Consider the following 70,094-nt stretch of genomic DNA (forward strand, 5'->3'; position numbering starts at 1 on the left):
GGCATCTTGTGTCACATGTCTTTTGCCTTACCCCTTTGAGGGGCTTATCAGAAATGCTGGGCATCATCCTCAGCAGCTCCTTTGCGTTCCTTGGCCCGACGCTGGTACCCTTGAACCTTTGACTTGCAGGCTCGGACATGCATGGGAATCGCATCTCTCTTTAGCACTATTGAGTCAGACACCTTTTACAGTCTTGTTCTGAGCTGTATTGACAGCTGTGCACGGCAACGATCCCTTATAACAGATTAGGACTTGGGAGAATGCGAGGATAGGTAGAGGATTCCAACCGTACGATTCTCGGGCGTCCATCTTTGCGGTTCTTGGCGTAAGTCCTTCTGTTAAGGTCTTTTCCTGCCAGAGTTCTTTGAGCCTCATCTAGGTCATGTCATTGGTAATTCTTCTTGCTGAGACTTTCCTCTCCTTGTTGCATCCCCTTGTTTGTCATCTCCTGTGTCACAGGTGTCTGTGTGTTTGGCCTGGGGCTGCTTTGCCCTGCTACACAGTCTGGGTGTAGGTGTAATAGGATAAGTCCTAGGGACTTGACATTTGTAATGTAGGGATTAGTTGGACTCAAGATGGTATTTCTAGATTAACACAAAATGTTTGGAGCTGCTAAGTTATGATGCAGTACTTTGACTTTTGTCATCACTTTCTTTCAGATGCAGATGGATTGAATCTGTGGCAGAGTGCCCCATACCAGGTGAGGTGGTTCCCACAGGAAGGTCAGTCACCGTTTGTCTTTGCATGGCAAGTGTAAATGGTGACTATGTTACAGCTTTGTTCTTCATCTTTATTTGTAGGAAGTAATGCTGAAGATCAGTGGTCGAGGTCAATGGAGCGAGGTGAGCGGTGACTGGTGGCCAGAATGAGTTGTTACTGCTTGGGTACCAGTTTCTGGTGCAGCTCTAAGCATCCGTTTTTGTTTGTGCATTTTAGGTGGTCCACTGGGAAGGTGTCCCGGCCCTGGGATGCTGGAGGCCAGGTGGGTGCAAGCTTAAGCTGTAGGTGTGGTGTACTTGAGTTGGAGCGGGGAGGCTGTGGTTTCAGTCTCTCAGCATGTTTTTTTGCTTTGCTTCTCTGCAGGTGCTGCTGCTGCCCTGGGCATGCCAAGGGACAGAGGCGAGCAGGTGAGTTGGCATTTAGGTGGGGCGACTGATAGGTGAGAGGTACGTGGCAGCATGCGAAGCGTGTCCCTTTTCGCTTTGCGGGTATCGTCCGGGCCACCTCCGGAGTCGGATGGAGATTTGAGGTGAGCCTGGGCCAGTGGTGCAGAGGGAGCCCAGCCCGTGCATTTATTCTTCTGGAGGGCAATAGTCGCAGTTTCTGTTTTGTTGTCTTAGGTACCACAAGTAGGTGCGGAGCCTAAGTTTGGAAACGGCTGGTGAGCGATGAGCCTCAGCAGTTATGAGGGAGAGAGGCATTGTGCAAGGGGTCACTTCTGGGACGTGTCATCACAGTCTGAATTTTGTCATTATTCTCCATCTTTTGCAGCCACCCAAGTGGGCTGTGGGCCATGTATTGACATCCACGGTGCTGAAGCATTCTTTTCTGTTGAGGATGGATTTCGTCTGCTGGTCTTCAGAGAGCTAAGTGTGGGGACTGTTGGCTGGGAGAAGGCAAAAACCTTTGGAATCACAGGAGGCAATTTGAAGTTAGCTGAGAGGAGAGGGCTGTAGTGGGCCAGGCCCCTTGGAGGTGAAGGGAGAGAGGCTTTCTCTTCAGCATCACTTGAGCCTTTGCCGGGCCGGGCAGTTCCAACCCATCTCCATGTTCTTGTGAGCTTTGCATCATTGGATTTTGAGTCTCGATGTCATTGTCCATCTTTTCACCCGAGGAGCCTGCCTTCGGGTCTGGCACGATTGCCATGGTCTAAATTTTGCCTACTCTTCAGTGTAGCCATGCTTTTGAGCACTTTTGAGCATAGCAAGCATGTGGACATCTTGCATCTTGGCCATTTGTGGGTCGGTCATGTTTTGTGATGTCACTTCAGCCTTTGGCAGCAGAATCCTTCTCTAGGGATCCCTTTGTATCAGCTGGCAGTCGTTGCCTCCTTCTCTAGGCCTACTGCACTTCTTGAGCATCCTCTTACCAGCTTTGGCACTAACTTCTCATAAGGAGTTTACCTTTCACTGTCACGTACTACTGCCGTAGAGCCTTCTTTCCTTCGGCGTCATCAGCCTCTGGCTTATCTTGCACTAGCAATCTTGGGTCCATCAGGTAAAACTGCTGGGCAGTTTCAGTTTGTGTCTATGTTATGTGGTCTGTGTCCGTTGTCTTCAGTGTCATAGGGCTTTGTGATGTCTCAGTGCTTTACAGGCATCGTTATGGGCCATATCGGCAGCAGGAGCACTTGCATACTTTCCTGGATCGGGCTTATTCTGGCATCTTTATGGTTTTGCTTTTTGAGACCAGAAGAAGTACACAAGGTGTTCCTATCCATCTTCCTTCTCAGTTTTGGTAGTATCTTTTTTTTCATGTGCCGTTCCCTTGGACTTCTGTATGAAGTGTACTAGACCCTCCTCACTGCAGTAGTTTTGTAGCTTCCGTCGCCTCAAAGCATCCTGGTCTCAAAAATTTATCTTCTGAAGCGTTATCTCAAGTCTTCATGTCATCTTTGCTTATATTTGATGCACTGTGTGTCCATGTGCCACTTATGCTTGGAGCTGCCCTGCCCTGGCACATTCAGTCCTGGCTAGTTTGAACAGTTTTAGAACTCTCCTCTCCTGTCTATGGGCTTTTGGGTAGAAAGTTTATGGGCCTGGTGTGGGGATAACTCCTAGCTGTCAGCTACTTTGCAGACTGCCTCATGCTGTCTTGCAGGTCCCTAAGGCAAATTTTGATCCCTATGGTCACTGATGCTACCAATTTTCCCAGGATCTACTGTTCCACATCAAGGAGCAGCAGATGGAAGAAGATGTTAAAGCATCTTCTTTAGGGGGGAGTGTTTCTAGTAAGGGCTGCAGTCAGTGTGTAAACTGAAGAAGGGGTGTCTGAGAGTGTGTCTGTCTGTGTGTGTTGACTGGCTCTAACCTTATATGTGTGTTGTTTTTTGCCTTTCAGGTTCTTCAGTTCATTTTAAAATTTAGAATATGAAGAACCCAGCTGGTCCTGCCCATGCTGTGGGGTCAGTCAGAGGGACACAGGGTTCCTCTTCTCCTTTGTGCTGGGATGAACTGCCTAGGGAATACCATTTCTGACAGCCCAGTCCTACCTGTGTCCTTTGGAAAAGGGCAGAGGTGAAGAGGCGACTGCCAGAGTTCCTTGGGGATGATGGAGTTGTGGTGTTTGGCTGTGCCCAGAGGGGCAGGTTGGGCATTATTTGTGTGTCTGAGGACTGGGGAGCCGAGCTCTCAGTGCATTCCCAGCTCTCCCAGGGGTGGGAGCAGGTGCAAGGCTGGGTGACAGCCTCTGGTCGGGGCAGGCCCTGGCCCCGGCACAGACACGCTGGGGTGCTTTGGGGACACTTGGGGAGCAATGGGAGGAAAATGAGGGATGGTGCTGGGCAGAGCGATCGGCCTGTGCTCGTGTCAGCGCAGCTGTGCAGGGCACTGGGATCTGGGTAAAACTCCAGCTCTCCTGGTGTTCAGGGATGCAAGGTCTGAGGGACTGGATTTACCTAGGGCTTTTCAGGAACAAGGGGAAATGTGGTGCCAGAGCTGTGCCCTATCAGGTTGTGTTTCCCTTTGGGGACAGGGAGTCTCTGGGCTGAGGTGAGATTGCTGTGTGAGTGGCAGGGAACAGGGAGCTGAGAATTGCAGGCACTGATGGAATAATTGTCTTAGGTCTGTTTGGTTTGTGTTGGTGAAAACTGGGATTTGGGCTGGAGAGGTGCTCTTGGGAACAATGGATAGAGTACATTTGCTCCATGGATGTGTCAGGAAGGACAGAGAAGGGGAGTATTTATAACCTGTTCTCAGTATTTCATGCAAATTTGGGGTGGAGCAGCAATGCAGGTGGGTGGGTTTGGCCTGGGCCTGTCAGGACTAACCACAAAGAATCCAGCCAAGCCCCTGACCCCTCAAGGCATCTGTGAAACACTTCCACAGCAACCCAAGTCAGAAATCCAGTGATTAGGGAGGTAAAATTATAGGTAATTGCCTATGATCTGTGGGGAATTTCCTTTGGAATTATCAATCAAGGCAGGGCCTATCTTTCAGCTCTTTTCCTGGTGTGCAGTTTCCTCTCTGGTTTAAATGAGTTTGTGTGCTCCTGTTAACAAGCAGTGTGTTTTCACCCTGAAATTTGGGGTGATAGGCCTTCTTTAGCGTTTTTCCCACAACTGAATCATCCCTTCCATGAGTAGTCCATGTTGTTCTACACAGCTGCTTTGGCCGTGGGTCAGAGAGAGAGAAGGGAAATGACTTTTTAGGGCATTGAAATTTCTCCAGGCAGGAGTGGGAGGTCGTCTTCCCCCTCCCCAGAGCCCTGCAGGCGCATGGGAGTAGCTCAGTGCCAGCGCAGCTCTCTGAGCAATAACAACGCTTGGGAGGTTTGAGTGTTGATAGCAGCTCTCCTGTCTCCTGGTAGCAGTCCTAGGCGGAGGAGGGAAAAAAAGGAACTTGTGTTATTCATGGAAAACTTTCTGCTGTTTCTTGTGCAGTGTTTTAGATCTCTGTATGATTTACTATCCAGTGTCTGTAGGTAGAGAATGACTTATTGGAGGTAAAAATTGAGATAATCACTAATGGAAATGGTAGGGAAAACTTTTGAAGTGAACTTGAGGTGACCTGTAATGGAGAGCATGAAGATTTTGAAGTAAACTATAGCAATCAGTTGTGCACAGGTAGGGAAACCTTTGGGGGTAAAATACAAGGTCACCTCTAGGTGAGGGAATGAACACTTGTTGAGGTAAACTGAGTGAATCAGTTGTGGAAGTATTAGTAAATTCTGGGAGTGAAACTTGATGTAACCTCCATGGTAGAAAATAAATCAATCTTTTGAGGTAAAAAGGAAGTAATCAGTGTTGGAGAGGCAGGGAGATTGAGAGTAAACTTGAGTCTGTAGTCCAGAGAATGAACATACTGAAGTTAAATGGAGGTAGTAACTTGCAGACAGGGAAAAAATGTGGGGGTCAAGTCTGAGGTAATCTCTAGGGGAGACAACATTTTTGAGGTAAACTGAGGCAGTCACTAGGTGACAGGTTGGACAAGTTTTGGGGGGTAGAAATTAAAATGACCTGTTGGGCAGAGAATGGACATACTGAGGTGAATATCAGGTAATAAGTAGTGGACAAGTAGCAATAATTTTGGAGGTGAAAGCTGGGGTGATGTGTGGCAAGGAGAGCGTACATCCTGAGGTAAAGTGAGACAGTACTGGAAAGATAGTGAAATATTTCAGGGTAAAACTTGATGAAATCTCCAGGATAGAAAGAGAATATTTATAGGTCAAAAAGAGTAAATAGTTAGTGGGCAGGTAGGGAAAATACTGGGGGTAAAACCTGAGGTTATCTCTAGGGGGAGAGAATGAACATAGTGAGGTAAAAATCAGGCAATGACTAGTGAATGTTAGGGCAATTTTGGGGGGGTAAAACTGGAGCTAATCTCCAGAGTAGTGAATGAATACTTTCTTGTAAAAAAGAAGAAATCAGAAGTGCACAGACAGGGACAGCTTGGAGGGAAAATCTGAAGCAATCCCCAGGGAAGAGAATGAACAGCATGAGGTAAACTGAGGTAGTCACTTGCAGAGACACAGTGAAAATTTTGGGGATAGACACTGAGACATTCTGGAGGACAGAGAAAATTACTTTTTGGGGTAAAAATGGGATGATGGGTAGGGCAAAGCTTGTGGGAAAAACTTGAAATAATCTGTAGGAAAGAGCATGAGCATTTTGATGGAAAAATGAGATATTTATTCTTTGCTTCCCTTTGGGATAACTTAATCTGCACCCTTCCATGAGCAATTCCTTGGCTTCTCCTGGAGAAAACCCCACGGCAGAGGCAGTGTGCAAAGGAGCCCAGAGCTGTGCTTGGAGCAGAGAGTGCTGAGAGCTGCGTGTGCCTCTGCTGCCCCAGGCTGGCAATATCCCCATGGAACAGACTGGGCAAATGGGATTAGAGGAAGCACAATCCCTTCCTGGAAGAGGTTTTCTCCTGTGCAGATCAGGCACAGGGCAGGAAGGGAACTTTGGAGATCAGCTGCTTTCCCCCAGAAAGCATCACTCACACCAGCATGGATGACATGACCTGTGCCCACTGCTCACCATGCACCTGGCCAGAATCAAGAGCAAAGGTGGGTTTGGGTGTGAGCACTTGAAATAACTTTGAAAGAGAAGCAATCACCTTTTGCTGCTTCTTTCTTTCTTGCAGATGCTGGGATTGCCTCTGGGCACATGTGCTGAGCTCTCCCTGCAGGGAACTGTCAGCCCTGAATGCCTGTGCAATAACTGCAGCTGCCCAGGCAGACACAGGAAACTATTCCACACATGAAATTGCCATGACCCAAGGCACTCCTGGAGAGAGAGTGTAGAGAGTTAGAGCACTGATCCTGCTCCCTGCTTTCCCAGTAGTGCATGAACATGATTTCATCCTGATCCTGAGAGCTCCAAGGACAGTAACAACTGAGGTGCCACTGATGCTGCCACTTTTCTGATGGGCCTGGCCCAGAACCATAGCCCAGCAGGGGTCTGTGGGAGCAGTTCAGTTCCCCCTCCCTTCCTGCACTCTGGGCAGTTCCAGGAGCCATCTGATCCCTTTCTGAGGTTGCCACCACAGCCTAAGCTCCCCCCCCCCACTGGGCCATGATGGCATCTGCGTTCCCAGAGCCAGCGAACGGCTCCGGCCCTCGCACCACTGCTGCACATCAGGCCGGGCTAGGGGAGCTGAAATAAAGCCTGGAACTCTCAAGGGTGAACTGGCACCACAACCACAAACCTCCCTCAGTTGAGAGTAAAGAGGTGTCCCTGTATTTACACACGTCCAGGAACAATACTCCTCTAGAGCAGTCGTGGATTTACTTTTTTATCAGTTGAACTGGCACTGCTGCCCCCTGATGCCATTAAATTCTCCATCCCCACAATCCCTGGTTACCCTTGGCTGTGGGGTTTTTGCTGTCCCACAGTGAGTTAGGAGGGATCTCTGGCCAGCCTTGTTGCCCAAGAGCATTCAAAATCCTAATCCTCACTTCTCTGACTACTGCCTACCTTAAACGCCACTCTGCGTTGTGCAAAAAAGTGCCTTGGTCCCACTGGGAACTGCACATCTCTAACAGCTGTTCTCAGTTATTCCAACTGAGTAAAATAATTATTAAGGAAAAGAGGAACCAGTTAAACCTAACAACTTTTGCCTGATGTTTTCCTCAGGAATGAGTTAGGAGCGCAGTAGCAAGGCCTTCAGACAGGCACAGTGTCTGATATAAACTATATCTGGGCACACATAAAAAATAGGTTATATATAAATAGATAGCTATATGCCCTAATATATAATACATATTTATATTACAGAGTTATGTAAGGCATAAATATCTGCCCTACATATAACCAAAACCTCTAAATTACCCCCTGACCCCTGATGCTAGGAATGTAACATTTTTAGGGATCCTAAAATCAAACAGATGCAGGAAAATAAACCATGATTTTATGCCATTAATTCCAAGATGTTTTCCTGGATGTGTGCTGCTGCGTCTGTTTTTCTGTAAGATCTTGTGCCTTATCCCTGAAGTGCACTCAGAATTGTCAGGATCATGAAATCCATTTGGGATTTTACTGTTGCTGCAGTATCCAGTGAGATGAGTTTTTTCAAAATTATTTCTCTTGGACCGAGCACATCTCCTCAAGTTCCTTCTCACTTTCTGCATCCTGGAAATGCAAAAAGGGAAAAGATCAATGTACAGCTCAAGTGAAACAAATAAAAAGCATCATTTCCCTTCTTTCTCTCCAACCCCAAATCAGTTTTTAAGCATATCATGGAATCCTGGAATGGTTTGGGTTGGAAGGAGTCTTGAAGCTCATCCAGTTCCACTCGCTTCCACTGGGCCAGGCTGCTCCAAGCCCCGTCCAAGCGTGAGTCTGAAAAACCCCAAACAAGTCCCAGATCTAGACAGCCCACTGGCAGAAAACCCAAAATTAATTAGAGCAGCAGAGCCTGGCTTCAGTCTGGCACTTCTCCTTGACAGCACGCAGAGCTGAACGGAGTGGTCAGGGCACACTCGAGGGCAAACTGGGAGAAATCACGGCGGGGTCTGCCCTGGGATGGAGACCCAGCGCCGTCCCGCTCGCCCCCCCTCCGGCCCCAGGGTGGGTCGGTCCCCGCAGCGCGCGCCCCTTCGGCCGGGCTCGCCCACTCTCCGTGAAGAGGGGCGGGAGAGGGGGCTAAGCAGAAGCTGCGGAGACAGGATCCCCTCATGCCGCTTCTCACCGTTGAAGTCCCCGGTGTCGGCCACCACCGTGGTGTGGTGCTTGAGCTGGTCCAGCGCCGACTCCACCTTCTGCCGCTTCACGGGGGACACCGACACGTCCGCGGCTCCGGGGGACTCGCGCGCCCAGGAGGGACGGTACGTGCCCGAAGGCCACCGGCCCGCGCGCTCCCGCCGCCCGCCGCCAATCCCAGCCTGGCTGGGCGGCAGCGGCCAATCAGGAGCGCGGACAGGAGACGGACGAGGCCGCGGGAGGGAGAGCGATTCTGATTGGCTGGTTCGTGAGGGCCGGGCGGGGGTTCGCCTTGGCGACCGTGACGCCGCCATCGTCCCCGACGGAGCGTATCGGGGGAGTCTCCTGGCCCCGAGATCTCTCGGGCCCGGAACCTCCTGTCCCCGGAGTCTCCGTGTCGCCAGAACCCCCGGCAGTCTTCCCCGCGGCCGCTACGGCGCCCGACCCGCCCCTGAGCCACCCGTCCCTCGTGGCCGCGCGGGGCCCGGGCGCGGCCGGTGCCGCAAGGTGGCGGCGGGCAGCCCCTGAGGGAGGCGGCCGTGAGGGAAGGCTCGGGGCCGCGTCGGTGGTGCCCCGCTGCAGGAGCTGAGCGCTCTGGGCTCCCTTCCCCGCCGTTGTGGCAAGGTTCGAAATGGTTTATCGAGTGCAGCTCCAGGCGCTGAGAGAGCCCTCGGCCCAGTAAGGCAGGTGTTTTGGGCTCGTGGTTCGCCTGAACTTTATTTAGGCTGTAAAAGAGGTGATCTTGTTAGTGTGGGCCCACTTGGAAATTGTACTCTCCAAAACATCTACAGAAGGAATTACCAGTTATTTCAGCTGGGTAATTTAATTGTTAAGGAAAAGAGAAGACAAACTTTTGCTTCTGGAAACAGGATGGCTCTTGGCTGGAAATGTTGGAGAATCCGTGTAACAGGCTCCTAGTCATGGGGTTATGCTGTTCCCTCTTTCTGTATGGTTCCACTTGGGACAGCTGCCACAGTCGTTCCCCTTCCAGAGAGGCAAGAATGTGCTTTTGTGCAGCCTTCTCATGCTTTGCCCCTATTCTTAAGACACAGCTATCCAGGCCGTAACATCCTTCCTGTTGAATGTCAGTCCCCAAACCCAAAAGGAAATGTGTGGTTTCAGACATTCTGCTGAGTTTCTGAGACTCTCAGTGACAAAGCATTATGAAAACCCAGTGAAAGAGACGGAGATGGAGTTATAACTTAACTATTTTAATAAATCTTGTACAGTGCATGGTTATATCATTGTCTCCTTCGCTCAGTTACATCAATGTACAGTACTTTATAGCAGTGTCTGCAGGCAGTACAAACAGAACAGATGCACAGCTCAGTCGCGTGGAAATTTGTAAAAGTGGCCTCTGCAATAAGGTCTACTGAGCTATTTGTTTTAGGAAGTGCTCCTGTGGCTCCCGGCTTTACAGAGCTGTCATGTACACTCCTGTTAAAATCCCAGATAACTGTAATTCCCTGTGATTTGCTTTCCTCTACACCCCAGGACTAGAAGATGGTGTGTTTCCTAGCTCAACATTCGTTTTTATTTTCATTTTAGAAACTTTTTCGCCTCCCGTGCTTGCCATCCTGCCTCCCATCTCCACCCTAATCCGGAGCCAGGGCTTCTCAGGAGGATTGTCCTCTTCATCCCTCCCTGACAAGGTGAGTGCCCTTCTCAGATCCTAGCAGGGCTGTGACTAAACCCAGGATCCTCCCCTGCCTGCACCCTAATTCTGCTGGTGAGAGCAGTGTCCTGTTTCAAATGAAGAAAACAGATTATCCATTGGAGACGCTTAAGAATGAAGCCAAAACTAAGGTGCACTGGTGTTCTCAGTTTTAGACATGAGCTCCCCAGATGCTGTTTTAAAGCTTTTTCCATTAAATGTGCAATGACAGGCACAAATTTGGACAAAGACTCAGCATGTGCTGAGAGAGAAAACCCAGCTGTCCCTGGGCTGTGGGCAGCTCTGGAGCTCTGTGTGCTTCACTGCTTTGCAATCAGATTGGTCTGTCAGTCAAACAGAGCTAGAAATGCAATGTGCCAAACTTGCTGTGGACAGGAACTACGCTGCTTGCTTGAGTTTTGAAATGGTGAGTAAATTTTGGAAGCATAATCACTTAATTCTGCTTCTAGGGAGAGGGATTTTCCTCACCCCTATTTACAGATTGCTATATACAAATGCACATAACTTTATGAAGGAAAACGGGAAGTAAAGAGCAACACCCTGTGCTAAATTAGAGGGGTTTTTTTCTTGTGGCCATTTAATTTGTGTTAAACCTGCCTTTCCCAGTGTGCTTTGGGGTTTCAGCTATTTGGGAATCATTTCAGCTGACTTTTTGCAGTGAAAATGTGAAGATGGGGACAAGTGACCAACACCCTGGGAAGGGCTGTGGGTGTGCCTGGGTCGGGAGCAAACGGTCAGGGCTTATCTTCTCCTGGTTTGAGGCCCGGTTTGGCAACACCACCACAACATTCCAGTGCAGGATCCGTGCCCCAGGGAAGGGCTGCACAGCTGCCCCCAGCCCCAGCCTCTGCATCAGCAGCGGTGGGCGGTTGGAACTCACCTATTTCCAGATTCAAATCCCTTTGTTTGTCACTCCTGCTCATTTCTAGGCACTGAAAGCTCATTTCAGCTGTTCAGAGATAGCACTAGCTGGTCCATGGATTTAAGGAAGCAGCCAGACTTCGGGAATGTGTGTTGCCATTCTAGCCTTGTCCAACGAGGGGGCACAGGGGGACAGGACAAGGACAGGCAGTTGTCACCGGCCCTGTGCTCGTGGGCTGCAGGGGACACCTGCACTGAGGAGGAAATGGAAATGGAAATAGAAAGGGTTAGGTTGCCCAGAGAGGTCATGACTCACCATTCCTGGAAGTGTCCGAGGCCAGGTTGGACAAGATTTGGAACAACTTGGGCTTGTGACAGGCATTCCTGCCCATGGCAGGGGGGTGGAATGGGATGAGCTTTAATGTCCTTTCCTTAAACCCAAACCATTGCAGGGTTCTAAAGCCTTATTCCTCTGGTCCAGGCTCCAAGCCTTGAGGCTGGCCTCTCTTGTGCTGTGTGCCACGCCTGCTCTGCCAGGGGAGAGTGGGGAGCAGGGGACAGCCCTCGGAGAAAAGCTTTGGGGGTCTTTTTTTGCTTGAAGCCAGCCCTTGTACATCCAGCCCCGTGTGAATCCTGCTCTGATCGCATGCACGGAAAATTTCAGTATAAAATATATAGTTATAAAAAAAATACTTCATGCAAAATTAAAACACCTTTCCCAGTGGGACATGGTCTTATTGTCAACCCTTCCCAACAGTGTTCAAGGAATTGTCACTCTGATGGCAGCTGGACCCCAAGGGGAGCTCTGCTGCATCTGGCCTGGGCCAGGAATCATTGCTTTCATTCCCTTTTTTTCTGCACTACTTAGGGCTAAGAGCTGAAATAAAGCAGAGAGACTTTAATTTGCAGAATCAATCCTTTCCTGGCGGCGCTTCGTGATTTCTTGGAGCTCCGACTCCCCTCTGCTTTTCTGGAATGGAAACAAAACAGGCAGTTTGGATTTGAACTTCAAGCTGCAGTTAAGTGACAGTATTTAATTAATGCTGTAAAAGTAGAGCTAGTTTCAAAGAGATAAGTGATATCAGTAAAAAGCAGATTAATTAGTGGAAACAGGGGGATCTTACAGATTTGCTCAAAAGACACTTTGGAATTTTTACGTGTGTTTTATTGCTGGTGTAGGTTTGGTTGCATTTTTTTTCCCCACAATTGTATTTTTTAAAATGCCTGTTTAATGAGCTATCTGACGCTGCTGGTACAGCCCCCATTCCAGCAGGAATTATCCAGAAAAATGCTTACCTCCAGCTGGTTTTTCTCCACTGTGATCTTGCTGTAGACTCTGTTTCCCTCATCACCGCACACCTTCTTCAGCTCCTCTCTGTTGAGGGAGAAGAGCTGAGCTCCGGTGAGGATGCCCAGGTGTTCCACGGTCCTGGGGAGACACAAAGTAGGGAGGTGACAATTGTGCTGCACGTGGCCTCGTGCCAGAGGTGAGGAGTTGGAGATGGGAGGCCAGGAGCTGCAGTGGGACCATATCACGGGGCCCTGGGGCTGTTCCAAGGTGGCAGCTGCAATTCCAGTAGCATTTCAGGCCTTGGACTTAGTTAGTTAACTGTTTATCTCCAAGAAAATATTTATACCAGAGAAAGGGAGTGACTTTGGGCTCTGAACATTCTGGTTATAGAGCCTGGATTGAACAGGGTTGAAATCTAATTTGCAACACAGGCTCTGTAAGTAAATCCAAGTGGCTTGTCCCAGGTGAGATGGTGCCGGTGGCCTCCCCCGCTCCTTCTCCAGGGAAGGACGAGCATTGCACGTGGCAATAGGGCAAATCTTACTCTTTGCTGAATGACTTGGCCTCCAGCCAGGCTTTGACTTCTTCAGTGCTGGATTCAAAGGTGAGGGGCACGAAAACTTGCTGAGGCTTTTCCACTTTGAAATTCCTGTGGGGAGGCTGAATTTTATTGTTTGTGATCTTCTTTAGCAGCTCGTCGTTCAGCTCATCCGTTTGGTGAATAAGTTCTGTAGAAACAAGTAGGGAATGAAAGCAAGTCTTCAGTCAAAAATGCCATTAAATGTTTGTGGGGAAACTGTAAGGCAGATGGGGATGTGGCTCAACATTCTTATTTAAATTCAGCCCAGAAAAGTGATTCCCATTTTCCTGTGCCCCTGTGTTGCCATTTATTTTGCTCCCATCACCCCTTGGCTGTTGCCTGATGTGGAAGCACAGTTCTGTGAGAATCTACAATTGGAGGTTTGGAATTGAGACCTTTTCAGTCCTCTCTGCTGCTTCTAGTCACTAATTTGCTGATCGCAGAGCTCCAGGTTTTGCTCCGCAACAGAACAGAAGCGGCAGGAAGCACAAACTGGGAATGAGCAACACACTCATGATGGGATGAGCTTGAAGGTCCCTTCCAGCCCAGGGCATCCTGTGCTTCTGTGAAAACTCCAGTGACTCTTCATCCAGTATTGCTTTCCCCATGAAACTCCTGAAGACTGTGGAGAATAACTCAGTGATACGAACAGATTTGTGTCCTTGTATGGTGGGGCTTCCTGTCGTCCCAGAAGGGCTCCTGCTTCCAGGAGTGGACAGGGTGGGATAAGGGGTGAGGTGAGCAGGGCCCCTGATCTCTCTCCTGCTCTGTGAGCCCCACAGCATGTGCAGGGTGAGGGAGTGATGCGGATCTCCTGTTTGGCCGGGAATTCTGTGGAACCACATGAAGGAAGCGGCCAGGCGGGCACTGTGTGTGTGCCGGGAGATGAGCAAAAGGAAGTGAGAGAAAGGGATTGACCTGAGCTGTTCCTTAGACACACTTAAACATTTTGGAAGAGAAAGGAAACTCTCTCCTTGGGAGGAGGAGGAGGAAGTTAGAACTGGAGGAAGGAGGCATGGGGTGATCACTTATTGCCCTGCTCGGCCCGGGCCGCCTGAGAGCCCCGGCGGTGTCACAAGCCCCAGGGCTGCTCTCTTGGCTCTTGTCCTGCCTGGAATGGCCTCCAGACACAGTGCTGCTGCATTGCTGTGATCAGTAAAAGGTGCAGGGGAGCCCCTTGGGCAGGTCTGGTCCCCCGAGCGCCCAAACCCAGGGGAGCCCAGAGTGGGACACACACGTGCGTTCTTTGGCGTCCTGTGCAGAGTGGCGCGACAACATCTCACTGCCCCACTTATCCCCGGCGTAGCTGGCAGGCAGCTTGTGGGTTGGGCTGGATGGGCCATGGCCCCTGGGGCTCAGGTCTCCTTTGTACCTCTGGTTAGACTGGTTAGAAAGGGAAAGAAAAGTAAGAATTTTTTTTGGTCGTTTTTAATGTTCTTAAGCTTTCTGCCTCACACCCACGGAGGGACAAACTGCCGTGTTCTCCTTGTGCTGATGTGGGGCTGGGGAGACCTCAGGTGGAGCTGCATGGAAGAAGTTAATTTCTGGGAATGAAGAACCCAAAGCAAAGTCTGAAGTTTGCGCAAGGGAATTCCTAGTTGTGCCAAACATGTTCGATCTCATTGGAAGGCAGAGCCTCACTGCTCCGTAGCTGGGATGTGAAGCGGGACCACTGCCAAGGGCCTGGAGCGGACTGGAAAGTTTTTTGACGTTTTGATTAAACTAGCAGGGATTTATCCAGAAGCCTGCTGGGCCGCCTTAGGCTTTGCCCAAACGCTGCAATACCAAAATGGGGAAGCAATTCCATGCTTCCCTAGGGTGTTTAGAACACTCCAGCTCCACATTTCTGCAGTGCAAGTTGCACTATTCAGTTAATTCTCACTTAGATGGTGTTTCCATCTGCCTCCACTCCAGTAACGTGTTCCTGGTGCTGAACTGAACTGGCTGAGGGAAGTGTCCATCTTTAATTTAACCCCCAAGAAAAATCTTGATGTGGAAAAATATGGAAAGCAGGAGGCTGGTGCACAAATAGGAAGGATAGGCCTTATTTGGGAAGACGATCGTAGCAAAATGTGAATTTTATCATAGGAGACTCAGGAATCTCCTGGCTTTGTCTACTTCTGAAGGTCTGTCCTGATTGGTGCATAGTATCCTAAGAAATCAGGGAGGTCTAATGCCAACATTATTCCCAGAGGCAGATTGTGCCCTGCAGCTGATACCAGTCAGGTATTACCTGACTACAGACCTGTTTGAGCTCTTCCAGTTTCACCACATCCAGGATATTGTACGGAACATAACCGGCCTGCCCACTCCGGTTGAGCAACTTCCACCACTGCTTATTATCTTCCAACACCTGAGAGAGGGACAAAAATAAATCTGCTGTGGGAAAATGGGATTTCAGGCATAAACAACCAGGATATAGCGGGGCCGAACCATCCAAAAGGTGAAGTTGCCAGAAGGACATCACTGAGGCCAGGAGCTCTAATCAGATCTGTTGCTCTCAGATGCAATCCAGGACTGAAACTTCTGGAAAGCATCAGAATGTATCGTAAGGATGAACAGGAGAGCACCTCTGCGTGCTGAAGAACTCATAGTTCCTACATAATGTCCCTGTTTCTCCAGACCTTTTTTTCCTAATGACTGAGTTTCTGATGTCTTTTTGCATTAAAATAAATAATTAAATAAATAAAAAGCCACATTTTGCAGAGAAACCTTTTCCTCAGGTCACAGATCAGTGTCAGCCCAAGTCACGTCCCACCTTGTCCAGCTGCCAACAGTGCTGCAGTAAGAGAAAGGTTATGAGAAAGGTGCTTTTCAGAGAAAACAAATCCTCGTGGAGGAGGAAGTGGTGATAAGGAACCGACCCAGCGGGGGATGAGCAGGGCTCTAGAGCGAGTTGTTGTCCTCCCTCCTCACTGTGGTTAAAATGGGACCGATGTCTTTGAGCTGAGGAAATGACACGACACAGCACAGGCAGCCTGCTCCAGCTTTGGGTTTGAGCAAAGCTTTGTGTCACTGCTGAGATACCACCAGGGAAAATGGAGTTGGTGCTTGTTGCTATCCCGAGCTCTCTCCTGCCCCTGGGGGACACACCTTTTCCAGGAGCGGTCACGTACCTCCAGGATTTCATCCTTCAGCACCGAGAGCTCACTGGCGTTTCGCGCGGTGAAATCGTAGCGGATTTTGGCAAATCTCTTGGGCACAGCCACCCCCTGGGCCTCGAAATTCCTGCAGAAGAGAAGTGGCCTGAAGTTCATTAACCTGAGCTAGACTGTTGGAAGGACTCTGTGTGGAAGCTGGAATTGTATTAGAGGATCATCATAAACTAAAAATATATGTGACAATGTGGCCAGATTGCAATGAATCTAAAGACAGGACAGGGTTGGCTCGAGCTCACAGAGCTGCTGCCTCCAGTGTAAACTAACCGCCTCGTGAAAGCAAATGGTTTTTCACAGACATTATTCAAATAAAAGGGGAAAGGGGAAAAAAAACCCAACCAAGAAAAAAGGAAGGTTCCCATTAGCAAAAAAAGCCTACATGAAAAAGTGAGGTTGTGAGCTATGGCCGAAGGGCCGAGTTTGGTGCTGATTCTCAATCAATTCAGCAAATGACAGTGCAATGATGCAACTGTTTTTTTAGTCAAATTTAGTCCTGATTCTTCACAGTAATTTGCCTCAAGAAAATGAGCCCCATATCCTTTGGTGAGTTCCCTGTTGGCTGAGGCCCAGACCTTCAGGCCGTGACTTCTCAACATACTTGCAGTGAGACTGGCTCCCTCTTAATTGCTTCTTTTTGAAGTATGGTTTGTCACTATCATCCTGCTGAAGATGAACAGGGCTGGTGTCTCATCTTCATATATTCTTCCCCCTCCTCCCCTCTCCTTCTTTTCCCCTTTTTCACCTCTAAATAAATTTCTTCAAGGCGATTTAACCCTGGGATAGTCTAATCCACTTTAGTCCTTCGTGGTCCACCCTCAGATAGATGTGTTGGCACAGAAGAAGTAAGGGTGTTCTCTTAGGATCTGATACTGTAATAAAGGGAAGAGAAAGATGAAACAGGCATTTCATGTTTGTCTGTTTTCTCTCCATGTCATTTCGTGAACATGTACTCACACTTGGCCAAGGGTAGTGCATTCAGACACTGAATATGAGTGTTGAAGAGGGGACTGAGAAGGAAGAAGCTTAGTGTTCTGCAATAGGAATTATGCTTTGGGGATTTTACGAATTGTTTCCCTCTTTTTCACCATCATGCTCTTCTTGCACACTTCCTTGTCTTTTGCTATTGAGCGAAAGTCTGGAGGCTCAGAAAGCCCAAGTTTCATCTGAGAAAGATTTCCTGTGTCAGAGAGAACGGAAGGGATTCTGTTTCCATCCTTTCATGCCAGGAAGGATGAACTGCCTGTATCAGGAGGTGCCGAATTGGTTCTGGGTGCTGCTGTAGCTCACAGAATTGCAAGACCCAGTGCTGCAGGAGTTCAAATAACAGACCAGTGGAAAGGCTCAGGGGCCACAAGCTGTGCTGCATCTCTCATGGACTTGCAAGGAACCTCTCCTTTGGTGTCTGTGCAAGTGCTGGCTGATGTGGGCACTAGGATTGCTCTTTTAATCAGGCAGCTCCAGTACCTTTCAGAAAAGAATTTTCATGGCACATCATGAGCCATTAATCTCTTGACTAACCATAACATTTCCTTACTCCTTGGTTTTACAGCATTACTCAAACACTGACATTTGTCATTTCACCAGCCATCTCCCTTGACCTCTAGCATCAGGCACTTGCAGGGGGAAGGATCTGGTCTCACAAATATTTTCATACTCTGATCTCTGTGATTTATTAACCATGAAGTTTTGCCTTCAGAACTCAAGATGCCATTTCAAATAATTTCATGTGCAAAAGTCGAGTTATTGGGCAAAAGGGATCCTTGATAGCTGGGTACAAAGGACAGCAGGACTGCTGTTGCTGTTTTCTTTTCAACTACTGTGCTTGCTGTGTGACCTTGAGGAAATAGGTTCACTGCAGCTTTATGGTTCCGTTTTTGCATAGGGAAAATAAGGGCAGTGATAATTGCTTTCAGTTGTAAAACACTTCAAGATTTATGGAATATGAATGATTCTTACTAAGTGAAAAGTGTTGCAAAGCTGGCTTAGTTGCACACTGTGCTAACAAAATCCCGTATCAGCCTATTGACCCCAGCCTGAAACACTCATTAAAGTTTATAGGACATTTTGGTGGATGAGTTGAGGCAGTTGTTCTGCTGGAAATATCATACTGAAAGCACTTTTAAATCCATCATCCGCTTTGACTTTTTTCTCTATTAAAACTAAACACAACTGCTTGCTCTTTCCAGTTTTCTTAGTTTAGTTTTTGATGGGTAAGTACTCACTGTTAACTCAGCTTGTACCCCCATGGCATCTGAGACATTACAGTTCATTCTAGTCATAGCATAAACACACAATAGCTGTTGTACTGAGACAAAAAGAGTTATAAAACATGTAAGATATCCAATGGACTGGTATTAACTATCAAGTTGCATGGTCACTTTTGAATGTCAAATGTTCTTTTTATGGATACTGCATTAATTTAATTTGTGCTTAAACGTTAGCTAGGCTAGACATTGGTGTCTGAAAAGTTTACATATTTTTCCAATGTCAAAATGTGTAAATTTAGTATTAAAGAAACAAAACATATTTACTTGTACTAGAGGAAAAATACTTTCGTAGCAAAGAAATTAACTGAGGTGCTCTTTAGAAATAGGTCTGGCTTGCTTACAGAATTGTTGCTTATGCAGTAAAGCAGATCTACAGATGTTTTCTTTTTTTCTTCCAGATAAAACTTGGATTGTTTGAAAAGTGGGGAGATACTTCACCATAGTACAAAAGAAGATACAGAAGAGGAGAGCAGAATGAGAGCTTTGCAAGTGCCACATGCCTGCAGCCTGCTGTCTTTAGCAATGCTGTTCCTTCCAGTCACTGGAACGTCAAAACAAAATATCCCAAGACTGAAGCTTTCCTATAAAGGTAAACTTTTCAGTAGTTTTTCTGATTCTGCCACTTCGGTTTCGATGTGATACTGCCAGCAGTTCTTTTTGTATTACTAACCAGGAAATACATAATAGAAGCCTTAAAGATGGATGAATTCTGCCTCGGGGCAGTATTAAAATCTGGGTTTTTTGTTGTGTCGGGGCACATGTTTCTGAAGTATAAATGTCTTTTAAAAGTATTATTTCTGTTTGCTCCAAGAGGATGTTAACAGACTATACATAAATTAGAGGGGAGTGGTCCTTGAAAGGCTCTGAGGTGCATTGGAGACATTCCTGTGTGGCTGGTGCGGATGATGTGACACATGGAGGACATTCACACCTTCCTACAGCATCAGAGAAAGTTGAGAGAGCTGACTCAAGTGTTTCAAGGGGACTGACATTTATTTTTGTAATAATTCTTTTTCTATCACTAAGTGGATATGTTAAACTCTTCATATGTGGTTTTCTTTCTCCTTGCCTCTTTGGATCACAAAAGCGTGATTCTCTGCAGAATTTCTTAGTCTTGTGTGTAGTTCTTGTTAAGAATGGTACCGTCTGAGGGATTTCAACACAGACATATTTATGTATTAATGGCCAATTTTTTAAAGAAGGTGGATTTCTTTTTGCTTTGAATGTACAGTACACCTCCACAGGCACAGAGATGTGTCACTGACACTTCCTTCTTTAGTGGAAACAAATGCTCTCCAGTTAGTTATGTTTCAGCTATGTCAGCCCCTTGCCCTTAGGGGAGCTATTTCTGCTCTGTTTTTCAAACTTATGTCTTCCTATGCATTGCAGAGTTACACTCAGGATGGTGTGATGGGACAGGCTGTAGAGCCTTCATCGGGGCTTATGATATGTTTATCATGAGTTTAACACCCAGAGAAATGTATTGAGTAAGCAGAATGACATGCTATTTATTTACAAGCTTCTCTTTTGCTAGATTTGCATGCCACTGTGCATGCTATTCCACTGTGTATATAAATGTGTTTGGATGTGTTTGTGCGAGAGAGACAGAGGAAGCAAGATCAAGGGATCTTGACAACATTTTTATAAATTCAGGGAACAGTTGCACTCCCTGAAGCCAATGCATACAGAAACTGAAAGAGCTGACATGAGTTATGAAAGTTAGCAGTGAAACCCTCCTGACATACAGCCGGCCTTCTCACAGCTAGGCCTTTTGAGCTAATTCCCAAAAGCAGCATATACCATATGGCCATGGCATTTACTGTGGATTTGACGCTCACGATTAGTGAATTCCTCTCAACTTCAAAAGCAGATAGCCTTTGGCAAAATCCTGATGGATGCCTTTGGCAGGTAAAGAGGGGGAGAAAGAAAAATTAGTGAGGTCAACACAGGGGAAAAAAAATGGCTGAAATCTTAGTTTAAAATAGTGGCAGAGACCTGCTGGGAACAGTTGGGAAAATGCCTGAGCTCGTTTAAAAAGACAGTGAGCAGATGATTGATATTTAGGCCCTGACCCAAACTTTTATTAGCAACTTCATAAACCTTTCAGTTTGGCTTGAGGGATACCGTTTCCTGTCCAAACTTATTCACCTATATCCCTGTAGGGGGGGAAAATCAACAACAGATACAGATGCAAAACAGCACATAAATCTTAGTTTTGAGAGCTGTGATGGAACTGAAAAGTCAGAAGAAAGAGAATTACCAGAATTTATTGTGCCTTGTCTTACTTTCTTGGGGGGTTGGAAGGTGTATATTTTTCCACATGGAACAAGAAATAATTTAATGCTGTTTTTTCACATTTATGTATTGTAAATGATTCCAGTATGGCTTATCATAATTAAACTATATTTTGCGTGTTGACAACAGAATATCAGATGTACTGAATATTTAATATAGTTGTGAGAATTAAGTCTACCTTCCTCCCCCCAAATCTTTCAGACAAAACAATTCCAAGGTTTCTGAGAATAAGATGTAGGAGAAATGAACTGTTTTGCCAGTTCTCATAAAATTGTTAGTCATGTCACTGACAAGTCCTGGCATCTCTGTTCTTTGGAATTCATACTTGAACTATCATGAAGAGGAGAATACAGGGCTCTTTTCCTTCTTTATGGAAAACAGATGAGAACTGGCCACATCAGGCAGTTCCAAAAACCTGGTCACATGTGTCTTTGAAGGGAAGGTTTCATCTCCTTTCAGGTGCAATGTGCTTATGGCATAGCTCCATCTTCCCAGAAGAGCTGAGCATTTGCTGGGGCAGGAGAGCTGGAAGTAAGCGGGACTTTGCTCTGCAGTTACTGAAGCTTCCAGTTGCATCAATCAGTGGTGGATGGAGGAAGAGGGAGAGGGTAGGGTGGTTAAAGATGTGTCTATAACTGCAGGAGTGCTTCAATAAACCACAGCATGTCAAAGCTCCTTTGTGTTCAAACAGCAATTGAAATTTTAGACCTTCTCTGAATGGCAGTTATAGGTTTCCTTCTTCTCAAGGTTGTCATCTTAACGAATGGGAATCTGTGCAGGAAATGTTAAGATATTCCAGTGAGTGATGTTGGGATCAATGTAAAGTCATACAATGGATTTCCTTTATTGTTTGTCCCAGTCTAAAGATGTGTTCTAAAAAACTGTGCATGTATAAAACTAAAACTACACACAAATCAATTAAAATATGTTGTAGTACAGAATCAAAGTCATATATTTTCCACCTGTGTTAACCGAATACACTATGATCTTTAATCACATATCTCATCCTTTCACATTTTCCCTGATCCATTAGTTGAAAAATTCTCTTATTCACTCAGACTTAACGTTTAGATACTCGTTCATGTCATTACTATCCCAGAAATTGTCACTCCTCTTGTGATGTTTTTAGGGTGCTCTCACTGCATATACCTTACTTATTCTGTGTATCTTAGATACTTCTACAAGATTGAGGTGCTTTTACTATTACAGCTTTAATATTAGGAGAAGGTAACAAACTGTCTTCTAATAGAAGATTATGATCTTTAGAAAACCAGGGGATGATTTTGAGTAATATTCCATATTTTGACTCTCTTTGCCCAGTACTGCTTTCAGTCTAAGACCAACAGTGTGTATTTATCACTCATTTTCATGTAGCTGGAGATAACCTGTGACCTTCATCCAAACTGCAGAACTCCACAAGCACAGAAGTGATATTCAGCTTCCCTAAGCAGCACGTCCTTGTTGTCTGCTGCCTCATTTAACATCCTCATTCCAACCTCTAGAGCAGATGCAGAAGGTTTTCATATACCAGTGTAATTCATTAATGTCATTTTCAGGACAGCATCAGTTCTGTTACTAAAGAATGGAAGGCTCAGTGTCCTAATTCATGTATGTTTAATTCATACAGTGTAGACAGTCTTGTTTCTGTTTGATCTTCTGAGTAATAATTTTTCCTAATTCATTGGGAGGTCCTTCCATAAATATCGTGTGTGTGTCTTTTTAGATTTTACTTCATAGGGAGAAGTAAAGAATAGCCAGACCAGAAGGTTGATTGCCTTCTGAGAAAAAGAAGAAAAAAAAGCAAATTTTTCTCAATTTGTGGCTATCCTAAAATTTTCCTGCCGAAAGAGAGAATCCTAATTGCAAATTTAACCCTATTGATTTGATTTACTTGGCTGCTTTTCATGGACATTTTAGTAAGTGCAGTCTGTGTTCTCAGTGAATGCATTTATATTACAAAAGTGTGCACCCTAGTTTCTTGGCTGGGGGGCATGCCCTAGCCCAGATTTGGACATTGTCACCAGTGACATCCACAAACATCTATCATTCCCGTGTGGGAATGTGGCCATTCCCCAGAGCAAGCCATGCTTACTGTGACAGCGGTGACTTGGTCAGAGGACCAGGAATCCTGCATTGTGACACAGTACAGAGGAATAAGCAGGACTGAAGGCAACGTTTGGCTTTTAAAGCAGGATTTACTTAGCACTGTTAAAAACGACTGTGGTAGTAATTTACATCTAATAAACAAAAGCATTATTCTCAGCTGATTTGTTTTTCTCCATATAGAATGAATTAAGATGCAGTCTCACTCTCACTGAAGTCATGGCAAGAGTTTTTCCACTGAAGTTAATTGAAGCAAGATCAAATTCACGCTCTTCACTTTTTTCATCTTACCTAAATAAACTAAAGACAGGTAGTTCTTTCTCCTCTGCTGAAGGATGACAGTGCTAAATCATCAGCTCCACATGGAAATTAGCCATGTTTAAGGATTGTTTAGTTTCACGCAGTGTTTTGCGCACAGGATTTTCTTCCTCCAGAGTGATCCATTCTTAAAACATGGTGAAAAAGCAAACAGAGAATATTTTGGTGCCAGGAATTCTTTTGAAAATTTGACTGGGTGAGTGCATTTCCTTAATGTTCAAAAATTATCCTTTGACCATGCTATTTAACAGTGTCAAGCATTCTGTTCTCTATATTGTTTTTGCTTTAAACCTGTTTCATTTTAGAACTGATGAGATGCTTAACTGTTGCATCAGAGCAGTTAGTTTGTTCAGTTTCAGTACAGCTGGCTTATTTCCATGTCATGCATCATTTAATTATACATATAAAACATAGTTAAAATTGTACAGCTCCATGAGCCTCACTTAAACTGTCTGTGGCACTGCAGTAATCCCAGTACCCTGACGGGGTGTTGCACAGCTGTGACTGGTTGGAATGTGGTAAACTGGTGATGTGTAAGAGAGCCTGGAAATGAGCTTGCATTTTGCAGCTGTGCTTGCTCTACTGGAAGAGGAAGTTAAACCAGAAAAAACCTGCTCTTGTGGCAATATCAGCATCTGTAAATCTGAATGCTTAATGAAAATCAAGGAAAATGTGCTGAGTGAGGAAGTGGTGCTTTTCCCTTGTTTGTCATTTAATTAATTTTTGGTGGTTTGTTATTTCTCAGAAAAATCTATCTCAGATTCCTCTGTGGAAAAACATGAAGTGTTTATGTGGGAGTGAAGATCCTAGTATTGGATGATTGTCTAGATATGCAAAAGACTTTGCCTGTTTTGTCTCAAAAATGCTTTCTGGAGGCAGTGATCATTGACACTTAAAATGTACCCTAGCTTGAAGATGGATGGGCACTGCTGTCCATGTGTATATGCTGTCGACTGAGTATAAACTTGAAGGCATCTATTACATCTTAGTAATGGGAAAAGCAGCAAATTTCTTACAGACACTTTTTTCCTTTTTTAAGCTAGTGAACTTGAAGGTCAGATTCAACTATATGTTGCATTTTCTGTCATATAATTATCATATCTATAATGTCCTGAAGAGCAGCCTCCAGTCAGTGACATCAACAGTTTACACAGCAGTTGAACTAAGAATAACCTTGGAGAACTGACCCATGTCAACCTCTTATGAGTGTAAACTGTAGTTCACAACAGTTTCTGTTTTTTCATGATCACAGAAGGGCCTCAGTTGGATAAAAGAAGAATTGTGTTCAAAAAATACAAAACTATTCTGCTGAATGTTCACTTTACTGTATCTCAGAAGAGGAGAGGAAACAAAACTGAAAGAGTAATACTTAACAAAGTATTTTTGCTCCCTTATAAAAAGAAGGACAGGACAACATCAAAAACAGCTTCCCTAGAAGAATGCAGGGAAGATACATGATAAGTGGCATCAGCTTGGAAGAGGGATCAAAACTCTTTCTTTGATTGCTTTTACTAATGACATCTGTTTAAGCAAATCCAATTCAGAGCAGTTTCAGAAATCCCAAACTTGTTCTCTTTCTGAGCACTATTTGGAGGGCATGATCTGCCTGACATCAGTGTCTGTCTAGCAGTGGACATCTGTGGTCACTATGCAGGTGCTCGATTCACATCCTGTTTCCTTTTCCTCCCTCCCCATTTCTGCAGTTCCATTTGTAGGTGAGTTCCCCAAAGAAGAGCTGAGGAACATAAGGGATGACTCTTCCATACTCACAGTCCTTTGGAGATAAATACACAGAGATAGCAGAAAGAGTCAGAATTTCCTTTAATAAACCAGTGCAATATCAGACAAGTCAGAGAGATTGGTTAACTCTGTTTAAGGCAGACAATTTTGAAGATGGTGGGAGTGACAGATGTACATCTTTGCTACAAATTTGAAAAATGAGACATTCTACTTTCTGAACAAAATCCTGGCTATCCCAGAATTTTGCACTGTGTTGAACCATAGAGTTTTAAGAGCTGAGAGGTTGTTGAAGACACCAAAATTTTGTAATTAACTTACTGGGCCTCTTTAAGGAGGGTGTTACGTCTTCCTGTGCATCATTCAAGCAGCCTGGATTTCTTTCAGAAAGATTTCTCACTAAATCTGTAACAAAACATTAGCCTATATGACATCCTGCCCCAAAAGTAATAAATATAAATATTATTAATAAAAAATGTCCCCCTCCAAGATTAAATAAAAGCTTACACCTATATACCAAGAGCATCCACGGATCATGTCACACAAATTTATATTTGACAAGGGTTTGTGTGGGAGGGCGCTTGTGCCTGCTTTGTACAGGGAAGCTCTGGGGTTCCCAGGTTCACGACTGATGGGTCTGCACTTTGTGTCTGTTGAGGCTCTGGGTGCCCAGGGCCATGAGCAGTTCCCGGGCTGGGGATGGCGGGTGGGGCTGGCCTGTGATGCGCTCTGGGGCCTGTGACAGCACAGGGGCCGTGTCACAATGGGGGCAGCTATAAAAGGCCCCATTGGTTGACGCTGCCCCCAGTAGAGCCTGGGCAAGCGGTGAGTGCCCACAGGCGGTGGGGAGGCAGGGCTGGGGGAGGGCTGGGGCAGAAGCGCTGGCACCCGGGGCGTGTGTTCTGTCCCTGTGTCCAGGGCCCAGCCCCTGGCGGGAGCGCCTTGCTCAGGCTCGGTGCTTGCTGGGGCAGCGGTGCAGGCCTTGCCTCCTGCCAGCTGCCGGGGCCTCTCCTTCCTGCTGCCACATCCCCGTGGCTCCTGCCCTGCACTGGCTGCCTCCATTCCGGCCCTACTGAACCCCTTCTGTGTGTCCTCTTGCAGACCATGGCTTTATTGTCATTGCTCTTCGTGCTCGTGCAAAGCCTGATCCAGTACCCCCAGCCAGCTGGGGATGGGCTGGATGAGGCCACGCACCGGCGAATGCAGGAGCGTGAGGAGCTGCTCGACCGCGAGATGGCTCGGCTGCTGCAGGAGCTGGAGCAAGGGCCCCCGGAGCAGCAGGACGAGGGCTGGGGAGCCCTGCTCTTTGGTGCCCTGCAGCAGTGGCCATTCTGGGCTCTTGCTGGACTCCTGCTCCTCTTGGGCCTGTGGTTTAGCTGCAGGAGGAGTCCTGAAGCCAGCAAAACCAACAGCAGCGGCAAGGACCAGACCTCCTGCAAGACCTTGGGAGAGGAGAAGGAAAAAGAAAAGGAAGAAGACAGTTTGGATTCCGAGAGAGATGGAGAAAACATTGATGTGACTGTGGAGGCAGATGACAGTGGCAGCGGAAATGAAGGAGAAGGCAGTCCTGTGGCTGCAAATGAAGGAGACGACAATGATGCCAATGAACGAGATGAAGATGTGAAGTTGAAGAAAGACAGTGATGTTAAAAGTGATGATGGCCATGACGCAAGGAAAGATGAAGGCTGGAGTGATGGGAATATGCCAGGAGACAATACTGCTGAAGGAAATGAAGAAGAACCTGGCAATGTTACTGGAGGTGTGGAAGACCTAGATGAAGCAAATGAAGGAGAAAACAAGGATGTGAAGGTGGAGCCAGACAAGGATGCTGGAAAGGAAGAAGAAGGAGATGGAAATGAAGAAAAAACCGATGATGCGTATATGAAAGCAGGCAACGATGACGTACGTGAAGGTGAAGATGGAAAGGAAGAAAAAGCGGATGTGAAAGTGCAGGAAAGCAGTGATGCCAGTGAACAAAGAAGCAGTGATTGGACAGGACAAGAAGACAGCCGTGATGGTGAGAATGCAGTAGACCATTGTGGTTTTGCTGCAACTGAGGAAGAAAAGAAGGACATTGGAAATGAAGAAAGCAATCTTGGAGACAAAGATGAGAAAGCCAGTGCTGCCGATAGGAAGGGAGAAAAGAATGAAAATGGAAATGGAGAGGAACATGGCAATGTTGCTTCAACTGAAGAAGGTGTTGATAAGATAAATGAAGGAGAAAGCAGCAATATGAAGCTGAAGGAAGACAGTCATTCCAGTGAACACAGAGCCACTGATTGGAATGGGAAGGATCAGGAAAACAGGGATGCGAATGTGAAAGGCGAGAAGAATGAAGATGGAAAAGAAGAAGAAGGTGGAAATGTGGCTGCCAGTGAAAAAGAAGGCAGTGGTGCTGCTGGCAAGGACAAAGGCAGCAGTGGTGGAATTGAAGAGGAAGAAGACGCCTGTGACGTTGGGAATAAGCGAGGGATCCTTTTAGTGGATCGCATACAGTGTCCTGTCGAGGACGTGGAGAGAGGTCGCTCAGTGGCAGCTGAGCTGATGGAGAGCTTCACGCGTGTCTTTATTGACAGCGTGAGCAATAGTTTCTACCCGGTGCCTCAAGAAGCCATCGGGGTGGGCAGTGCCTTTGAGGGTTGGAGTCCCCGTGAGCAGGATGTGGTGTACCGCGTGCTGGTCCCACTGAATCCCCCACCGGGACACGCCTTCCACCTGGAGCTGAACAGTGCAGGGCAGATGGCAGCAAGGACCTTCTGCGTCCGTGTGGAGCTGGTGTGCACGTGCGAGAGGGAGCAGCTGGGCGAGAAGCTGTTGTGCTTCCTGCACCACTCGCAGGAGGAGCTGCGGCGGAAGCAGAAGCCCAGCCTCCTAGAGACACTCTGCACCGGCTCCTACCTGGACGTGGAGAAAACCTCCCACTGGTTCTACCAGCTGGTGAGATGCTCGTGGCTGCATTTGCCTCAGTCGTACTCATGGCACTTGGTGTTTCAGCCCTGCAGCCGGTCCTGCCAATTCCGGCTGAGCAAAGGCAAGAAGAGCCTGATGGTGGAGATGCTGTTTGGGGTGCGCCACGGGGACTCCGACATCTTTGTGGTCAGCCAGCCCACAGAGGCCCAGAAAGGCGGCTCCAGCATCTTTGTGAGCAGCCAGCCCGCCGAGGCCGACTCCATCGCAAGCACAGCGTGGCCTGAGACGTACGCTGTGGCAGAGGCAAAATTCTTCCAGCACGTCGCCAGGCAGGTGCCGTGTGAGAGCTTGCACCTGAAATGCCTGCAGCTCTTCACCTGCATCCTGAGGGGCACAGGTTTTTCCAGCTCGACCTGGAAGACTGTGGTCATGCACGTGCTGACCACCGTACCGCTGTCCCAGTGGCGCAGGAGGGAATTTGCGCGGCGGCTGTGGGACATCATGGCATACCTGCGCCGCTGCCTGCAGTTGAAATGCCTGGAGCACTTTGTCCTGGGCAACCAGAGGCTTCCTGAGGAGATCAGCTTGCCGCCGGCAATGCGAACGGTCGAGCCACTCAACCTCTTTGAGCACCTGGCCCGAGATCCGGCCGCCCACGCAGAGGCGATGCGAGCTTACGGTCAGCTGCGATTCCGCCTCTGGATGCTGCTCTCCAACCACTGAGAGGAATTCCCTGCACAGAGCTGTGCTGGGGGGGCTCCCACCCGATGGCAGCCACGTGAGCACTGCATAATTCTTGCTTTTTTCACTGGCAATCCTGAAGCTGCTTTCCTGTTCCTGCGGAAGGAAGATGCTGCGGCACATTAATTCATTGTGCAGACACACATCTCTGCGTGGCCTTGCCCTTCACCTTTCAGTTTACCACGGTGCTGTTGCAATGTTCCTACGTCTACGAGGCAGAAACTGGCTCCACCTGCACATCCTTACAGAAGACTATGAACTGACAGAGGTTGCTTGGCATACCTCCAAGTCCAAAAAACGAGCCTGTTAGGGACTTAATGTAATTCTTCAGTAAGCTGTACTTATTGTAGTTTTTTAAGGATGTAGTTTTTCTTAGTATATGAAAGTACAACAGGTAGTTTTAAGTCACACTACCATGGAAGAATAGGTAGTCCAAGTTTTCATAATGGGAACTGGATATATTATCCATGCTTCAAGAGGCCCTTTAGTATTGTCAGTGGGTAAACTATTTTGTAAACTTACCCTTAGTTTAGGCAATTAAACTACACTGCTGTAGTTGCTTGGCTGCTTTTCAGTAATATCCAGATATTTATGTTAGGAAAAACAATAAAAGGAGAGAAGTTTCTCAAATTGCCTGAAAAGTGTCCTTCTTTATATTTAATCCAATGGTTCTTAGAGAACGTCCATCCATTGCAGCTACCTGAAAAAAATGACAAAGTGACTCAAGCGGTGATTGTGTCCAGCAGTCACATCTCGGTATTGCACTTCTGCAACTCACTAGAGCAGGGGATTAATTTTGTCTCATGAATGCAACCAGAAGTCATGATGGTTGAAACAGCTAAAATATTAATTAATCCTCCCAGTGCTGCTTCAAACCTGCCCCTCCTCATTCAGAGCATGGGAAAGAAAGCTGCTGTGGCCCACATCAGAGAGGGAAGGCCTCTGAAGGGACAGGAACAAGCAGCTCCATGTGAGGAGAGCAGGCAGGAACCTCCCAGAGGAGGATCGCTGCCAACAGCAGAACTCGCTGTTCCACTGAGAGGGAACTGTGCTCGCTGGGGTCCCTGCCTTTTGCTTCCTCTGCTGGGCAGGCACTGCTCCCACCACAGCCCCTTTGGCCCAGCTTGTGGAAGGAGGAGAACACCCTCCCTGCTCCCTTCTCCCCAAACACACACACCCACTTTGTTCCCCTCTCCTCTGCCCCCAGCTGCAGAGACCTGCCCTTTCCCTTGCTCCAGCGCTCATCAGCCCCTTCCACAAGGACATGTGCTCTCAGTGGGTAGGACTTGATCTCTGTGTGCCATTGAGCCTTACGGCCTGACCGCACAGCTTGTGTGGCCTCTGGAGCGATGCTTGAAGTCAGGGAGAAGCACGGCCCCCATGGCTTCTTGCTGCACAATGCACCCAGGGCTAGATTGGCCAGGGCCAAAACTATTGCAGGTGGTTAAACTGTGGGTATGGCTGTGAGTTTTGGTGCAAGTGTGCTGTGTGTCTGAGGAGCATGCTGGGAGAGGGGAAGGGCAGAACCTACAGCTGTCCAGTGTTGCCACTGAAATACTGCTGTGTAGCTCAGGTGCTGATTTTAACTGGTCAGTAGTATGCAACCCCACTAGGATGGAAATTGAAAACAGTGCTCCATAAGAGCAAGCATAGCCAAATGATCTGGATGTCTTTCTGGCACTGAGCTGTTCTTTCAGGCCTTGAAAACAGGGGCAGCTCTGATAAAGTAACTGAGCAGCTGGTTGGTATTAACTCTCCTTTGCACTGTCAATTCACCTTCTTTGGGAATAGCTCACCCTGCTCTGTGTCTTTCCTAAGCCTGTCAGTATCGATGTGAATGTGCTTTTCACACCCATGCCATCTGGCACTGGTATTACACCAGAGTTCCTCCTGCCACTGCAGTTCAAGGTCTTTCAATTTTTGCATGAAAGTCTTGTCTCCTATGTTATGGACACTGCACTCCTTAGGAAGCTGACAAATACATTTGAACATAGTGGGAAAAATGTTGAAGTGGAAGCGTTGCGAAGATGTGTGGCCAATTTCACAACATCTTTCCTGTGGAACTGCTGCAGGCTGAACGGAGCAAGTCCTGCTGTCAGATGTGCATTCGGAGAAAGCAGGTTTGAATAAAATAAGTCACAGCCAGAGAACTGTCAGCGCTTATCAATAGTGTCAAGATACGAGTTTCTGTAGCCAATTGTCCTTTGGATTTACTGAAGAAAATCCCTTACTGGTTTACATCCTGGACACTGAAATCCACAAGAAAATTCCCATTTGCTCCAAAGCGAAGTCCCTTTCCCTTTCTTCCTGCTTCCTTCATCAGTGAAGCACAAACTGAGTTAGAATTTAAAACTGTGTTCTTCTCTGTACAGCCCCTACCAGAGAGGATGAGCAGAAGTATCACGACAACCTGGTGGTGTCTTCTCTGGCCTTAAACATCTGGGCTGTAAGATGTAGCGAAGTCATTTATCTTGCCTCAGCGTTGCCATGTTCATGTCCAGAGAATGGCCTGTTGTCAGAAGCCTTTCTGAAGACGCAGTTACTTGAAAATTGCAGGTGCAGGTGCTTGCAGCTACTCTAACCTTTTGTGCATCCTTCTGAGGGAAGCATAGTCTGAAATGAAGAAGTGGCAGTATTTTGAAGGCAAGTGCAATTAGAAGGAGGGTAATTTGTTTGGAAAGGTGGGGATAGCACTGCCTATAATTTCACAAAGCATACTTTGAGAAAGGAAGAGCTGTGTGCCTTAAGGTGCTAATCATGATCAGCATGTTCCATTCTGAACACCTGGACATGCTTGCAAAATACAGGACATGTCTCCATCCAGGCTGGAAAGAAGGAGCCCACTGCTGCAGGGTGGAGTGGGTTCCTTTGTGCAAGTCAGCACAAGTCCCAAAGCCTTGAGGTGGACTGGAAGGTAGAGAGCTTCTAGACACAAGCTATTGCCACAGAGTGTTTGGTTGGTGTTGCCTGTTCCTAAGAGTGTGGACTAATCTCCACTCTTCATTCCCCGTGTCTGTTTCCTTCCTAAGGAAGATTCACGCCTTTCTGGTTGCAGGTCATGTGCTTATGCAGCTAAAGGTAGCTGGGAGGCTGCTGAGCTGAGCTGAGCTGGTAGGCTAAGTGGAGCAGTAAAAGTCTTTCCCAGTCAGTGAGTTGACCTCAGGTCCTTCAAATAATGCAGTCCAAGAAGATTTTGCCAGTATTTCCACTGGAAGCCTACCACGGGTCTCTTGCTTTTTCTGTGTTTGACTGGCTGGTAGATTGGGAGGGACAAGGGGGTGTGAAATGCTTGACCAGGGCATGAATGAAATGACTTTTTTCTTTAGTTGGTCCTAGGCATCTCAACCTGAAGTTCTAAGGAGAGAGAGTGGGAGTAGCAGAGTTTGTTTAAAGCTGCCTTTTCTCCAGGGTTAGCAAATTAAGAGGCTCTTTACTACTCTGCATCTGGTAGTGTGGGCTTTCTGAATAGCTTTAGCTACAGGTGAGTTTATGAAACACCTTCCTTAGAGTAGGGCGGAGGTTTTCTCTTATCTGCTTGATTCTCAGGTGACTGGAGGTCAGAAGAAATTTTCCCTCTTATTCTGCATCTTAGTTACTCATGTGGATTAGGAGAGCACTGTGAAGGGACTGGAAGGTAGTGATCAGTAGAGATCTAAAAAGAGGAGGATGAGATGCGCTGCTGAAACAGAGTAGCCTGTGAAATTCCTGACTCTCTCCTCTTTCTTTGTGATGATGCCTGTGAATGACTGATCAGTGGCTGCTGTGATCCTGTCTTCCTCTTCTTCCCTCCCTGCTGGGTAGCACTTGGGACACGGAGCTGTTCAATGGCGACCTCATCTAGATGGCAGAAATTATAAGGCATTGATTGTTATTATATAGGATGGTTCAGAAAACTGTTTTCTGAGTGCACCCAGCTCTTGTGTCATGGCTGGAGAAGAGAAGGGTGATTAATCAGACATTGTGTGTTTTGTCAGCCCTCAGCTGATAAAGAGTATTTCAGAGATCACCCAAGAGGAATTGGAGTAGCCCAAGGGAGCAAAAAGGGAGCTCCTGCTGTGCTGTGCTGTGATCGGCATCAGAGCAACCCTTCCCAATAAACAGCACCATCGTATCCAGTAGCAAGGATCTCCAGTCAGAAAAAAGCAATGGAGGAGGTTTGTATTGAGGATGGTGTCTAAATGCAGACACGTCTACATCCCTATACAAAATAGAGTTCCTCTCGGAACGGCAAGAGAGAAGCCAGTTGCTGCAAGTGTCAGGAGGAGCACATTAGAGTGGAGCGAGCCAAGCTTCAGGAGTTCTGTGGTTTCAGGACTTTTCTTTTTCCTTTTCCAAACTTGTATTTCTTGTTACAGTGGCTTGTCCATTTTTCAGCCGGGCTATTGATCAGCCACATCTAGCGTAAGAAGTAGTTTGGATGGGCCTGAGTATTTTTATCCTGCTTTGCAAAGCATAAGTTGGTTATGTGTGATCTTTTGTCAGTCAATAGACAGATCTTTGAAAGTGCTCCTAATTCTTTCCCTGCTCCACACTGCATCTCTACCACCTGATGTTCCTACCAGAATCAGTGATGGGGTGAATGAGAAGAAGAGTTATTTTGCTGATATAATTTGATTTAAGGTACTTGCCTGTGGATTTGAACTCTTGTAGTAAAGCTTATAAATCCTTTAGATTAGAACAGAAAAGCATGGAAAAACAGTCTGGCTTGAGGGTTTTTTCCCAGACTCGAACTGGCATCAGCAAAGTGGATGGTCAGCTGAAAACTTTGAGTCAAATCCCTGTAAAGTGATGTGTCAAATCACGGCAGAGGATTCGCGTGGAGTTTGAGAAGAGTTTGGTTGCGCTCCGAGATGTGACAGTTTCCAAGGTGTGAGCTCATGTAAACAAGGAAGCAGATGGGGCTTCTAAACTCTGAACTAAAAGTACTTTGATGAAGGTTTTGTACCATGGAGTGACCGGTGATGGGAAATGAGTCAGGGCTGTTAGAAGGTGGAAGAGCCATCTTTCCCTTGGGGAAAAACCAAAGGCAAAGGGGTGGCCTTGTTTGTTCTGGCTTTGGAAGTGACCTTCCCAAGACTTCTGAAGAAAGGGGACGGGTTTTCCCCCATTTTCTAGAATTCTGTCTCATTAAGAAGAGTTGTCTGAACCCAGCGCCCTGTCGGTTCCCTGGGGGAGAGGTGGGCAGGACTGAAATACACTGTTCTATTCAGCCCCTAAACAGTGGGTTTGCCTTTGGTTTTGTCTAAAGCCAAGGGGGAGCTGCTGTCTCCAGTGAAACAAAGCTCCTTCCTCAGCTAAAATGTTTTCCAGCAGTGCTGGGAGGTCGGGCTGCTCTTCCCTGGCCCTGTGTTTCCAACAGGGTGAGGTTTGTGTGTGCCCTTCCCTTAGGGCAGATTCCTCCTGTAGGCAGATTCCTCCTGTAGGCAGCTTCTGTCTGTGCAAGCTGGGGTGACTTTGGGATGGATGGAGAGATCCTCAAGGGAGTCCAGAGGAGGCCAGGAAGGGCCAGGAAGTGCTCCAAGAGCTAGAGCATTACACAGACGGGCTGGGAGGGCTGGGAATGTTCAGCCTGGAGAAGATAAGGCTCTGGAGAGCCCTTAGAGCCCTTTCCAGTGCCTAAAGGTGCCCCAAGAGAGCTGGAGAGGGACTTGAAGAGCCTGGCGTGAAAGGACAAGGAGGAATGGCTTCCCGCTGCCAGAGGGTGGGTTTAGATGGGATATTGAGAAGAAATCCTTCCCTGTGAAGGTGCTGAGGCCCTGGCACAGGTTGCCCAGAGAAGCTGTGGCTGCCCCTGGATCCCTGGCAGTGTCCAAGGCCAGGCTGGACAGAGCTTGAAGCAACCTGGGATAGTGAAAGGTGTCTCTGGCCATGGCAGGGGGTTGGAACGGGATAATCTTTAAGGTCCCTTCCCACCCAATCCCTTCTGTGATTCCATGATTCCAGCATCTCTACACACATGGAGAGCCAAAGCGCAGTGCAGCATCTTTGGCACCTGATCCTTAAGGTCACTTTGCTGGGCTGATGTTGGGAAACAAGACCTATGGATGGACTGATGAAGTCAGTCAATATTTTTGCCTCCTGCGGTGGAAAACACCTGCGATTCCTTTCCTTGCAGAGCTGCTGGGGGTTAAACAGCAGACAGTGCTTATGGGAATAACCCCTCAGCTGATCTTTGTCTTCCCTTGGTGGTTATTAACAGTGGCAGGGAGTTGTCTCCAGGATGCCCAAACGTCCCAGTGTCACTGTACGTGTCCGTGTGCGTTCATGAGGTTCCGAGGTGGGAGCCAAAGCTCCGGGCGTGCGGATCCATCACCTATTTCCATGTGGAGTGATGTTCTGTTTGAAGGCATCCCCGACCTGTGTCTGCTCAGCCGTCTGGCCACGCTTGAGTGAGGAGTTCCAGTAAGGATATCCATTGGCTGAGGAGAGCTGGAAAGGCAGACATGGAGTCAGTGTTACCAGGAAAGGGGAAAGCTGATCGGAGAAAAGGAGAGGGATAGTGGTAGATGAGTCATGGTCTGGCAGATTTTGGTCAAGGTGTTCTCCAGGGAAGCCTGTGTCCCTGGAGCTCAGTTACACTGTAGGGTGCTGTTGCCTTGGATTGGGAGAGGCTCATTATTGCTGCCCTTTTCCAGCCTCATTTGCTTTCTGTATTTAACTGGGGCAACCAGATCCAACTGAGTTTTGAGCCAACTACTTGTTGCATGCCACCACTACCCCTGCAGCTCCATTTCTCCGGAAAAGGGGGAGGGAGAGTGAAGAGACAGGGACACAGGACTAACCTCCTCTTGCAAGTGTCCAATGTCTATTTCCCAGGGAGCTCCACGGAAGATTTCTGTGGGCGGTTCCCAGCCGTTGCGGAATTTGGGGATGTAGGTGGGGACATTCGTGTCTCGGGGCCACTCGGCTCTAGGACAGAAAGTGGGAATATGAGGTGACATTCACGAAGAATGTGTCTTTCAGGGCATCCCCTGAAAGAAGAAGCAGGAGCATCAGGGAATCCAAGCATCCCGTCTGCGTGGGGAGCCTGGGGAGATGGCAGCTCTGTCCTTACCTGGATCTGGTCCATGTCTCCCCCAGGGAATCCCAGAGGTTTATCTCTTTGGGTGTCAGGTGTCCTCTCAGGAAATCGGTGGTGTCTTTAGAAAGCAGTGGGCTGAGGACAGACGGGGCCAGCTCGGGGCCACCGCAGCTGTTGATGATCTGAGTCACACACAAACCACACAAAGAGGAGAGAACTTGCAGGAAACGGTCAAAATGTCAAACCAGGGACACACAGATGAGCAGGAAGCGAAGACAAAGCTGATCCTTGGATCAGCACAGTCACTGCAAGAAACATCAACCTAAGTCTTTGAAGGAGACTGGACAGTTCAAGGGAACATGAGATTTTTTTGGATTGGAGTCAAAGGAAGAGCTGATCTACAAATGAGCTGTTGTTACAGACGAGTGAAGTGTCAGAAGCTGACACTTCAAAAAATGGAAAGTATCTTGCTATTCCTTTGTGGCTCCTTTTCCAAGTTGGGATTTCTGCTTCCAAGCATTTTCAGTGCAAATACTGAGCCGTATTTGCCTGAAGGTGAGACCAGACAGATTCCCAGTGGGGATTCCAGCTGGCTGCCCCTTTTGTTCACAGTAATGCCTTATTGACCGGGTGGAAGGATTCATATTTGCTGGGATTCCTGTATTTACTTCAAGCTTCAAACTGGATCAGAGGCCAGGAACAACCGGCATCGCTTCTGGAAGTTCCTGAGAAAGCTGTGGCCAGGTATGAGCAGTTTTCCAACCCTGTTGCACAATCTATCTACTTGTAAGTGTGAACTAGAAATAAAAGGAGTTCCCAGTGAGACCTGGGAATAAGTTTACCAGTTCCAGCGGCCTGAAGAGGAAATGCACCAACTCCGAAGCACGGGGGTTTTGGATGTGCTTCCTTAGTTTGGCCTGAAAAGAGAACATAAACACAGTTTAACCCTAACCTGAGTGTGCCTTCTCTTTTCTGTCACATGGGGCGAGTGTTGTGGACTGATGAGAAGAGTAAGGGATGGAGGAGTAGGAATCATTCATTTTTATTTTGTGTCCATTTCTAATTCCTTATGAATTTCAGGAGGGGGGGGGGAATACCCTCTCTGTTAAATCAGTGCCTTTAAGCTAATTTGAACAGACACAGAAGACCTTGGCTTATTTTGAAAGTCCTAGTGAGGAAGGGCCAGGATTGTTGGTGCTTCTGCCTCTTGCAGGGTTGAGAATCCCACTAGTTCCATGGATGAAAACAACAGGATAGGTGTTCTGAGGGTCCCCTGGCAAACTGCTGACAAGGGAAAGTCTCCACCAAGGTCTTGCCTGGGGCACCTGGAGCTGCCCTGGCCACTGAAAGGCTCCAAATCCAGTGGTATTTGAGGTGAGCTGTGGCAGAATGGAGAGCAAACACTTGGGATTGATTTACTGCAAGAACTGGGTTTCAGTAACAGCAATCAGCTGAGCTGTGGTGAGAAACCTCTCCAGTTTGTGCTCCCATTCAGCTCCTTCTCCTGTCCTGGACTCCTGGCGCTGTTGCCATGGGAGACAGGCTCCCCGCTCCTACCGAAATGCAAAGCATTTGAAATGCCGGAGATGAAACATTAATGTGGAGTGGGAAGTGCGAAACAACTGCTGGCAGCAGGGTGACCCAATGAACGGGCACTTCCCAGGGACTCGGCAGCCCCATGGTGAGGAACGTGGCAGGACCCCACCACAGTGTCCCAGCTCTGCTGCGTGCTCCACCCTGGGCTCTTGCCAGGAGATCAGCTGCTCCTTCTGATTCTGAGCAGGCACAAATTAGCCATATTTGCTTCTCAAAGAAAAGGCTGGAGCTTGGTATCCTGCTTTAAGGTTGTTTACAGTCTCTTGGTTTTCCTTATTAATAACTGCCCAGGAAGGAGCTTGTAGGATGTGTTCGCTGGACAAGTTTGGTCACAACTGACAGAATTCCTGCTGCAGTGGTGAGGCAGGGACTGAGCCTGGTTCACTGTCCCCAGAGCTCAGGTAGTACAGGACAGTCAGGCCAGTAAAGCCCCTGCTCAGGGCTGGGAACGAGATCCTGGCCAGCTTTCCCTCTCTGCCCCTCTCTGCAGTCCTGCTGGCCTATGTCATGCCCTGGGGCCACTCTGCCGTTGCTCAAATGGCCAAAATCCACTCATCCAGGAGTGGGAAAGGGAGGGAGGGCACAGGAATTCATCTTAGGTGGTGAGGCCTGGAAATTTTCAAGGCAACAAATTGATCCTCCTCCTCCTCCTCCTCCCCCTCCTCCAGCAGCTCTTCCTCCTCCTCCGACTTCGACTCGGATCCGAGCTCCTCCAGCAGCAGCAGCAGCAGCAGCAGCAGCAGCAGCAGCAGCAGCAGCTCTGAGGATGAGCCCCCGAAGAAGAAGAAGAAGAAATAGCTGGGGAGCTGCAGGACTGGTGTGGAGTGGGGGACAAGCCCCTCCCAGGGGCTGGAGCACACGGCTGCCAAACATTCAATGGTCAACATTTCTACTGCTCACACTTTCCAAGTGTTTTGCCTAGTTGTTCCTAGGACATGGAAGGTATTAAATGGCTTCCTGAGATGTACTGAGAGAGTATTTTTGTACTTTATCCTTTTATGGAAGATTTTACTTTTTTAGTTCCAAGAAAAATTAAAAAAAAATCTATCATCAGATTCGTTTCCATGAGCTGAAGTCCAGTAACCTGGATGCTTACATGCTGGAAAGCAAAAGCTTTTTATTGCAGGTTATGTTGTGCATCGTGTGCTGTTCCTCTGTTAATGACAGCTTCACTTCCATTGAGAAAATCCTCTCCAACTGTTAAAAGCAGAAGTTTTTCAGCGCTGCTGTGGAGCTGTGGCATAGTTGAAGCTGAATGCACAACGTGTCCCACACAGAGCCTCCCATCTCATCAGCTGGTGCCAAATGGATTCTCTGCTGCTGAGCTTGTGTTCCAATGGCTTTTCCTGATGCTTCCAGGTCCAGTCTTAAGTGCACCATCCAGCTGAGCTGTGTTGGTTTGTTACTGATCAGTGGAGTGCTTGTCCTGCCCGCAGGCTCTGGGCTTTTCACTCCCCTGTGGCCTTGGCTCGTGCGTTGGAAGTGTTTGCTGAGACACAGAGTGTTGGTGGTGGGAAGCAGCAGCTCAGTGACTTGGGGCTGCTGCTGCTTTAGGAGTTTCATCTTTGTGCCTTTTTTTTGTCAATTCGGTGTGCCCCAGTGAGACAAGGGCTGCAGTGGGTGTTCTGCAGAGCTCCAGCTCAATATTGCCACGCAGCAAAAGCAGAGAAATAATAACAGCCACAACTGGGCACTGTTCTCACTGGATGCTCAGTAAAAAAGAGACTCCTTGAAATAAAGGGCTCAAAGGAAAGTGTTTCCCTTTGCATGTGTGAAATGCAGGATTGCCGAGTGACAGTCTGCAGAAATTCAGTCATTCTTTGTTTGTGGGAACTGCCCTGTAGAAGGAAGTGAATGCAAAAGCCCCACAAGCCCTACAAAAGCAGATGCAGACAGGCTGCAGAGCAGGGATTGCTGGATGCAGAGTGGGAATTCGTTGTTCTGGTGCATTGAAGCAGTTGCCATTAGGATTTTATTTGGTGATGCAGTCTCCTGAATTTCTTCTTGTCGGAGTGCCCTTTGTGGGGAGGGGGCATCACTTGTGGAAGAATTCTCAAGTATCTTGGTTTAGGTAGAATACAGTAACTAAAGTATTTTTAATAATTTTTATGGAAAAAGTAGTGCGTAGACTTCCTTTGGAATAAACTGTACTTCTTTAAATGTTTGTGCGTGTGTGTCTGTGAGCACTCCTGTGTTTTACAGAACACGCTGCAGACTGTAAATAAAACTACCAGAAAGGTGTTGAAGTCTTGTGGACTGAATGTACCATTTAATGGGAAAGGGAATAAATTATTAAGCAGCAGTTGCTAAGTGGATGCTTCCTGCAAATATCTGAAATCTTTGTGGTGTTTGTGTGCAGGTTTCAGCTGGAGTTGCCCTGGCATTGCCTCCCAGAGGGGCAGGATTGCTCCCCAGGAAGTTCTCCAGCCAGAAGTCCCTCTGGATCCAGATTATTTTTTTAAAAAAGTTTAGTTTGTCTTGGCTTTTTCTTTTTTTCCTGCCCTTTCTGGTTTGTCTCTCCATGTTCTTCTTTTACAGAGGAACCCCTCCCCAGCCTGGCCAGAGCCGCAGCCTCCTTCATGTGCCGCTGCCTCACTCGCTGCTGCTGGTGCTGGCTCAGGAATGTGCTCAAAGCCCGGCTAAGCAGGAATTGTTCCGGGCCTGCTCTGTTGAATCGCTGCCGCCGCGAGCAAAGCTGCCCCTGCTCCTTGAGGGGAGCGCTCGCTGCAGCCCGGCAGGAAAAGAGCCCAGGAAAAGCCGCGCCCTTTGCAGGAGAAGCGCTGGGAGCAGAGGGGAGAGCGGGAAAAGGCAGCGAGAGCAGCTGGGCGGGCGGGGCGGCATCAGCGCTGATCCCTCCGCGGGCAGGAGCGCATCACAAATAGTCCCTCCGGCGGATCACTCCGCGGGCGGGCGCCATCACCGCTAATACAAGTATTTATAAATTCAAAAGAACTCATTAACACAGAAGAAAGCAAGTATGCTTCATGCTGGGTGGGAAACACAGGGTCTAAGGGATAAGAATTTTAAAGTTGTTTATTTTATATATATATTTTTTTTTTATTTTATGAGAGAACTACATATCCCATGGCACCCACAGAGTTCAGGACGGGTAGAGAGGATGAAACAAACTTTAAAGAGAACCTTAACTGAATTAATAATTGAAACTCAAATGTCATGGGGTATGTAGTTCTCTTATGAAATTAAAAAAAATTAATATAAAATAAACAACTTTAAATTTTTATTTTATTATTATTCCATGTTCTTCTCCCCCTCCTGGATGAGGAATAGGGGTCGGTATTTGCGGCTGTGCACTGTAAGGAAATAAACGAGGAGTGGCTGAACCTGCCATCGCAGGTGGCTGTGATCTGGCCACTGGAGGAGAGGGTGCAGTGGATCTGGGTAGGGTACTGCCAGCATGCGGGATGGGTGAGGGGTGGGGACCCAGTGCTGCAACCTCTGGAGGCAGATAATCTGCACGTTCTCTGAGTCGGAAATAAAGGTGACGAACAAAGTCATCCGAAAGCTGAAAGCGACGGTGGAAAAATGAGGGATCAGATGCCTGTTGTGGATTTCGAAGCTGTGAAGAAGGCATATGAGAAGTTGGAGTTGTATTGGTTGTTGTAAAAAAAGGAGATGAAGCTTGGGAAGATAGAGGAATGCTTTCTGAAGCTGTGCTGGTCACTATATCCTTCTCACTGAAGTGTTGAGCAGGCATTTGAGGATGAAAAAGTCCCATAAAATCAGCTGAATGTCCCTGAGAAGTTCGAGAAGAATGTGCATGAAATGGAATGTCTCGATGCGAGACGTCACTATTAATAACGCGTGCTTGGTCCTGTTGTGATGGAAGAGGTGTCCACATATAGTTGAGAAAGTCCTCTTTCTGTTCTGGAGATAAAATCGTATTTGTTTCGCTGAAATGGCACGGGAAACATGGTTCAGCATCGTGTGATTGTTGTGATAATCCTCTGAGTGGTGTTATCAGAGTGATGATAGGGGGTACATGCCGTGGTGACACGGCAGCTGTTGAAATGTCTCTGCTGTGTGTCCACGGCTGTGGCTGCGGTGCAGACGGGGGCTGTGTGGACACAGAGCTGGTAGGAGGTGTAGCTGCCGAAAGCTCCTAGGATGGAACTGCAGTAGCCGAACGAATTGCACTGCTGGCTGGAGGTGCTGTGCTTATCGGTCGTATCGGCGTGGCAGCTGAAGCGTCCGTGTGTGGCTGGAGGTGCCGGGCGGGCGGCCGGGACCGTGGGCGGGACCGGGCTGGCCTGGGAAGCGCTGGTGCCGGGCAGCGGGGCCGGGGCTGGGCTGGAAGCGGGGCCGGGGCGGGGCTGGAAGCGGGGGCGGGGCGGGGCTGGAAGCGGGGCCGGGGCTGGGCTGGAAGCGGGGCCGGGGCTGGGCTGGAAGCGGGGCTGGGCTGGGCTGGAAGCGGGGCCGGGGCGGGGCTGGAAGCGGGGGCGGGGCGGGGCTGGAAGCGGGGCCGGGGCGGGGCTGGCAGCGGGGCCGGGGCTGGGCTGGAAGCGGGGCCGGGGCGGGGCTGGAAGCGGGGGCGGGGCGGGGCTGGAAGCGGGGCCGGGGCTGGGATGGAAGCGGGGCCGGGGCTGGGCTGGCAGCGGGGCCGGGGCTGGGCTGGAAGCGGGGCCGGGGCCGGGGCTGGGCTGGCAGCGGGGCCGGGGCTGGGCTGGCAGCGGGGCCGGGGCTGGGCTGGCAGCGGGGCGGGGCTGGGCTGACAGCGGGGCCGGGGCTGGAAGCGGGGCCGGGGCTGGGCTGGCAGCGGGGGCGGGGCTGGAAGCGGGGCCGGGGCTGGGCTGGCAGCGGGGGCGGGGCTGGGCTGGCAGCGGGGCCGGGGCTGGGCTGGCAGCGGGGCCGGGGCGGGGCTGGCAGCGGGGCCGGGGCTGGGCTGGCAGCGGGGCCGGGGCTGGGCTGGCAGCGGGGCCGGGCTGACGTCCCGGGCAGGGCCGGGGCCGGGCCAGGAGCGGCTCGAGCCGCGAGCGGCGTTGCCGGGGTAACCGGCACTGAGGAGGGGCGGCCGATGCCGCGCCGCGCAGGCGTGGAAGCGAGGGCTCCCGAAGGCGGAAGTAAGGCCGGGATGGAAGCGGCGGGAGTGATGACGTCAGCAGCAGGCGCCGCCGTTCAAACGCGGAAGCGGCCGCGAACCCGGGCCGCGTGGGGATAGCGGGAGGGCCCGATGGAAGCTCCGGGACCGCCCCTGGCCGCGCGCATGGCTCATCTGATGGGAGGACCCCAGGCTCGGGAGGTAGGGACCTGCCTCTGCCTTGCGCCGTAACAGATGGATCGGGCGAGATGGAAACCGAGAAATATTCTCGGCACTCTCGGTTCCTACACTCAGGTGTATTCCTAGTTCCTGACATTCCTTTAAAACTACCGAATTCTTCTCTCAGGTCCCTGGCAAATGGGGCTTTGCAGCCTGGGGGAGTTCTTGCAAAACGGGGTCTAGTGAAGCGCTCTGCAGGAGTGGTTGTGCACCTGAGCGGTCATTAATTGTCTCCTCTAATGAGGGAAACGTGATTAAACTCCCGGTGCTGTGCTGCTGTTGTGTGTCGGCCTCGAGGTGTGAGACAGTCCCTGTGTCACACTGGAGTTGCTTAGTGGCTGGACTGGGACTGGGACAGGTCTTGTTGGTCAGGAACAAAAGGGAAAATTTATCTTTTGGCTTGCTTAATATCTTGGCTTTATTAATGTATCAATGTCAATTGTTGTCATTTGCTGCCTCCTGCACAGTGTGTTTGCAGCTCTGTGTGAGAGCAGACTCTCCCCTGTTGGGGAGTGAGACAATCCTGGAATATCCTGAGCTGGAAGGGACCCACAGGGATCACCCAGTCCCACCCCCGTCCCTGCCCAGAGCCCCCAACAGCCCCAGCCTGGGCATCCCTGGCAGCGCTGTCCAAACGCTCCTGGAGCTCTGGCAGCCTCGGGGCCGTGCCCATTCCCTGGGGAGCCTGGGCAGTGCCCAGCAGCCTCTGGGGGAAGAGCCTTTCCCTGATCTCAGCGTGAGCCTGCCCTGGCCCAGCTCCAGCTGCTCCCTGGGTCCTGTCTGTGTCCCAGGGAGCGGAGATCAGAGCTGTAGGCCCCGATGTGTTCTGGCCTCACACTTCTCTACCAGAACAAACCCAGTGCCCTCAGCAGCTCTTTCATGGTCCTTCCACACCCTTCCCCATCCCCATGTCCCTTCTTTGGATGCTGTCAGCTTTGTATCTTTTGTATACTGTGGCGCCCAAAAGTGCCCCCAGGACTCCAGTACAGTTTAACAGCAATGAAAGAAAACAGTAGATTTCAACTTTGATCTCAAAAGCTGTCTCAGGCCCCTGATACTGCCTCGAAATGTCTTTGCAGTTCTTGCTTTATGACTTGTGTCAAACACGGAGAGAGTGAGACTGAGCCCCTGGGGTCAGGTTCTGTGTGAGAAGCCACACAGCAAGCCAGAAATCTTTGCTCCAGATCACCAGAAATTTACAGTATTGAGGGCGGAAATACTGAGAGTTGAGTCTTGGGAGCTGAGCCAGGAAAGCAGCACCTCTGCCATGGGCAGATTTGGCACGTGGAGAGAGCTCGAGCAGCTTGCAAGAGGTCCCAGCAATGTGTGTGTGGAGCTGGGAGGAGCATGAGTTGCAGTGTCGTGTTTGGAGTCCCCCTGGGTGAGGATGTAGGAATAGACTGGAGTTTTTGGTGACTGAGGTTTCTTTTCTGTGGCAATAATTGTTCTTGGCCACATCATTTTGGTTTGTTACTCGCCTGTGGTTTGTTCTACAGGCCTGTTTCCTTTCTCTCCTACTATGGTGTCTCAGTTATCTTCAGCAGAGGCTCAGCAATAACTAAACTTGAGCTTAGATACTTAAACTTCAGAGTAGATACACGGAAGAAATCCTTCCCTGTGAGGGTGGGCAGGCCCTGGCACAGGGTGCCCAGAGAGCTGTGGCTGCCCCTGGATCCCTGGCAGTGTCCAAGGCCAGGCTGGACACTGGGGCTTGGAGCAGCCTGGGACAGTGGAAGGTGTCCCTGCCCTTGGCAGGGGTGGCACTGGATGGGCTTTAAGGTCCCTTCCCACCAAGGCCTCGTCTTCCTTTGCCTTCAGTGTCTGCCTCAGAGTTTGTACCCAAACCAAAGTGAGGTTGGTGTCACCTTCTCTAAACTGGGAGAACAGATCACTCCAAGCTGTGGGGAGATGGAGAGGCTGTAGGATGGAGAGGGTGCAGCCCTGCAGACGCCGAGCTGTGGGGTTGCTGCTTTCAACAGCCTCGTTGTTGCTGCGGACACAGCTCAAGGTGGGTCTGAGAGAGACAAACTCTGCTTTTGGGGGTTTGTGTTGATGAGGAGGGGAGGGGAGGTCGCTGCTCTGCTTCTTGTAACTGCTGTGGCAGAGCCAGGAGCCCAAGGCAGGACAAGGGCAAAGCAAACCTCTCCGAGCTCTTGGGTTCTCTTCATTCCCAGATATTCTGATTCCTGCCCAAGTCCAAGTTCATTGTGCTGTGCAGGATGCGAGTTTAATCAGGTTTTAGTGCTGGTTTAGCTGAGTGTTTCTAGGGCTTGAGGATGAAGCCAAATGCTCTGCACTGAAAAAGTGATGGATGTTCAGCACAAGATTCTCTTCAGGAACTGGCATGAAAAGTGGTTGCCGAAGCCGAGGGAGGAGCAATTCACAGCTTGGCTGGAAGAGGGAGAAGTGCTCACTGCTGGTCTGTCACTTCATCCTCATGAGTGAGTCTGGGAGCTCCCAAGATCGGCCAGGCTGCAATTTCAGATAGTTTAGATGGGCTGGCCTTGAAAAAATCATATTTTGGTGCCTGGAGCAAAAGCTGAAGGTGGCAGGAAGTGGCAGCAGTGGCAGGGAACTGAAGTGACACCACCCTGAGCTCAGAACTAATTTTGGTTGTGACCTTGAGCAGTCCCTGGGCCACACCAGAGCTTTTTGTGTCACCTGCTTTGGGAGGTTCTTCCTTGCCCGTGGAGAAGTTGGGTCTGGCACAGGTCTGCTGTGGAGCACCTGTGCCACCACCTTTAAAGAGCCACCCTGGAGGTGTCAGTGAGCCCCTCAGTGCCTGCCCAGCCTAGAGCAGGGCTGGGAGGGCAGGGGGCTCAGGGAGTGCTCATTCCTGGTGGTGTTGGAGCTCTGAGCCCAGCCCTGAGCTGGGTTTGTGGCTCTGAGGGCACGGGGAGTGTCCGGAGCAGGCCTGGCCTGGGCAGAGTAGGAACTCCTGGAGTAACTCCTGAGTAAGCCACACCTTCCACGCGAGAGGGAGGCACTCCCAGAGTCAGGCGCTGTCTCCTCAGAGGTGCTTTGGGGTTTAATTCTGTTCTCACAGTGACTCCTCTCACCTGGGAACCCCGTGGTTACCTCCAGAGGATCTGAGGCCTTAGGGATGTAAATATGGACAGGAGGGGTTGGAATCTGCCTATCAGGGAATCTTCCCCTTGCCCAGAGGAGAGTGTGCAGAACTCTTCTGTGTGATGATGTTTTCATACTTTAGGTGTGAAAATAAAAAATGGGAGAAATCTCGTTTTTCTGGCAGCACGCAAAGAACTTTCTTCTGTGTCACCACTAAAACTCTGTGAGGGGATGAACACCTGGGAATCTGAAAGAGACATAGCTGGAAAGCATCAATATGAATGGATTTTTCTGCTTCTTTTTGCACTTGAAAGAAAGGTGAAAGTTACAGGCTGAGTCAAGCTTTTACCCTTTATTTCAATCAATTCAGTTATTGCTAAATATGGCTACACACAGGTAGCCCAGATGACAGAGCTGCCTCCAGCTGCTCCTTGGCCCCAGTGTCCCACACGGGATGCTTGAGTTATCCACTGAGAGCCCCCTTGAGACTGGAGCACAGGTAAATCTGCCTGTCTGAAGGGCAGGATTGTGTCCTAAGTCCCTCCTCATTCCTTCCTTTCCTCAGGCCCCAGCTGTGGCTGGGCCCACCATTGTGGCTTGGGTGGCAGTGGCACGTTGGAAAGGCCTGGGGGTGCCAGCTGGGGGTGAGAGCTCGGGGTGCCAGCCCAGGCTCCACCAGCACTTGGCCCACACTGGGGCACAGATTGAGAGATGAACTCTTGGAAGCTTGTCCTGAGTGCGGGAGCTTTGGGGTTCAGTCTGGACCGGGCGGTGACGAGTGGAGACGAGAGATCTCTGCAGTCAGATCTTGGAACATGCGGTTTATTGCAAAGGGCGTGGGTACAGGGGCACTGCTTAGAGCTGCAGCTGGCAGCTCTGAGCAGGCCCAAGAGAGCAAGAGTGTAAGCGGGTAAGTAAAGAGAGAGAGAGTGAGAGGAATGAGAGTGAAGAAGTAGTGAGAGAGAATGTCTGAAGTCTTGGTTACAACACAATAAATCATCTTCTGTACTGAATATTCTAATTGTCACTAACCAATCTAATACAAGATACAAATCCTATAGCATTTACATACAGCCTGTAAGAGTTCTTGTATTACCATAGAGTGTTACATCTTAACTCTTAAAAACTACTCTTTGGACCCCTTCTGCTGAGCTAGTAGGGTCTGCTCTGACCCTTGGACCTGCCTGCAAGCAGAGGGTATTGTTCAATCAAGAGGGGATTACCTTCAGTCGGCCATACCATTGTTTTCCAGTTGTTCAGTAACTAAGATTTGGTATTTCAAAAATGGCTTTCATTTCGATGTCGCTTATAGTTTTCATATTGTCAAAATCTTTTGTCAGGCAATCATATTTATAAGGCTTTCCTGTTTCATCTTCCCCAACACTGAGGAGGATGAATGGTACCTGCTGGCAAAATTCAGTGCTTTCACAGAGCTGTGATAAACCCCAAAGTCTTAGACTGCCAACCTACAGCCTCTGCACCGTCACATTCCCCAGTTGCATTTTGTATTGGAATTTTACCTGCTCCCACCTGCGTCCTCCTGCTGGCAGTGCCAGCAGCCCACGTGCTGCCTCTCCTGAGAGCAAGTTCCTGCCTGTTTCCTCTCCCAGCCCCAGCTCTTGCTTCCCTCTGGCAGAGGCAGCTTTAGGTGCAATATCCTGATGTTTCTGGGAGTGGGTTTTGGAATAAACCTACACACGGGATGTCCATGGGTTGCTGCTATGGATTCTGTGAAAGGTGATCAGGAAAAGCAAGTTCAGAGTTACTCAGGGGATCCTCTGATTCCTGCCCATCTCACGGAGCTGCTCAGGGTGAAACTACTACTCCCATGCTTTTTATTTTGCTCCTCTTAGTGCTGGTTTTTCCCCAGGTAAGTCAGTGCTGGAGCAGCCCTTGTGGGTTTATCTGTGATGAGCAGTGGTTGTGTCTGCACACGGAGATAGCAGATTCCAGCTGTAGTGTGCAAACGTCGGTGCTTTGTGCCTTAGTGCACAGCCACATTTGTCAGCTGACAGGGCTGATGCGATGAGAAAACCTCGCACTCTCCAATAACCTGAGCACAGGCACTTCCTGCGTTGTTACATTTAACCAAAGCTCTGATAAAAAATACTACATTAATTTTTCTAATGGAGACCAGATTCCGCATTATCATAATTTATGTTTTTGGATAGTCTTTGATTGACTCTGGTGGGAAGGGAGGTGAATCAGTATCTTGTACTTTAGGGAAAGATCTAGGGGAGAATTGAATTGTACTTCCTTGGAATTCACATCACCCGCCCTTAGTCGGAGATGTTGATCTTGAGAACAACAAGCAGAGAACAGCCCAGGAAGGGCTGAACGTGACAAAACAGTGCAGAGCATACAGAAATCCTCTTTGCTGTGTTCATCATTCTGTCTTCATCTTGGATTGTTTCCACCCTTCTCCTCCACCTGGAAGTCACAAGCATCCTGCAGTGGCAGGTACTCTGGGTTCTTCAGCCAGGAGTAGTCTAAGAACAGCTTTTGCTGGGAGTGGCTCTGACCTTGCTGAAATCACTGCTGAAACCTCCCCTGACTCTTGCAGTGCCAGAATTTCAGGGTGCCAGTGGTGAGGCAGGGACTGAGCCTGGTTCATTGTCCCCAGAGCTCGGGTAGTACAGGACAGTCAGGCCAGTAAAGCCCCTGCTCGGGGCTGGGAACGAGATCCTGGCCGGCTTTCCCTCTCTGCCCCTCTCTGCAGTCCTGCTGGGCTATGTCATGCTACTATGTTACAGCATTGTTCCATGTCTTTTTTTTTTTTTTGGAAGTAATGCCGGATATTGGCAGTCAGGGGCGATGGAGCGAGGTGAGCAGTGACCGGTGGACAGAATGAGTTGTTACGGCCTCGGTCTCAATTTTTGGTGCAGCTCTAAGCATCCGTTGTTGTTTGTGTGTTTTAGGTGGTCCACTTGCAGGATGTCCTGGCCCTGGATGCTGGAGCGTGCAAGCCTAAGGTATAGGTGTGGTGTACTTCAGTCGGAGCAGGGAGGCTGTGGTTTCACAGTCTCTCAGCATGTTTTGTGTGTTTTTGCTTTGCTTCTCTGCAGGTGTTGCTGCTGCCCTGGGCGTGCCAAGGGCCAGAGGCGAGCAGGTGAGTTGGCATTTAGGTGGGGTGGCTGATAGGCCAGCGGTCTATGGCAGCGTGCTGAGCGTGTCCCTTTTCATTGTGCAGGTTTGTCCTGGCCACCTCCAGAGTCAGATCAGGATTTGAGGTGAGCCGGGGCAGTGGTGTGGAGTAGCCCGGGGATGCTCTTCTGGAGGGCAACAGTGACGTTTTCTGTTTTGTTGTCTTAGGTACCGTGAGCAGGTGTGGAGCTGAAGTTTGGAGAGAGCAGGTAAGCGCTGAGCCTCGGCAGTTTCGAGGGAGGGGGCCTTGCGGAAGGGGTCTCTTTTGGCGTGTGTTGTCAGAGGCTGAATTTTCTCCTTGTTCTCCATCTTTCGCAGCTGCCAAAGCGGACCGTGGGGAACGTGTTGACATCTGAGGTGCTGATGCATTTTTTCTGTCAAGGATGGATTTTGTCCATTTGTCTTCAGAAAGCTAAGTGTTGGGAGCGGTGGTTGGGAGAAGGGAAAGGCCTTTGGAGTTCCAGGAGGCAATTGGAAGTTAGCTTAGAGGAGAGGGCTGTTGTGGGAGGGCCCCTTGGAAGTAAAGGGAGAGGGTTTCTCCTCAGCATCACCCGAGCCTTTGCTGGGCAGGGCAGTTCCCACCCATCTCTGTCATCGGCCTTTGAGTCTCGACATCATCGTGGATCTTTTTGCCCGAGGAGCTCGCCTTCGGGTCTGGCACGATCGCCACGGTCTCCATTTCACCTACTCGCTGGCGTAGCCGCCCGCGGGCATCTTGGCCACTTGCTGGTTGGTCACGTTTTGCAACGTCACTTCAGCCTTTGGTGGCAGAGTCCTTCCCTAGGGATCCCTTTGTATCACCTGGCAGTCATTGCCTCCTTCTCTAGGCCTGCCGAGCTTCTCAAGCATCCTCTGAGCTGCTTTGGCACTGGCTTCTTGGAAGGAGTTACGTTTCACTGCCGCGTGCTGTTGCCATAGAGCCTTCTTTCCTTCGGCATCGCCAGCTTCTGGCTCATCTTGCTCTAGGAATCTTGTGCCCGTTGCTGGGCAGGTTCAGCTCGTGTCTGTGTTATGTCATTTGTGTCTGTGTTCTGTAGTTTGTGTCCATCCTCTCCTGTGTCACAGGGCTTTGTTACGTCTCGGTGCTTTATCGGCCTCGTTCTGGGCCCTAGCGGCAGCGGGGGTCTCTGCTCGCGTCCTTTCCCGGATCAGGCTCATTCCGGCATCTTTACAGTTTTGCTTTTGGAGAGCAGAAGGAGTACACAAGATGTTCTCATCCATCTTCCTTCTCACTTTTGGTAGTATCTTTTTTTCATGGGCCATGGACTTCTCTGGACCCTCCTCACTGTGGTAGTTCCATAGGTTCCATTGCCTCCAAGCATATCGGGTCTAGAATTTATCTTCTGGAGAGTTATCTCAAGTCCTCGTGTCATCTTTGCTTCTATTTGGTGTGCTTACACTTGGAGCTGCCCTGCCCTGGCACGTAGAGTCGTGGCTGGGTTGAACAGTTGTAAAACTTTGTGGTTCATCTCTTGTCTGTGGGGTTTTGTGTAGAAAACTTACGGGCCTGGTGTATGGGGATAACTCCGAGCTGTCAGCTACTTGTAGACTGCCTCATGTTGTCTTGCAGGTCCCCAAGGCCGATTCCGATCCCTGCAGTCACCGATGCTACCGCTTTTCCCAGAATCTGCCCTTCCACGTCAGGGAGCAGCAGTTGGAAGATGTGTTGAAGCATCTTCATCAGTGGAGTGTTGTGAGTAAGGGCTGCAGTCAGTGTGTAAGCTGAAGAAGGGGTGTCTGTCTGTGAGAGTGTGTGTCTGTCTGTGTCTGTGTGTGTCAGTCTGTGAGAGCGTGTGTGTTGACTGGTTCTAACCTTGTGTGTGTGATTATTGCCTTTCAGTTTTTTCAACTGATTTTTAACTTTATAATAAGAAAACAGCCAGCTGTGAGGTTTTTTTTCTCCCCCATCTGGGTTTTGTTTTTCCTTGGTCCCGTCCTGTCTGTGAGGCGATGTTCATCGCCAAGGTTTGGGTGCAGCCAAACAAAGAGCCTCCCTAACAGGGTGGAGAGTACACAGTGGAGGTTAGGAATACAGGGAAAAGGTGCACCAGCCCTTACACCACCCCTAACAGCACCATTTTCCCCCCACCAGCAGCACAATGCAGCAACCCTGGAACCCTCAGTGCAGCAGAGCTCAGTAAGCCTGGTGCTGGGATAACCCTGGAACCCTCAGAGGAGGCCAAGCCCCACACCAAAAAGGTGGGGATGACATCTGCAGGCTGGAGAGTGACAGGTACGAGTTGGGGGCTGGGGCGTGTAGAGCAGGAGTGAGGGGTTCCAGGCAGCAAGAGCAGTGCGGGGTATAAAGTAGAGGGGGTTAAAGGTTAGGGGATAAAGGGACAAAAGTCAGGGCAAAGGTTGGGGGGTCAGGGAATCAAAGGTCAAAGTCCAGGGGTCAAAGGTCAAGGTGGTCAATGTCAAAGCACAGAGGTCACATGTAGAAGGTTGGGGCAAAGGTCACAGGGCTCAGGGGGGTCAAAGGTCCTGGGGTCAGGTGTCATGGGTCAAAAGGTAAGGGTCAAAGGGCTAAGGTTGGGGGTCAAAGGTCAGGGATCAAGGTGTAAAGGTGGATGGTCCAAGGTCAGGGGTCAGGGATCAAAGGTCGGGTTGTCAAGGAATGGGTCAAGGGGTCAAAGGTCAGGGGATAAAAGGTCAAGGCTCGGGCTCAGGATTAGAGGTTCCAGCATGATTTTCCGTGGTGGTTCCCAGTGTGGGGACACGGGGTGTGGGGTCAGTGGCGCCGGGGGCGGGCAGGAGCCCCGTGGGCAGTGGCCGGCAGCGGCGGGGACGCCTCCGTACGGTCGCGCCCCTCCAGTGCCAGCAGAAGCCCCCCTGCGCCGTGCGGTGCCCGGCCCCACTCCTTGCCCTCCCCGCCGCTGCCTTCCCGCACTTCCACCGCACCCCCTGCTCCCCTCCAGCCCAGGGAAATGCAGGAAAACACAAAATCATTGAGGTGGAACAGTCACCGGAGCTGCCCGAGCCATCCCCCCGCCTGAAGGCAACAGCTGCCCAGAGCCAGGGGCACCCACCAGGATGCAGCTCCTCTTTCCCAGGAGCTGGAGGCAGGGTTTCCCAGGCAGGGGGAGCAGGGAGAATTTCAGCTCCCAGCAGCTCTCTGTGAGTGCTGGATGGACTCTGGGCTGAGCCAGGTGGGAGGTGTGGGTGGTGTTCATGTCCCCAGGAGCTGCTCAAATCCACCTTAAACTCCTGGAATGGTCTGTGCTGGCAAGAACCTTACAGACCATCCTGTTCAGCCCCTTGCCATGGTCAGGGACACCTTCCTGGGGTGTCTGTGCCAGAGTGGTGGAATGGGCAGGACTTTCTCCCTGAGCCCAGTCCCGGGCAAGATTGGGGTTCCCATGGGAAGAAGCCTGTGAGCTGCATTTCCGGAGCTGGGAGCCTCCATGCCCGGGAGTGTTTCCAGTACTGCTCTTTGGCTTTTTCCATAACTGGGCATGATGTTTCTCCCCAGAGCAAGGTGGTTTTCCCTGGATTGTTGGGGTTACACACTGGCTGTTTGACAGCTCTGTTGTCTCTTTGTCCTGAATGGAAGAGTGAGGAACGGGGGATGCTCCCGACTGTCCCAGGGATGTGGGAACAGCCCAGTTCCAGTGAGGAATGTGACGCCCAGCTCATGGCGTGTGCCCTGAGATGGTCTTTGCTGTTGTTTTGTCCTTAGAGCCTGTTGGAGTGCTGGCCTGGATTTGGGAGGAGCCAAGTAGCCTGGAGCAGTGAGTTTTTTCCTGTCAGAAATCCATGCTGGGGATGTTTTCCCTGGCTGTCCCAAGGGGAAGGAACAGCTCTGGAGTTTTTGCAGCCACAGGCTGGGGATGCATCCCCTGAAAACCACTTCAGGATCGTTCATCTGACTCTGTCCCTGACCTGTGGCTTCCAGGGAGCCTTCTGGTCTTCCGGATATTCCCAGGAGAGGATATTCCACCACCTGACTTTTAAGCCGGGAATTCCAAACCCAGTAAGTTGGTCACATTCTATGGGAGCTGCCCCAATGGTGGGATGACAGAGGGCACACCCCACGCTGCTGTTTGGGACATTCCTGACTGGAACGGGAGCCAGCTGGGCATTTTGGAGCACTGAGGCCACAAGGGCAGCCTTGAGTGGCATTCCCAGGCAATGCTGAGGCATCCCATGCCTGTGGCAACACATGCCTGATGTGGAGCAGAGAGAGGAAGGGAGAAATTCTGAGTTGATGGGAGGAATGGAATTGGGCTTTCCAGAATGGAATTGGTATAGGTGCTGATGGTATCATGGAATCATGGGGTGGCTTGGAAGGGACACAAAGACCCTCTGGGCTCTGTTATCCCATCCCGTGGCAAAGAACACGTCCAAAACGGCCTCCTCACCCCCATGGAATGGCAGTGGGTGTTGGGAGCTCTGGCTGGAGCACCTGGAGACCAGGTAAGAATAGCAGTGGCATTGTTTTGGCTGCTGCTGGATGTGGTTTTCTCTTGTCAAGATGTTCCTCTGATTGATGTTTTCACAGTAGCTTGCTAGGCCTCATTTGAGGATAATTCCAAGAATTTGGAAGTCGTTGGAAAAGAATGAGGAAAAAAGGTGAACCTGATCCATTTCTAGTAATTCTGAACTTCTCTTGCAGCACCGTTCCAGGGGAAAGCTGGTGAAAGGATAAAGATGCAGAGGAACAAGTGTTGTAAACCCCCTTGCCTCCCTGACAAAGCAAACCTTTCTGCAATCCCAGTAAATCTCTTGGAGAAACTGTGGGATCATAAGGTTTCCTAGGAAAGGAAAACTAAGGACAGAGATGAGGAAATAGGCTTCCAATTAACAATGATTTGATGGAGGTAGGAATGATTCTTGTATGTTTGATGCACCCCTTTTTATTCCTGGGATAATTTTAAATGATTTCTTTAAAAAATCATTTCGATTTGGGAATTCAGATTAGAGAGGAAACGATACAAAATAAATGCAGGGAGAGATCACAGAATCATCCTGGAATGGCGGAATAATTTGGGTGGGAAGGGACCTTAAGGATCACCTCATTCCATCCCCAGGGTACTCCAAGCTGCGGCCAGCCTGGCCTTGAACACTTCCAGGGATGGGGCAGCCACGATTTCCCTGGGTTTACGGGCACAAGAGGAAATTTCCAGCAGGAACTGAGGGGTTTCCCTTGCTCTGCCTGGCCCTAGCAGGGCTTTGGGAGGCAGAGGCTGTGGGAACAGGAGCTTTGTCCACTGCCTTGGAGGAGTCTCTGATGTCCCAAAACCCAGCAGAGCAAGTGGTTGTGGTTTAACATCCCGTTCAAAGGAGATGCCAGGCCAGGAACGGGAATGGACTGCAGAGCAGGGATGGTGGCCAGCAGAGGGGTGACTGTCCAGGGGGTCCCAGCAGTCCATCCCTGCTGCCCAGGTTTGGGATGAGCAGGCTGGTGAGTGTCCCTGTGCTTGCTCTGCAGGATGAGGAAGCCAGGCCTGCTGAGGAGGAAGATGAGGAGGTGTGGGAGGATGGAGACAACGGCCACCAAAGGCTGGGGAAGGCACAGATCCAGGTAGGAGACGTTGCCTTGCGAGGAGAGGGACTTGTCTGTCCCGTTGGAATTTGGGGCGTGAGGCCAGTGGAACAAAGGCTTTGATTCCATTTTCTTGCTCGGGTTTTCACGTGCCTTAAGAGAGCTTTGTGAAAATGTCATTATCCCTGATTGAGTCTCTGAAAAACAGGGATTGAAGCTTTCAGAAGGGGCCCAACCCTGCCTGCATGTATCCAAGTGCAGCCCCCACTCCCTGTTTTTGTGTACAGCTGGGATGAGACCTCAGCTGCTGTTACTTGCCAGCTCACAAGTTGTGTAGCTCAGAGCCTCAGCCATGAAGGGCCAGGCTGTGTTTAAAACAGCCCAAGGTGCCAGAGAGCTGGAGTCATTTCCTAGCAGGTAACTTGACTTGGAAGCTGCATTCTAAAATTTGTCCGCATTTAATTGATGTCCCACATGGAGACACCTAAAGAAGCAGAGGTGGGGTGTTCCTAAGAAAAGAGCATCTAAATTCTTTGGTGGTAGAGGGCTTAAAGTCTGAGTGAGGTGCCTTTAGGACACTTCCATTCCAGTATCTGAATGGAATTTAAATGAAGTAGCCAAATCCTGACAAGCTTGTATGAACTCCAAAGCCTCTGCAAGTGGTTTACAGCCAGGGAAGGAGATAAGAGTCTGGAGTCTCTTCCCCAAAACCTGGCTCCTGGTTTCTTTGGCCAGGCATAGGAAGAATTGTGTATTCCCTGGGGCTCTCCTTATGGGGAGAGGTTTACTTATGTGCCCTGGGTTTATTCAGTGCATCTTCAAAGTGATGGAAACTGATTGCATTGAAATGCCAGGGGTGCCAAATGTTTTCCCCAGGCAGAGCTCGGAGCCAGCCCAGTGGGAAGGGGTTTAGTGGCCATTTTCCCGCTCCCTCGGGGCAGCAGCACTGGAGCACTCGCAGCCACCCGTGCCCGAGGTGCCGAGTACTGGCAGGAGGCAAAGCCAGGGACTGGGCAGGAGGAGCTTGCAGTGCTCCTGGAATCGCAGAGCTGGAGCTGTGGGTTAGAACTGCCAGGAGCTGCTGCCTCACTCAAACCTTGTTTAAAGCTCAGCATCCCTCCTGCTCCCTTGGAATGATTGTTGCTTCTGTTGTTGCTCTTTCCTGATCCATTATGATTATTATTGTAAATTCCCACTCCATTTCTTCCATAGCCCTTTACTTCCCAGAGGTGGTGCTTTAGGCAAGCCCCTCCAGCCTGGGAAGGGGCTTTTGGCTCCAGACTCAGTCCCAGTCCCCATGAGCAGCTGGAGCTGTGCTGTCCCCAGCAGGTGCCTTTCCTTCCTTCCCTGCTGCACTTTGGCTTTTTGAGGGCTCTCTAGGGGGCTGAGGGAGAAGTTCTTTGTCATTCCAGGGCAGCATAAGCCCTGATCCCACTCAAAGCAGGAGGAATCATTCCATCCTTGTTTTTGGATACACCTTTGGTGTTCTCTCTCTTTTGCTGACACTGTGTGGTGAAGCAGCAGCTCCCTGGAATAACTTTTATTTGTAAAACAATGAATTCCCTGCTGGAATCCCAGTCCCAGCCCCCCAGATCAAGGTGCAGTTTAAGGCCTTACACCCTGACCAGGACAAGTTCCTGTCCTTAGACATGGAAAACAGGGGAAAACTCAGACTGGATTGGAGCCAGCATCCAGAATGGGGAGAGTGAGGCAGCGTGCTTGGCCCAGGCTGGGGCTGGTACAGGGGGTGTTCCCCATAGGATGACACCCGTTTGGAGCAGATGCTTCTCTTCCTTTGTCCAAAGTCCAATGGCAAAGGAGTGAAGAACCCACAAGTGGGGCCTGGAAGGAAAACAGTTCTGTTAAAATTAGGCAAAGAATGCACTAAGAAAAAATGGACATCCTTTTTAGGTATGAAAGTAAGTAGGGGAAAAATGTTGAAAAAGAGCTCTTTTATTTGGTGCCACCTCTCATTTTTTTATGGATAAAACCCTCTAGTGAGCAATCAGAACAGGAGTGGGAAAGCCAGGAGCCTTTGACTTCCACAGTGGACTTAATTGCCATGCTTAATTTCAACAATTTCTTCTCTCTCTCAGGCCAGGAAAACCCACTTAACTTGTCCCATCTTTGCCAAAAGCTTTGGTGTTTGAGCAGCCAAACCCAAGGGGCTCTGGCCCCACCAGCCTGTACTGGAGGGCCCCTGGTCCTGCCCATGGTGTGGGATGAATCCCCAGTTGTCCCCAGAGGGGGCTGCCCTGGTCCCTGCAGTGCCCAGCACCTGAGACACAGAGAGAGCCCTGTCCAAAGGGGCTCCTTGTCAGGAATGTGGCAGCAGCCCCAGGAGCAGGCTGGAGGTGAGAACTGGGGCTGTGTTTGAGACTGACCAGGTCAGCTCAGTGTTTACCTGTGGGGGGAGTTTGGCCCCCCATGCTGAGTTGAAGTGGGATCAGGGTGACAGATGCTGCATTTTGGGCACCCTGAGAGTTTCTCTCCCCCTTGGAGATTTCCTGCAGGGATGGGGCAGGGCAGGGAGCAGAATTAACCCTGCACCTCCTGTGGGCACTGCTGGCCTTTGTCTCTCTGCTGTGCCATCAGCCTGTGGGAATTTGCTGCTGCTGCTGCCACCCCACCTGGGGGCTGCGTGCTCCTGGCAGCCCTTCCCAGCCCCACACCCGAGCTCCAGCGCTGCCTCCAGGCTGTGTTGGGAGAGTTTGCTGGGAATGTGCCTCATCCCTGGGAGTATCCTTTCCTTCCAGAGTGGCTGGATGGAGCTTCTGGGCTTGTCAGCTTCAGAGTTTGCTTGCAAAAGTCACTGCAGGGAAGAATGACAAGGAGGTTTGTCAGAGTGCTGCTGTCAGACCCCACCTGCCAGTCTGTGCTTTGGCTTGGAGGTTGTTGTGTATTGGCCCTGCAGGGAATGAATGTCCCCTTCCCACCTCAGCCCAGCAGATCCCAAGGGCTCTTCCTGGAGTACTTACTCTTTGCTTCCCTTTGGGATAACTTAATCTGCACCCTTCCAGGAGCAATTCCTTGGCTTCTCCTGGAGAAAACCCCATGGCAGAGGCAGTGTGCAAAGGAGCCCAGAGCTGTGCTTGGAGCAGGGAGTGCTGAGAGCTGCATGTGCCTCTGCTGCCCCAGGCTGGCAATATCCCCATGGAACAGACTGGGCAAATGGCATTAGAGGGAGCACAATCCCTTCCTGGAAGAGGTTTTCTCCTGTGCAGATCAGGCACAGGGCAGGAAGGGAACTTTGGAGATCAGCTGCTTTCCCCCAGAAAGCATCACTCACACCAGCATGGATGACATGACCTGTGCCCACTGCTCACCATGCACCTGGCCAGAATCAAGAGCAAAGGTGGGTTTGGGGGTGAGCACTTGAAATAACTGTGAAAGAGAAGCAATCACCTTTTACTGCTTCTTTCTTTCTTGCAGATGCTGGGATTGCCTCTGGGCACATGGGCTGAGCTCTCCCTGCAGGGAACTGTCAGGCCTTAACAGCTGTGAGGTTGTGTTCTTCTCAGTGGGGAACTGGAAATAATTATTAATTAATTGCAGAAATGTTTTCTGAACCTTTCCCCTTTCCTGGTAGATCTTCTCTCTCTGCCTCTGAATTTACAGCTGTTCCCTGGTGTCATTGGCCCTGCCTGAATTCCTTGCAGCTCCTCACTGGGAAAACCTGGGATGACTTTGAGGGGACAGAGGAGACATTTTTAGCTGAAAACCTGGGGTGACTGAGAGGGGACACAAGAATTGTTTGTGTAGGAAAATGGGAGGGGATGTCAAGCAGAGCAAGGTGGCATTTTTGAGGGAAAAGCTGAGGTGATGTTTAGGGGAAAGAATGCACATTTTTGGGGCAGAAAAGAGTTAATATTGTACAGGAAGGAAAAACTGGGGGGTAAAACTTGATGTAATCTGTAGGGGACAGAATGAATATTTTGGAGCAAAAATGAGGTACTCAGTAGTAGACAAAGAAGGAAAATTTTGGAGGCCAAACTTGACAAAGTCTCAAGAGCAGAGAATGAACGCTTGGAGGGAAAAAGGAGGTGATGAATACTGAGCATGTGGGGAAAATTTGGGGGCTAAATCTGAGCTAATCTCTAGGGGAGAGCATGAACACACTGAGGTAACATGAGGGAATCAGTTGTGGGCAGATAGGGAAACTTGTGTAAAAATAATATTAAATAAGCTGTAGAAAGAACATTTTGAGGTAAAAATGAGGTAAGCAGTAGTAGACAGATGGAAAACTTTGGGGGTAAATCTTGATAGAAGCTACATGGTAGAAAGGAAATAAATATTGAAGGAAGAATGAGGGAATCAGTAGTGGACAGGTAGGGGAATTTTGGGGGGTCAAACTTGAAATGATCTAAAGGTTGAGAATGAATCTTTTTTGGTAAAAATGAGGTAATAAGTTGTGGACAGTTAAGGAAAATTTTGGGGGTTAAACTTGAGGTAATCTCTAGGGAGAGTGTGACCACTGACATGAACTGAGGCAATCACTGGGGCTAGGCAAGGAAATTTGGGGTGTAAAACTTGGGAAGATCTGTAGGGCAAAGAATGAACATATTGAGGAAGCAATGAGGTGATCAGTAGTCAAGATGAGGTAGAATGTGGGGGGCAAACCCTGAGGTAATTATGTAGGAACCATAAGTGGTTTTGAGAAAAAAATCTGACCTAATTTGTAGGGGACAGAATGAACATTTTGGGGGTAAGACAGACATAACCTGCGTGGTTTGGGTTTTAAAATCTAGTCAGTGCACAGGGGACAAAATAGACATTTTGGTGATAAAATCCAAGTTCATCTGTAGAAGAAAGAACTCATGTTTTGAGGTAAAAAGGAGGTGATCAGAACTGGGCAGGTAGGGAAAACTGAGGGGGTAAAATGTGAGGTCATCTCTAGGAGAGAGCATCCTGAGGTAAACTGAGGGAATTGCTGTGGACAGGTGGGTAAATCTGGCAGGTAAAACTTGAGGGAATCTCCATGGTAGAAAATGAGTATTTGGAGGTAAAAATAAAGTACTCAATGGTGGAGATGTACAGAAAATCTTGGGGGTAAAATCTGAGGTGATCTGTAGCAGAGAGCATGCACTTGATGGGGTAAACTGAGGTAATCACTTATGGACAGGTAGGGAAGTTCAGAGGGGTAAAAATTGAAAGCATCTGTAGGGCAAAGAATGAAAAGATTGAGGTGGGAATGAGGAAAGAGGTAGTGGACAGGTGGGGAAAGTTTTGGGGGCAAATCTTGTGGTAATCTCCAGAGCAGAGAAAGAATGCTTCCTTGTAAAAAATGAGGAACTCAGAAGGAGGCAGAAGGGGACATTTTGGGGGTAAAATCTCAGGTCATCTCAAGGTGAGGGAAGGACTATTTGGAGGTCAACTCAGCACTCACTGTGTCTTCCTTCCTTGGCATCAGCTGGCAGGGAAGGGAGAAGAGGCCTCAGGCTGGAGAGGGGCAGGAGAAAGGCACTGTGGGCAAAGGCACCTCCCTGGCATCCCCAGGGTACCTGTGGGGAACACAGGGGACACTTGGGGAGCAAAGGGAGGTGATGGCATTGTCCCTTTGGGGGATGCTGGCATTTAGATCATTCCATCCATTTGCCTGCTGACATTTCCCAGCCCAGGGGCTTTGGCTGCCAGGGCAGCACAAAGATTGTTCCCTGGGTGGTGGGCAGATTTGGGGGTTGGCTTTGCTAGTTCAGATGAATTCTACCCAAAGCCCTGAATTCCCTGCTGAATTGCCACTGGCATAGCCTCCCAGCGCCTCCTGGAGCATGGATATTCCCATGCAGAGCTGCCTATTTAACACCAGCTGTGGCAGGACCCAGCAGAGCTTCCAGGGAAGCTCAGCAGGGTCAGGGCAAGGACAGCTTCATGTTCCATAGAATTTGCTGTTTGTAACCCTCATCCCCCAGCCCCCCCCAATGTCCCTGGGGGCACCTGACAGAGTTCCCTGGAATTCAGCTGCCTGCACCCCCCGAGCTGGGGCTCCAGGTGATATTTGAAAGCAGGAACAGGCGCTGGCTGGACACGCTCCCAGCCCCTGCTGAGGCAGCCCCTGTGCCCACGGGAGGACTTCTCTCCCTGCAGGAGTTGATTTCATTCCAGAGCCTCAGGAGTGGCCTCTGCAAGTTCTTTTCCCTCAGGAAAGGGATGCACATCCCTGCCTTCAGGGCACCTGCAGTGGGAGCCACCTGGGAAAGCTTTCCATCAGTTGTGCAGTTCCAGCTGGCTCCCCAAAAACTCCCAACTCAATCCAAAGAGATTTCTCTGACTCTGACCTTTCATTTGAAGGCATCTCTGAGGGCATTGCTTGGCATTTCATTGCTGTGGGGGAAGCTTGCCTTGGCTTTAACACTGCTGAGGGATGATGGCCTCAGGCTGGAAGGGAAGGCATTTTGGGTGGCTGGGACATAGCTGGCAGGTGTGTGGGAGGTCAGCACTGGGAATTGCTGTCTGAGCCCCTCTGCAAACAGCCCATTCTGACATTGCCCAGTGCCAGCTGTTCCTTGGGGCATTTTTGGGGTGTCAGTGGGGTCTGTCAGGACTGAAGCATCTCTGGGTGCCTGTTCAGAGCAGCCCCTGGCCGAGGGGCCGCGGGCAGCCCTTTATCCATGTCCATCCCAGCGCTGCCCGGGCAGCCCAGTGCCCGTTCCGGGGATGTGTGTTTGGCACACTGCGTGCCACGGGCAGGACACTGCAGGCACAGCTCCTCTCTGCAAATCCAAAGCACAAGAGCTGCTGCTTCCCTTCCTGGGCCTCCTGGCCTTCTCCTTCCCCCCATTCCCTGCCAGCTGGGACACACGGAAGGAGCACCAAGGAACACTCCTGGCAGTGAGCAGGAGTTGCTGAGAGCTCTGTGCAGCTCTGGGCCACAAAAAGCTGGCCCGGCCTCAGCAGCCCCTGGGATTTTGGGCTGTGAACACTCACCTGTGGGAAAGGCCCCTCTGCAGGCAGGAGCAGCCCTGACCCTCTCCAGAAGAGCTTTGGCCATGGACCAAGTGAACCCTCAGGACTTGCCTTGCTCATTTCTCCCTGGAAAGGGCCATGGAACAAGCACCTTTACAGCTGTTGGGTAAATCCTGGAAAGGGCAGGAAATCAGGGTTATGGGAAGAGTTCAGTGCTGTCACACAACTGCTCACCTGTGTTGTTGCATGATCAGGTGCTGGCCATGGAGCTCTGCCCTATGGCAATTACAGGGGCTGGTGTGGCAAGCAGCATTAGCATAAAAGAAGGAGTTGTATTTGCATAGGAATGACCTTGCTGGCACTTGGCATTCCTATCCCAGGCAGGACATTGCCAGGAGCTGAGATTGGCTTGGCTGGAGCAGGGTGCTGAGAGTGCCCAGGTGTGGGTTCAGTGGCCAGAGGAGGCATTCACATAAGGGCTCGACTTGGTGGTCCTTGTGTAGCCATTGCCACTCAGGATCTCCTGTGCTCTGGAAATAAAGAAGAAACATTTTTCCCTGGCCTTTTAAAGCCAGAGGTTTTTGCAGTGGAGCGTGCAAGCCGCAGAGAAAGCGGGGGGGAGGAAGGAGAGCATCAGGTGTCAAGCGGCAGTTGTGGGATGAGCGGCTCAAGCAGCAGCGAGCCCCGGCGAGGCCCCGGTCCCGCAGCGGGCGCAGTCAGAGCAGGAGCGGCAGCAGCGGCCTCGGCGCCAGCGGCCGGGCCGGGGGAGCGGCTCGTCCCGCTGCAGCCGCGCTGGTTGGGCGGGGCCGCGGCGGGCGGGAGGCCCCCGGGGGAGCGGCCCGGGGCAGGGGGAGGCGGGCGCTGCCGTGCGCAGGGGGTGCGGCGGCCTCGGCAGTGCCGGGGCTGGGGGAGCTCCGCGTCCCCGCGGGGGCTGCGGGCGGGGCCGGGCCGGGAGCGCCGGCGCTCCGGTTGCGCCAGGGGACGCCCCACAGGGCGGGCGGCGCTGAGGGAGCGGCGGCCTCGGGGGGTGCCGGGGCGGGCACGGGCGGTCCCCGCGGCCCGGCCGCTTCCAGGCGCGATCCAGCGCCTGCTGCGGGGAAGCGCCGCCCTCCCGGCGGGCCCGGCACCGGCACGGCCCCGGCTCCCCGCGGCCGCAGCGGGAGCGTAGCCGGAGCTCCGGCGGGAGCCCAGCCCCGCGCTGGCCGCAGCCGGAGCGGCAGCGCCGGGCTCCGCGCCAGCGCCAATCCCGGAGCGGCACTTGCCAGCCGCGGCGATCCCGATGCCTAATGCCATCCCCCATCCCACCTCAGTTCTCCGAGCCCGGCAGCCGCACCCCGCCCGCCGAGAGACAAGCGGCTCGGCCCGGGACCCCCAGCAGACACCGACAGGACCCAGCCCCGAATCCCAGGGCCCGGGTCCCGTTCCCACCTCAGCGCCTCGGGCTCGGCGCAGCGCCGGGAGCAGCCCCCGGTGCCGGGCTCCGCACAGCGCTCCGAACGACGGTCCCGCCACAGCCCGGGAGGAGCAGGATGAGCATCCACCGCACAAAGCGGAGCGGGCGCGGATCCGCCGGCATTTACGGGCGCGGGCGGGGCGGGGCGGGCCCGGCACAGGTGTGAAGGGCGGGGTCCGCACAGGTGCGCGGGGCCCCAGAGCGGCTGCGCGGGGCGGGGCCGAGGGGATTTAAGCCTCGGGAATCGGCGCCGCCGCCATTTGCTCCCTCGGCGCTCGGTGGGAACGGTTGTGGCCGGACCGGGCTCTAGATCTCTGTATTTCCATATTTCTATGTCTCTGTAGTTCTTTTCCTTTATATTTGTGTTTGTTTGTCTTCTTCTAACCCTTCTCCGTTCTCCCCCCTCTGCCTCCCCTCCCCTACCCCCTACACCCCCCCCCCTACCCCCCCCCCCTCTCCCCCCTAGCCCTCCCCTCCCTCCCCCCCCGGCCCGGTCCCCCCCATCCCCCCTCCCTGTCCCCCTACACACCCCAACCCTGCCCTACCCCTCCACCCTCTCTCCCCTTCTCCACCGTTCCTTCGCCCCCATCCCGGGTCCTCCCTGCCCCCTCACCCTGCTCCCCTTCCCCTCCCAGTTCCCCCCACCTGCCCTCAATCCTCCCCCTCCGTCTCCCACCTTTCCTTCCCCCTCCACCTCCCCCTGTTCCTCTTCCCTCGTTTCCCCTCTGCACCTTGACCCCCACTTGTGCTCCGTCCTCGTCTTCCCCCCGCCTCCTTTCCTGTCCCCCCATCCCACCTCTCCCTGCACACCCCGAACCCCCCACCTGCGCTCCTTCTTTGACCCCCTCTGCTCCCTTATTCCCATCCTCTGTCCCGTCTTTCCCCCGCAGCCGCGGGGCTCGGGGCGCCGGAGAATAAAGCCCAGAGGGCCGGAGCCCGGCGCCCCTGCCCTCGCTGGAGCCCCACACGGGCCGGGCCCGCTCGGTGGGTCCCCCGTGCAGTACAAAAACAGCGCCGGGGCTCCGGCTTTCCACACATCACACTGGGGATCCCCTCCTCAGGAGGGGTTCCCGGGGGGGTGGTGGGTTTCAGGGAGGGTGGTGGGTTGGGGTGGGCCCCCTCCTCAGGAGGGGTTCCCGGGGGGGTGGGTGGGTTTCAGGGAGGGTGGTGGGTTGGGGTGGGCCCCCTCCGGAGGAGGGGGTCCCGGGAGGGGGTCAGGGTGGGCCCCCTCCGGAGGAGGGGGTCGGGGGGAGGGGGGTGGGGCGGAGGGGGGACTTTCCCCCCCCTCCAGTCCCCGCCCCCTCTCCCGGACCCCCTCCTCCGGACGGGGCTCACCCCAGCCCCCTCCCCGGGACCCCCTCCTCCGGACCGGGGCCTCGGGGAGGGGGGGTGGGGGGGGGAAGCAGAGGGGGTCACGTCACTCTGTGGCATGAACAGACATAGAGACCACAGGCCAAACCAACAGCCCCTCCCGCCCAGACCCCCCCACCCCTCCCTCCCCCCCACCCCTCCCTCCCCCCGGGGCCCCGGTCCGGAGGAGGGGGTCCCGGGAGGGGGCCGGGGTGAGCCCCGTCCGGAGGAGGGGGTCCGGGAGAGGGGGCGGGGACTGGAGGGGGGGAAAGTCCCCCCTCCGCCCCACCCCCCTCCCCCGGACCCCCTCCTCCGGAGGGGGCCCACCCTGACCCCCTCCCGGGACCCCCTCCTCCGGAGGGGGCCCATCCCACCCACCCCCCCGGGACCCCCTCCTAAGGAGGGGGCCCACCCCAACCCCAACCCACCACCCTCCCTGAAACCCACCACCCCCCCGGGAACCCCTCCTGAGGAGGGGGCCCACCCCAACACACCACCCTCCCCAAAACCCACCACCCCCCCCGGGAACCCCTCCTGAGGAGGGGATCCCCAGTGTGATGTGTGGAAAGCCGGAGCCCCGGCGCTGTTTTTGTACTGCACGGGGGACCCGCCGAGCGGGTCCCCTGTGCGAGGCTCCAGCGAGGGCAGGGGCGCCGGGCTCCGGCCCTCTGGGCTTTATTCTCCGGCGCCCCGAGCCCCGCGGCTGCGGGGGAAAGAGGGAAAGGGGAGGGATGAGATGGGGTAGGGAGAGGAGTCGGGGTGGGTTGGGGAGAACGAGGGGGGAAGGGAAAGGTCCGGTGAGGGGGAGGGATGATGGTCAGAGGAGGGGGAAGAGAGGGGAGTCGGGTTGGGGAGCGGGGTACGGAGAGGGGAGAAAGGAGGGGTGAGGGAGAAAGGAGGCGGGGGGGGTCGGGGATGCACAGGGGAGCAGGGAGAGAGGGTGGGGGGGCGCTGGGGAGAGGGCAGGCAGGGGGCTGGGAGAGACAGGGAGGGTGTGGGGGAGAGAGAAAGAAACTGGGGGGGGTAGGAAAGAGGTGATAAGCGGGGGAAGAAGGAGGAGGATAAGGGCAGGAGAAACAGGGGGAAGAAAGACGGGGAAGAAAGAGGGGGAGCGGGGGCCTCTCCCGGGCCACGCCGGGGGAGCCCGGCCCGGCCGCAGCCTCCCCGAGCTCTGAGGGAGCAAATGGCGGCGGGGGCGATTTCGGGGGCTTAAATCACCTCGGCCCCGCCCTGCGCAGCCGCCCTGGGACCCCGCGCACCTGTGCGGACCCCGCCCCGCGCACCTGAGCCGGGCCCGGCCCCGCTCGGCCCCGCTCGGCCCCGCCCCAGAGCCCCGGCCCCGCCCGGCCCCGGGGCCCGCCCTGCCCGGCACGGGGGCGGCTCCATCGCTCGGGGCCCCGCCCCTCTCTCCCGGGCCGGGCCCGCCCCGCGCACCGGGGCCGCACCGGGGCCGCTCCCGGGACCGGGGCTCCGGGTCGTGCCGGCGGCCGCTGCGGGTCCCGGGCGGTGCCGCCTCTCCCCCGGCGGGATCGGGGCTGGGATCGGCACCGGCAGGAGCCGCTCCGGGACGGGCGCTGGGGCCGAGCCCGGCGCTGCCGCTCCTGCTCCGGCCGGCTCTCCGCGGGGAGCCGGGGCTGTGCCGGCGCCCGGGCAGCCCCGGGATCCCGAGCCGGGCCCGACGCGCCGGGCCGGGCTCCGCTCTCAGCCCTGAGCCCCTCCCGGAGCCCGCCTTGGGCCCCACGACGCGGCCCCGGGCTCTGCCGCCAGCCCCGGACGCGGCGCTGAGTCGCTGCTCCCGAGCTCTGCGTGGGGCCGGCGAGCCCGGCTTCGGGCTGTGCCTGAGGCAGGACTCGGAGCTCAGAGACACACACTCGCCCTGGCCCGAAGAGCCCGCTTTGAGCATCAAAACACGGCACTTGGCCTTTAATTCAGGTCCAGCAAAACGCAGCACTTCCGTTTCTCTTTGTGAGCCCAAACACACAGGACTCGCTCTCTTCCTCAAGCCCTGAGAACAGGATTTAGTCACTGTTTCTGAGTCCCAACTCTGGCCATACCAGCCTGCTCTCAGGACTCTGTAGATCGAGAAATGCTGCTAGCAAGGATTTTCTTGCTATTTTCTGTGAGAGACTTTTCTCTCTCACAGAAGAGGTAGCAGAATTATGTAAACAACCAAGCCACCTGCAACCTTGAAAAGTCTTCTTTATGTAAGTACAGTAGAAAAATATTTTGACAATGGATGTTTTAGGATTTTAGCCAATCACCCCCAAGGGGAGGCTGATCCTTTGTCCAATTAGACTATGAAGAAAGAAGTCTATAAAAGAGTTTGTAAAATAATTAATCAATCTTGCTGCACAATTCCTGCCTGCTGGATCTTCTCTCCTCCTCCTCCTCCCTACGGCTGCGGGACACAGTGATATACCCTAGGGCCTCGGCCTGCGCTAATAGGACTCCACAATGCAGGATTTAGTCTCTGCTTTTGAGCTCTGTGCCTGCTTCTGAGCCCCAGAAACGCAGCACTGGGTCTCTTTTTGTGAGCCCAAAACCGCTCCTGTCCCTCGGGTTTGGAGCCCCCAGAAGTGCCCGGGGCCATGGCTGGACCCCAGCTGGGCACCAGCAGCCGCTCCCTCACCCCCCGTGGGATGGGGAAGAGACCAGAGACAAAATTCCAGCTCAGAACAGTTTAAGAATGGAAACCAAGACAAATACAATCATTTGAGATTAATGACAACACATAGTAACAGTGAGAGCAACAAGAGCAGTGGTAACACTAATGAACAGGAGAGGGAGAAAAACCCCTCCACACCTGCCCTGTTACGATCCGGTTTAAACCCAGAAAAGCAAAGCAAGCTCAGTCTCTGTGCCTAAACCAGAAAGAACTTAGAAGGTTCAAAATATCCCCAGAAACGAGATTAAAACCAAACGAGGCTAGATGTTGTTGCCAAAAAAATGGATGTATTTTATTTAATAGTAGAGAGACAAAGAGAAGGGAAGAGAGAGAAATAGAAAACAGAAGGGTAGGGTGCGTGGGGAACAGGGAGAGGGGTTGGATGGAAGCCCATCACCCATCTGAGGGTGCCAACGACGTCTCGTTGCTCCCCTCCATCCGCCCTGCCGGTGGGGAGGGTCCCCCGTGGGCGCCGTGGCCACGCCGCCACACGCTGCCCCAGCCGAAGGGTGCAGAATTCCGTGGGTTAATGCACACTTTGGGCCAGCTGGGAACGCCCACGTGCCTCTCTTGCAGGGGCCGGCTTGACGCTGTCCCTTGCAACACTGAGGGTCTGCTGCATCATCTCGGGTGCTCTGGTGCAGGGTCTGGGGGCCCCTGTGCTGGGCCATGTCACCCCTTCTGCTGTGGATGAGCTTCCTCCCCCCGGTGAGGACCCCGCAGCCGGGCTCTGCACAGTGCAGGATGGGCAGTCACTGCGGCTGTGACCTCCGGCTTTTCCAAGGTACCCAAAGCCTCTCCTCCCTCCACCCCTTGGTGCCAGCCCGGGCAGCTGATAGCCCTGGGGCTGTGCTCCTCATCTTGGAGGTGTTAAGCCTGAGCTCCGTGAATATCCCCAGCCCTGAGCTGTTACTTTATCTTACCTTCATCAGCGAGCAGTGTCAGGCCTCGGGGCCCCATTCAGGGTGTGGGAGTCTTCTGCAGCTTTTGTAATACAGTTTTAAAAGTCTTTTAAGAAAATGTTTGAGTCATAAAACATAATATTTCAGTCTTTGAAACCCCTCCCTTTAACGTTATAAATCCAAAATCTAATCCAGAGCACCAGAATCTCCCACTGTGGGGGATTTCCATATTCCTGTTGCTTTCTCTGTGTTCTGTCCTGGGGATTTGTGGACTGAGGGAGGCACTGGCCGCTCCTCTGGCCAAGGGGAAGGCTCCTGTGCTATTCCCATGAAGAGAACACCTGGAATTACTGCCCTGGGAGCCCAGTCCGGTCTTTCCAGTGACTGGGGGGCACCCAGAGGGTCTTTACATGAAATGAAAATGAGACCCCGGCCCAGTGCATTGACAGCAGGATTGGACACTCCTGGCCAAGGTGACCAGTCCATGGGAGTTGGACCGGTGACGATCCAGGGGGGATTTTAAGTTGGATACTTGCAGATTTCATCGTGCAGAAGCTCCAATTCTTTTTGGCACCTCTTGTTTAAATGTCTCCCCACTGGAAGAGGTCAATTAGTCTTTTTAATGACCTGACTGCCAGAGGCAGGGAAAACCAATCAGCGTTCCCTGAACACCTCCATCACTTCCATGTCCACCTGCAACGAGTGGCCGATGGGCAGGAGCCTGCCCAGAACAGGCTCAGAGATGGGGCTTTCAATGCAAACCATTCCATCATTCCATGATCTCTGCCTGTATTAATGTTGCACTGTTCCCTCTCAAATTTAAATTCCCAAATTTAGATGATTTATTCAAGGAATCATTTTAAAATTACTCAGGAATAAAAAGGGAAGCATCAAACATACAAGAATCATTCCTACACCCACCAAACCATTCTTAACTGGAAGCCTATTCCCTCATCTCCGCCCTTGTTTTGCTTTCCTGGAAAACCTTGTGATCCCAGAGTCTCTCAGAGCGATGTACTGGCATTACTGGAAGGTTTGCTCTGTCAGAGAGCCTGGGGGGTTTACAGCACTTGTTCCTCTGGATCTTTATCCTTTCATCAGCTTTCCCCTGGAACAGTGCTGTGAGAGAAGCTTGGAATTACTAGAAATGGATCAGGTTCACATCTTTTCCCCACCATTTTTCAACTGTTTTGAAATTCCTGGAATTACCCTCAAATGTGCCCTAGAACACTGCTGTGAAAGGATCAATGAGAAGAACAGCCGGAAAGCAGAAAACCACCTCCAGCAGCAGCCACAATGATCCCATTTCTGTTCTTACCTGGTCCTGCCAGAGCTCCCAACAGCCATTCCCATTCCGAAACAAGAGCTATGGAAGACATTCCTGCTGTCCGTGAGGGTGAGGCGGCAGTTCTGGATGTTCTTTGCTGTGCAATCAGACAACAAACAGAGTGTAAATGATCCTGGTGGTCCCTTCCAAGCCAAACCAGCCCGTGATTCCATGCGTGGATCAGCACCTGTCCCAGCTCCATTCCAGAAACCTCCTCCCACTAACCCAGAACTTTCCTTTTTCTGCTCAACATCAGGGCTTTGCTGCCGAGTGCCCCGGGCAGGGGACGCCTCAGCCTTCCCTGGGACCGCAGCATTCCCTGGGCTGCCTCAGCATCCCCTGCGCTGCTGTTCCACGCCCATCCCGTGGTCCAGCGCCTGCGCGGGCTGCAGTGCCGGGCTCTCCCCACGAGGCGGCAGCACCGGGAGCGAGCAGCCCCGGCCGGTCCCGCTGTCTCGGGGCAGCTGCGCCTTTAACCCGCCCTGAGCCGGCGGGGCCGTGAACACAGCGGGCACAAACGCCACCGCTCCCCTTTATTTCACCCTCAGAGGCACAGGATCGCAGCATTTCCTGGGCTGCAAGGGACCCACAGGGAGCATCGAGTCCAAATCCTGGCCCTGCACCCCAAGAATCCCACCCTGTGCCCGAGAGCCTTGCTCAGACCCAAACGCTTCCCCCAAGATCCTGAAAACACAGCGGGGCTGGGAGAAGGATGACCACGGAGGATTTTTTTATACAGATCTCCTTGCACGATCGTTAAATAACATTATTAGACAGTCCATGAACGCATCCCTGTGCCGGGACAGCCACCCCTGTGCCGGAACACTCATCCCTGGGCCGGAATACCGATCCCCCGCGGCCCCCACCGTCCGCTCGGGGCTGTCCCCGTTCCCCGCTCACCTCCGAGCCCGGAGCACCCGCCCCGGTGCCCCCGGCCCGGCAGCGCTGCTCCCCGGGCTCCCCGCCATCGCCGCTCCTGGCGAAGAAGGGCGGAAGTCACCGGTACCGCACCGATGTGGCTATTCGACCTTCTCAAGATGGCGGCCGGAAATACCCCCCCCCCCCCCCCCCCCCCCGCTCCGTCTATTCGACTGCCTAAACGCTCCCGCCTGCCCCAGGCGCCGCTGACCCCACAGTCGGTGTCCGCGTAGCGGGAAACGCCTCAGAAAATTGCGTGCAAGCGCTGGGCTGGCGTCGGCGTCGCGTTCAGGCAGCCGAATAGACGCAGCTGGGGGGGGGGGGGGGGGGGGGGGGGCCTTCCCTGCCGCCATATTGAGAAGGTCAGAAAACAGTGCACACGGCCGCCATCTTTAGTGTGGCAGTGACGACACTTCCGCCCCTTCGCTGCCATCTTGGGTGCTGGCAGAAGCCACTTCCGGTCGAGCCGCCATCTTTAGTGTGGTACACTTAGGGCCCCCGCCGCCCCTCACAAGGGCTTCTGTCTAGTCGGCTGCCTGAATCCGGCCCGGACTCCGACGCCGGCCCCGCGCTTTCCGCGCGATTTTCCGCCGTGCTTCCCGGTGCGAGGACACGGCTGGCGGGGTCAGCCGCGCCGGAGGCGGGCGACGGCTCCGCGACCGGCGGCAGGCATCGGCAGGGACACCTC

At 51.4% G+C, this 70,094-nt stretch overlaps 1 protein-coding gene and 1 pseudogene across 2 annotated transcripts; one reads left to right on the forward strand and one right to left on the reverse strand.

Moving 5' to 3' along the window:
- Positions 1-11,796: 11,796 nt before the first annotated feature.
- LOC309585619 (epidermal growth factor receptor kinase substrate 8-like protein 2) lies at positions 11,797-49,725 on the reverse strand (annotated as a pseudogene). The gene is made up of 11 exons: positions 49,690-49,725; positions 36,162-36,236; positions 35,353-35,501; positions 35,081-35,207; positions 34,612-34,727; positions 15,886-15,997; positions 15,003-15,122; positions 14,005-14,152; positions 12,734-12,917; positions 12,195-12,327; positions 11,797-11,868 (listed from the first exon to the last, which is right to left on the reverse strand). The product of its transcript is annotated as an epidermal growth factor receptor kinase substrate 8-like protein 2 (transcript).
- On the forward strand, positions 25,752-28,280 carry LOC309585621 (inositol 1,4,5-trisphosphate receptor-interacting protein-like 1; the record flags this gene model as incomplete). Its single annotated transcript, XM_082303555.1, has 3 exons — positions 25,752-26,034; positions 26,539-26,631; positions 26,986-28,280. 3 exons carry the CDS (start codon positions 25,752-25,754, stop codon positions 28,278-28,280), a joined length of 1,671 nt encoding a protein of 556 aa, XP_082159681.1.
- Positions 49,726-70,094: the final 20,369 nt, after the last annotated feature.

This window comes from Coloeus monedula (genome assembly GCF_965178545.1).
Source record: "Coloeus monedula genome assembly, contig: HAP1_SCAFFOLD_81, whole genome shotgun sequence".
Classification (NCBI taxonomy): Eukaryota; Metazoa; Chordata; class Aves; order Passeriformes; family Corvidae; genus Coloeus; species Coloeus monedula.